Source organism: Euphorbia lathyris, chromosome 9, assembly GCF_963576675.1.
Source record: "Euphorbia lathyris chromosome 9, ddEupLath1.1, whole genome shotgun sequence".
NCBI classification, from domain to species: Eukaryota; Viridiplantae; Streptophyta; class Magnoliopsida; order Malpighiales; family Euphorbiaceae; genus Euphorbia; species Euphorbia lathyris.
Window position 1 is genome coordinate 41,641,169 of NC_088918.1, and position 72,089 is coordinate 41,713,257.

The following is a 72,089-nucleotide window of genomic DNA, read 5'->3' on the forward strand; positions in this document are numbered from 1 at the left end:
ATTTACTGGGGTTGACAACCACAAAAAATGTATTACATTTGCATCTTGTTTCGTGGCTAACGAAGATATTGCATCATTTGAGTGGGTTTTTAAAACATTTCTGAAAGCAATGGACAACAATGAGCCGACTTTCTTGATAACAGACCAAGATCCAGCAATGATAGTTGCAATAAAAAATGTTTTTAAAAAAACAGAACACAGATTTTGCATGTGGCACATTATGAAGAAGATGTCAGATAAAATAGGTACGAAAAATAATTCTATGCTATTTATTTTCTATTGTCCCATTCAATAAATACAATGTTCCAACATAATACATGTGTTGTTCCATACGAATACATAAAATGTTCCAAAATGATATATGTGTTGTTCAATACGCATACATTAATTTTATTCTAAACTCTTTTCTTACAAATACAGGAAGACAAATAATGCAAAAAACAGATTTTATCACAAAGATAAATTCTTGCGTGTGGAGTGTAGAATTGGAACCAGAAGAGTTTGAACAAAAATGGATGGAAATTATTTTGGAATTCAATTTACAAGAACATGGATGGCTGAAACACATGTATGATATAAGATCAACATGGATTCCTGCTTATTTCAGAGACTCATTCCTAGCGGGCTTAATGAGAACAACCTCAAGGTCAGAAAGTGAAAATCACTTCTTCACTTCTTTCATAAAAAGTCATTTAACTCTCATTGAATTCCTCCTCCGATTTGAGGGTGCAATGGAAGCACAAAGACATGCACAAGGAAAAAATGACAATGATTCTAAACACTCAATACCTATGACTCAAACACCAATTCCTATCGAAAAGCATGGATCAGAAGTATTTACAAGAACAATCTTCTATGAATTTCAAAAACAAGTGATAGATGCTTCATTTAAATGTGGCGTTGATGATATACAGAAACACACTAACAAATGCAGAATCACTCTAAGGGAAAAAGGTAAAAAAAACAACATATCAAGTTGTTTATAATACAAACAACAATGACACAACATGTTTGTGCAAGATGTTCAATAGAGCAGGAATTCCCTGTAGACATATGGTGCTCGTATGGAAGGATAGGATGCTAGAAAAAATTCCTGACCAGTATGTGCTAAACAGATGGAAAATATTACCAAAGATAACATTGTAAAATAATGTTATAGAAGAATGTGCTAGAACAATGGGATAGAAAATAATGTTGAATAACTTATGGAGTGAGATTCACATGACTGTGTGTTTGGTTGAAGGGGATGAAGAGGACCTAAATAATCTCACAAGAAACATTCAATCATTGAGGACAGAGCTGGAAGCAAAGAAAAGAAAGAACATCAACAATTCTACTAAAATTCAAGACATAGAGATGTTGGTTGGAACAAGTCGGCCCTCTGAAGTTCTAATCAAAGAACCTAAAATTTCTAAAAACAAAGGAACTGGGATTCAGCTTACAAACAGTGAGAAAAGATTGAAGGGAGAAAAAGAGAAAGCAGTTGAACAATCACAGAAAAAACAAAGGATATGCAAAGGATGTCACCAATTGTGCAACCATGACATTAGAAACTGCCCAGAAAAAGCAAAGAGATAAGGTAAAATCCCTATATCTAAACTTTCTTTCCTCTAATAGTATATTTTGTTATTTGACTTCACTTTGAAACCTATGATTTTTTTTTGGAACAACTTGTTATTATATGTCTTGATAATACATTTCTTACAAAGATCAAATAAGATCATTATTGCGACCTAAAACATCATTGTTATATTGCTCAGTCTTGCGTTTCAGATTCTTCTTCACTTCCTTCAGCTTCTCCTTCAAATCCACTTTCTTCTCCTCTCGTTTCACAATGAAACACATCACGGACACACAAAATAAAGACATAAAAGCGTTTATGCCCTTCAGCTTCACCATGATGCAATCAACATCCCCTTCCATAAACGTTTCCTCCATATCAACAATGGCCTTAAAAAGTTCATCAGGAATATCACTACCTGCTTTACGTACTGAACCTGTGTGTTAATTTCAAACAACATATGTTTACACTAACAATATATGAACATCAATAATATATAGCAGTATAAAAAACATAACAAAAAAATATATATATCATTAAATAAAAAAAACATACAAACATAAACATAAAAAACATAAAAACATAAAAATAAAAACAATTGTTCACAATTAAAAAAAATATTAAATAAAATCATTATCAGGACCCATAACATCATTGTTATATTTCTTAATCTGGTCCTTCAGATTCATCTTCGCTTCCTCCAGCTCCTCCTTCAACTCCACTTTCTCCTCCATTCCTTTCTCAATGAAAGACATCATTGAGTCACAAAATAAAGACATGAAAGCCTTCATACCCTTCAACTTCTTTATGATGTCGTCAATATCCCCTTCCATAAAAGTTTCCTCCATATCTTCAATAACTTTAAATAGCTCATCAGGAATTTCACTCCGTTCATTGCGTACTAAAGGTTCAATAGGAGAAGAATATCTCGTTCTCTTAGACGAACTCGAACTGCTTCTTGACATCTTTGCTCCAATTCAACTTCTACTAAAAAAATACGATCAATAAAGAGAGCAATACTATTTATAGAATTTTATTTAGTCTCTTCAACTTCATACTATCAAACACGCTTTCTTTCATTCAAATGATTATCTATTGGGAAACTCAGAAGCTTTTATTAATTTAAACTCTTCAAATTATACTTTTCCTGCAATGAAACATGGCTTTTCATTCAAAATAAATGTATATTGGGAATCTCAACAGTATTAAGATTATTACGTATATGAAAATATTTATTAAATGCAAACTAAATTAAAACTGTGAATCAGTCTCTTAAACTATTGGTATTATTTCCTATATAAATCTGTGAATCAGTCTCTTAAACTATTCGTATCAGAATCAATAATTATTTCCTCATTTATTTATTATTGCAAAGGGGATGAATTAAAATCAGATTAAAATAAATCTGTATTCATTTTATTAACAATTAAAACTTTAATGAAACATATACCATGTATTAATTATATTCAAACAAACAGTGATTACTTATCGATCCCTTATTACTGAAACAAATGTAACTATATCATTTCATTTTCTATTTTACAGGATGAATCCTCAAAAGCAAACTTACTGATCAATTGGATATACTCTTATATTCTTCCAAGGGTATACATAATATGTTCCATTCCATGAACTGTATTGTTCAATCCGAATACATATGTTGTTCCGAAATAAATATTACATTGTTCCATCAGAAATAGTTACATTCTTTTTATTTACTTTAATGTGATCTAAACTCATTTCCCATTCCAACATAATTAGTACTATGTTCCAACACAATTTGTTTAATAAAATGATGTTTATTAAATGGATAATGTATATAAGGTGGTTGTGAGTGTGAACCATTGGATATGCTCTTATATTGATCCAAAGGTATACATAAATTGTACAAATTCTTTAATATAACTATATCATTTGTTACAACTTAATGTACCATTAAGTGGTTGTGAGTATTGAAAAATGTTGTAGACTGAATTCTACCAAATTGTACCACTTGTTCCATGTAACTATATCATTTGTTCCGAATTAATGAATCATTTGTTCCATTCCATAAACTGAATTGTTCCATCAGAATACATATGTTTTTCCGGAATAAATATTACATTGATCAATAAAAAATAGTTACATTCTTTTTATTTACTTTAATGTGATCTAAAATCATTTCCCATTCAAATATAATTAGTACTATATTCCAACACAATTTGTTTAATAAAATGATGTTTATTAAATGGATGATATATATAAAGTGGGTGTGAGTATGAACCATTGGATATGCTCTTATATTGATCCAAAAGTATACATAAAGTGTACAAATTGTTTAATATAACTATAACATTTGTTCCAACTTAATGTACCATTAAGTGGTTGTGAGTATTGAAAAAAAGGCTGTGGATGAATTCTACAAAATTATACGACTTGTTCAATATAATTATATAGTTTGTTCCGAATAAATATACCATTTGTTCAAATTAAATGTAACGTCTGTTCCAAATGAATTATATCTGCTAAATATTGAATATATTGACATCTGTTAAGAATAAACAAACATAATTTGAAAAACTTTTTTAAATATAAATTTTATATACAAATTCTAAAGTATATTTACAAATTCTAAAATATATTTACAAATTTAACATACAAAATATGCTATTCTAAATTTAGTCCAGCTCCAACAACCCATTCTTTTGACTTCTTATCAATTTCTTCAACAAGCTGATTTATTGGATTCAAAAGAATGCTCCAGCAATAAAGAATTCTAAGCTTTCTAAACTCTTTTCCCTGCAAAAAAAAATGATATAATAAAATAGAATAATAGTAATACAAACTGTTACATAAAGAATTTACAACATATACCTTAGAATTTTTTGTCAATCCAATATTTCACTCCTTCACACTCTGACCAATGTATGTTTCCATATGCTTCAAAAGAAAAATACAACAATTATTGTGGTTATTGTTGCTTCTCCACTTCATCCTCAGGATTTGCACTTTGTATGCACACATTTGTTTTAATGAAGAAGCATCATTTTTTAAAACAAAATCAGCATAGGATTTTAACTACAACAAACAAATCATAAAATATGTTATCACATATACAAAAAAAAAACAAAGAATGAAGTAAATCAAGTTACAACATACCAATTGTTCTGGACAATCATCATACTTATCAGCACGACTGATTTTTCGAGGGAGTTTCATATTATCCAATATTTCAACAGTCTTTGAAAGATTGATGACAACAATCAGATAAAAATGTCCATGAAAAATAACAGGGAAAAACACCTAATAAACACCAAAAAACATTAGTATCTCAATACATTTAACAGTATTCAACAGCTGATGTTCCACCATAAAACTTACCAATTCAACATCAGCCAAGTTTTTAAATTTGAAAAAAGAAAGTTCATTCTGAAGCCTTTCCTTAAAATTATATTCTCTTGATCTACTAGCTCCAGAAAACAGAAGATTCTACAAAATAATCAAAACAACATTTAGCACAATAATTATTTACAAAATGAAAACAAAAAACAAACTCACAAAGTTAGGAAACATACAAAAGCATATGTACTGGAAAAAAATCTTTTCGGTTTTCCATTATATTTCTTCAATTCTTCAGTGTTCAAAATTGAACTCCAAGCATCGACAATATTATTGACAATATGATCATGACCAGACAGTGATAAAATCTCCCGTTTATCAATAAAGGTTTGTCCATCACTGAAAAATACATCACTTCAAAACAAGGAAAAAAACTATCAGTATATGCCAAAATAACATATAAATTCATATAACAAACATAACTTCAACTTCTTACCTGCTTAAACCAGGACTCAGTGCAAATTCAACAATCCTCCTTTTACGACTATCCATGTTATCCATCAACTTTGGATGTCGAGAAATAAATGGAGAACGGAGGTACTTAGATTCCTTAACAATCCTCCTTACACGACCTCCTCCACCATTTTCATTATCAATACCATATCTCAAAATAATATCTCCCAAATCTCGACGTAATTCATTCATCGCATCTACACCGTAAGATGACCTCCTAGCATACTTATCCCACTAAAAAACATATCACAATTAAAATCATACATCAAAACTATAACTTCAAAATGTCATATATCAAAACTAATTGTTCCAAAAATAAACACCAATTGTTCAAAGAAGAAACACCAATTGTTCAAAGAATAAACACTTACAATATTATCAATTTTCAACACTTTCTCAGACACTATATCATCCATATACTTCATTACATAATACCCACAGCTTTTTGTATCTTTCTGAGATGGAATATTCTGCAAAATAAAATACAAACAACTTAAAAACAATAAAAAAAATACACAAATATACATACAAATTAAACACGTACCACAGGGCAAATCCATTTTACCAAAACATTCTCATAATAAAAAGAAATAATAGATCTGCAAAACAAATTCATATATATGTCAAACTATTGCATTCAATAAATAAAATACATTATAAAAGAGCATTTGATTATTAAACATACTCATCAACAACATATCTCCATTGATCATTTTCCAAGCCCAAACGAGATTTCAATGGATCCAAAAGAAAAACACGTTTCCGCTCAAGATCAACGACAGTCAAAGTCCAATGATACCTGAAGAAAACAAACACATTAGTAAAACTATAATACATTATTAAACAAATAAAATAAATCATCAGTATAGACAAATAATGCATACTCTTTATTTCGCAGTATTAGATACAAACATTTGTTGCCGGACTGTTCATATCTCTCTGTCAAAAACTTGATCTTCTCCCCAATCTTATTAACTCTTTCAAAATGATTAGTTATGTTTGGATCAACAAGGGAGAATGTGGTATCCAATCTATCATTATTCACAATCACATCATAAAGGTGCCTGTACAAAACATACACGAAACATATACAGTAAACATGTCATTCAAAAAAATAAAACAATATAACCACTAATACAAACATGCAATTATAGATAAAAAATACCTCATGTAATACAAAATTGGGCCACAGCCTATTGGAGCTAGATCAGCCAATTCACGAATATCCTTCCTCAATATAACTGCTTTCACCGGATGACCAAAAATGTAATCTTCAAACGTAGTAAAAACTGTCCTCCCATGACATAAATAATTGTTAGCCCATCTACACATATCGGCAAATTCATCTGGAACATCTCCAGGCAAACACTCCAAGTCTATATCATCATCAGAATCAGAATCAGACATCTCTGACTCAATTGCATCATCGATATCACTGGTGAAAATATAAAACAACTCAAATATATAACAAAAAAAAATAAAAATAAAAATGTTCCACACATATACAAGAAAGGTTCCAAAAAACTGAACCATTTGTTCAACAAAATAATAACTTACACAATTTCATCAGCAGGATCAACAAACTCATCCCCTTCATCTTGATTTACACAAACTAAAGGACCAGCCCCATAAACTATATCAGCAGCCCTACAAACAAAATAAAACATCAATTAAGCCACAAATATTAAATGACATGTTCCAAAATAAAAAACAGGAATTATTCAAACATAAATAAATTACATTTCAGATGAAACAGATTGATCAGCTACAGACTGGCTTAATAACTCAAATTGAGGAGCAGAATTCATCTATATTCTCAACCTCAGACCTTCAGATGACCCTACTTTCCCTCTAACTTTCTTCACTACTCCTCTCTTCTTCTTCTTATTCTTCTCCTTCTCTGCTCCTCCTCTCTCTTTTTCTAAACCTTCAGCTATCTTTCTCTGTACCTACTTGTTATATTCTTCATTAACAGCATTATATTCTTCCCAAAAGCCAGGCAGATTAAAAAATTCATCATCCTCATCAGATTCATTAGATAATCTTCTCGAATGCTCACTTGTTGGCATTCGCTCAGAACGCTGGCTCATCCTCTCTTCCTTACTAACTCTGTACTTAGTAAAAATGTTTTCAACAAATGTATTCTCATTAAACATATTTTCAGCTTCATCCACCAACATAAACATCTCAGTTACAACATTAGCTAACTTTCTAGCCACTAATTTAAACCTGACAGTGAATTTCTGCATTTATCAAAACACTATTTACTAATTTATCAAAACGAAACACAAACTTCTATATAAAAGAAAAACACAGATGCATACCATGAAGTAACTGGGACAGCCAGAAACTCCTTCTTGAGTATCTTCTTCTTCTCCTTCTTCTACATGCTTCTTCTTCTCTCTTCTTCTTCTCTTCTTCTCTCTTCTTCTTCTTCTTACCTTCAACATTAGGGCTTTCACATTCTACCTCTGCTTCAGATTTCACTAATCTCTTCAATACAATTCCCTTGCCAAAACCACTGGCTTTTTCCAACTTAATTCTTTCAGAGATTAGAACATTATTCCACACAGAAGTTAGTGGAAAGGAACGTGGCCTCAAATCAATCCCACATTGCAAACGATCAAAATAACATATCTACAATAAAAAAAAAATGAGAAAAACAAATTATAAGCAAATACATAAATTATTCAAAATAAATTCCAACATATTAAAACAATTACCAGTATAAATGGAAGAAGGCCTGTGAAAAAATATGGATTAGAATCGTTCTTGAAAGAACAAACAGAATCTATAAGATGCTTAAAACTAAATCGGCACCAATCTAACTTCGAAATTTCATTCACATTCATGCAACTGAATAAAAACTTATTGTACAACGCCCTATTCTTGTTTGAACGAATGCAAGAATTAACAACAATAACAATGAAGTTCCAAATGAACTCATCACAAACATCCACTTCCAACAGATTTTTCAGCCTACAAAGCACATCTTTATCCTTAGGACTGCCACTACTTAGACCAAAAGACTTCCTCCAAGTGTTTAAAAAATTACACCAACTATCCCCCACTGTTACTATCCGCTTCCTTAATTTCCTTTCCTCCACATGGCAGGCCATAAACACAATGGAAATCCTCTTCACTCAAATCAATCCGGTCATTACCAGGAAGAATAAAACAACATCTATCAGGATCAACAGAATCCACAACCTTGCCACAAAAAATTTCATTAAGCTTCCCAATATCCAGACACAAAAAACCACCAAACCCTATCTTCCTAATGGCAGCTTTGTGTGTCTCTGGCATAGTTTTAACAAACTTAATAAATGCTGTTGGACGCACCCTCTGATTTAATACTACACCAGATAAATCTTGCTCCATAACAGAATAGCAACTATCGTTCTTCACAATCCTTCTTCCACAATCACGGTTCACAGATCTAGGAGAACCAACTCCTTTCACAACCTCAACTTTATTCCTCTTCAATCTAGAACCACCAGATACTTTCACAACCTCAACCTTCTTCATCTTCAACCTAGAAGAACCATCTCCCTTCAAATTAACTCCAACTTTTCTTTTCTTTCCAACACAACCAGAAACAACATATTCATCATCTGCTTGTTCTTCAGATGGTGTACTCGCACTGATAACAAAATCAGGATCATTCATATTATCACGATCATCAGAAGAACTTTCATCAGCATCAGAACAACTTTCTACATCCTTCAGAGCATCAGAAGAACTTTCATCAACAGGAACACCAATATTTGATGACTTTTTCTTCAAAGCATGAGATTTCTTCACAAATCTCTGTTTACTTCCTTCTTCACTATTCTTTTCAGAGACCCTTGAAACATAAAAAATAACAAAATTAACAACAATACTAGATCAACAAAATACATATATAGTTACAAACGAACTTATAAATTGTTCCAAACGAATACATATATTGTTCGAAACGAATACATATATAGTTCCATACAAAAACATACATTATTCCAAACGAATACATATATTGTTCATAAAGAATGCATATATTGTTCCATAAAAACATAACAAAATAGTACCTGTCATCATCAACCTCCATATAATCAGAGTTTATAGCACGAAGCAACGCAGGATCAATAACATTCTCAGGCAAACTATCTTCCCTACTAGAAGTAGCTTTTGACATTCTGATATATACTGAAAAACAACAAAAAAAACACATATACAAGTCACAAAACTAACAAATGATAGACGCAAAGAATGAAAAAACACAATAAAATGCCATTGAAACCCTAAAAAACAACAAACAAAACAAAAACAAAATACAAAACCTAAACAAAACATATAAACAAAAAAACGAAGAACATGCATAACACAAAATCTAAAATGAACAAAGAAAACACAGAGGAACTCACCGATAACTTCAAAAATACACAAACAGAGAGCCGAACCTACCGATAAAGAAAAAAATATAGGAAATCAGAGCAATAAATATTCAACAAAAAACACGAAGGGAAATGAACAAACAACAAACATAAAAACGATCAAAACAAACAAAAAAACATACAGGAACTCACCGATATCTTCCAAAAATCACAAAATGCGAGACGAAACAAAGAAATCTAACCAAAAACTCAACAAAAACACGATCGGAAATGAAACGGCGCTGCCGGAAAAAACGAGAGAAATATCAGAGAATCACCGGAGAAGAAAGAATGAGAGAAATATAGGAGATTACAAATATACCCCTAACTTAATAACTATTTATACTAAGCGTGTAAAATTACAAATATACCCCTCCGTTTTTTACACAATTACTAAAAAGCCACTGTTGTCACACAATAAGCCTTGTCACACCATAAGGAATGTGTTACACCTGATCTCTCCTATATATATATATATATATATATAATTATAAAAAAATATAAATGGACAGCAGCTCGGGTCGCGCCTCGCGGCGACTGGCCGCCGCTGCCGCAAGGCAGCGGTAAGGACCAGGTGCGATAGGGCTGCTGTCAAACGGCAGCAGCCGCGTCCTCGGGCCCATCCCGAAACCCACGTATTTTAAAATCGTTTTAAAATAGTTTATATATATATATATATATATATATATATATATATATATATATGTTTCAGAAATTAATAGTTTTCTGTTTTGATTATCGAATGAATGAATTTATTTAAAAGTTTGTTTTACCTATTTGTAAATCAAAAGTATTAAATGAATTGAAATCAAAATAATTAGGATATGCATAAATTAAAGTTTTGTATAGTTGTATTAATCTAAAAGGTTAATATAGAAGATACGAAACTATTAGAATTAAAATTGGTTGAAAGTTAATTTGATGAGTTAATGTGATTAACCTAAATATTACATAAAATATTTTATATAATCAACCAATTAAATTTATTTAATTGAGTCTATGCATGTTTGGAGTTATGGACATATTTGGACCCTCTTTTTAGTCTTTTGGTATTTTTGAAATAGGGCCTGCGAGTCCTACCTTTCTACTATCTATTGTAATTTCTCCTCTCATCTAATTCCCTTCAAGTTAATTGAAGTTTTCTTTAGTAGAATAGAAATTAATATGTAATTTCAAGGCGCCATGGAGAAGACGGAGGACCTAAAGAGAAATATGTAATAGTTAGTATTTTTCCTAGGTTTGGCCTTTTATTCCGTCTCTGGCTCGACGGAATAATTTAGATGATATGTCCATAACGCCAATGTATGTGTCTGATGTATGCTAAAGCAAATCAAGACTAAGTTAGATTATAAGACTTAAAATAAAAATCCCTCACTAATTAAAAGTTAAGTAAATAAGCAAGTTATTAAAATCGGTTGCCCCTCCCTAATATTATAATTCAGCCGGCAGTACTAGGGGCCTTTGGGTTGTTGAGCAAACTCAAGCTCGGGGTCTTATGGTAACACCTGAATTATTGAAAAATCATCTTTTCATGAATATGGGGTAATACTTAAATTAGATTATGATAATTGGATGAGCAAACTCATGTTGTCATAAACTAATGGGCAATATGGTTGGGATTAATGTGAATAGCACATTAGTTACTAATGTGGTTAGTAACCCAATAACCTAGGAATCACATCAAAGATGTGATTGATTACATGAATCTACCTAATAAATGAGACTAGCTTGTTGAGCAAACTCAAGCTGAAATCTCAGGAGTTAGGATCCTAGCTCACTAAAGGATTTGCGAAATTCTTCGAATTAATATGGAGGGCTATTAATTTGTCAAAATAGTGGGAGCAATCTAAAATGAACAAAAGGCCTATAATTTTAGATTGATGTATTTTAAAGCAAACGAATAACGTACGTTTACTCTTTCTCACTCTCAGGTTTAAATTAAAACACTCCTAAAAATCATGACTAACACCAATCTGCAAAATATATTTACCGATAACAAGTTGAACGGTTCAAACTTCACCGACTGGTATCGCAACCTCAAAATCGTTTTGAAGTTCGATAAGAAAGGGTATGTACTTGATACACCGATACCCCCTTACCCGACAGACGGTGCTCCCTACCAAGAATTTTATGCTTACCTGAAGCATAAGGCTGATGACGATCACGCGGGAGACATCATACTTGCATCAATGACCCCGGAATTGAAAAGGCAACATCAGGATATGGATGCCTATTCCATGGTCACGCACCTGAAAGAGTTGTTTGCAAATCAAACTCGATGCGAACGCTATGAGATAACAAAGCAGTTATATAGATGCAAGATGCAGGAGGGCACATATGTAATGACACATTGTGTCAAGATGATTGGCCTTATTACCAAGTTTTCTAGTATTGGAGATGCGATGGATCATGAACTAAGTGTAAACTTACTTCTTCAATCCCTCCCCGAGAGTTATTCACAGTTCATTATGAACTACCAGGTGAATGGCTTGCAAACCTCTCTTGTAGAGCTTGCAAATATGCTCGAGACAGTCGAGCCCAATATGAAGGAAAACGAGGGAATACCGGCCCTTGCCATTGAAGGATCAAAGAAGAGGAAAGGGAACTTCCCTAATCCAATCCTAACTGAGAAAGGCAAGGGAGCCATGCTCACCGAAACAAAGGGAAAGGAAGTAAAGAAGCCCAAAGGAGAGTGCCACTATTGTGGTGAAGATGGGCATTGGAAAAGAAACTGTTTGGTATACCTAGCTGCCCTCAAGAAGGGAAAAGCCGGGACTTCAACATCTGGTATGTTTTATATTGAAATAAATACAATTTCACAGTCTGAATCTTGGGTATTAGATACCGGATGTGGATCTCATATTTGTATGAATATTCAGGGACTCAAACGGACTAAGGAATTGAAGAAAGGTAGCATAAACTTGCGAGTAGGAAATGGAGCAAGAGTTGCCGCCCTCGCTGTTGGAGATTATGCTTTAAGTTTGCCCTCTGGGCTTGTAATAGAATTAGCGAACTGTTTGTATGTTCCTGAAATTCCAGAAACATTATTTCTATTAGCCGTCTTGTTGACGACGGTTTTCATATTTCAATAAAAGATAAACATTGCGAATTTTATAGAGATGGGATTTTCTATTTTTCAGGAATATCACAAAATGGGATTTATGTGCTAGATGACAAAATTTTTGTTTTCGCAATTGATACCAAAAGACATAAGCTAGATAATTCGACTTACTTGTGGCATTGTCGTTTAGGCCATATAAACAAAAGACGCATGCTTAAGCTACACCAAGATGGGCTTATAGATTCAATTGATTCTAAATCATTGGAAACATGCGAAGCATGTTTAAAAGGTAAAATGACAAAGACACCCTTTAGCAATAAAGGTGAGTGTGTATCAGACACTCTAGGATTAATACATTCAGATGTATGCGGTCCTATGTCAGTCCAAGCAAGAGGAGGATTCAGATACTTCATAAGCTTCATATATGACCATTCCAGATATGGTTATGTTTACTTAATGAAGCACAAGTCCGAAGCTTTTGAGAAATTCAAATGCTTCAAGAATGAAGTAGAAAATCAATTAGGAAAGAAAATAAAGATACTTCGATCCGATCGAGGTGGCGAATATCTTTCAGATGATTTTCTGAATTATCTAACTGAATGTGGAATATGCTCACAATGGACAGCTCCATATACACCACAACACAATGGTGTATCCGAAAGGAGGAACCGTACCTTACTAGATATGGTACGATCTATGATGAGCATATCGTTGCTTCTAAAGACATTCTGGGGCTATGCCTTAGAAACTGCCCTCTTCACCCTAAATCGAGTACCAACTAAATCCGCTAGTTCCACACCATATGAATTGTTCGTTGGTAGGAAACCCACATTCTCATTCATGAGAGTATGGGGTTGTTCAGCATTTGTCAAACGCATAGCGTCAGACAAACTAGATTATAAATCTGATAAGTGTTTCTTCATTGGATACCCTAAGGAAACTGTGGGGTATTACTTCTATCATCCAGATGATCAGAAAGTAATAGTATCCAAGCACGCAACCTTCTTGGAGAAAGAGTTTCTCGAAGAAACAGAAAAGGGAAGCATGATTGAACTTGATGAAGTTCAAGAACAAGAAACACCGACTGAAACAACAGAGGAGGTTGAGGAACCCGAAGCAGTCCCATTAGATGAGACTCAAGTGCCACGCATTCGTAGATCACAAAGAGTTCGTGAACTCCCAATTAGATATGGTTTTCTAGTGGGAGATGATGATGAGGTTTCCGTGTTAGACGACGAACCGGAAAACTACGAAGAGGCTCTTACCAGTCCAGATTCTAAAGCATGGCTCGAGGCCATGGATTCTGAAATGGATTCCATGTACACCAACCAAGTTTGGACTTTGGTTGATCCACCCGAAGGGATAAAACCCATTGGGTGCAGGTGGATCTTCAAAAAGAAGACTGACATGGATGGAAAGGTTAGCACCTACAAAGCTAGGTTAGTTGCGAAAGGATATCGTCAGAAACAAGGAATTGATTATGACGAAACTTTCTCTCCTGTGGCTATGTCCAAATCAATCAGAATAATGCTCGCTATTGCCGTTCACTACGATTAGGAGATTTGGCAAATGGATGTGAAAACAGCTTTCCTAAATGGAAACCTGCTTGAGGATGTATATATGATGCAACCTGAAGGTTTCATATCAGAGGATGCAAACAAGGTTTGCAAACTACAGAGATCCATTTATGGACTCAATCAAACATCTAGAATCTGGAACAAGCGTTTTGACGAAACCATAAAACAATTTGGTTTCGAACAAAATTGCGAAGAAGCTTGCATTTACAAGAAAGCAAGTGGGAGCCCAGTAGCATTTCTAATATTATATGTGGACGATATATTATTAATGGGAAATGACATAGCTCTACTACAGTCGGTAAAAGTATAGTTATCAGGTAACTTCTCCATGAAAGACCTTGGTGAAGCAGCTTATATACTTGGTATAAAGATCTACAAAGATAGATCAAGAAGACTGCTTGGTCTTTCACAGGCTACATACATTGAAAAGGTGCTAAAGCGGTTTAGCATGCTTGAATCGAAACGAGGTAACTTACCCATGGTACATGGAGTAAAGTTAAGAAATCATCAATGTCCTAAAACCGAAGATGATAAAAAGCGCATGGCTGTAATCCCGTACGCCAGTGTAATCGGTTCGATTATGTATGCTATGCTTTGCACTAGACCTGACATATTGTTCGCGTTAAGTATAACGAGTCGTTATCAAGGTAATCCGGGAGACGAGCACTGGAATGCTGTCAAGAACATTCTTAAGTACTTGAGAAGGACTAAAGACATGTTCCTAGTGTACGGAGAAGGGGATCTGAAAATAGAAGGATTTTCAGACGCCAGTCATCTCACAGATGAGAACGATTTTAGATCCCAATCAGGATACCTATTTATCTTGAATTGGGGCACGGTCAGTTGGAAGAGTTCCAAGCAGGGAAGCATAGCTTTCTCTACGATCGAGTCAGAGTACATCGCTGCTGCGGAAGCAGCAAAGGAAGCGGTTTGGATTAAGAAGTTCATTACTGAACTTGGTGTGGTGCCTGACATTGTAAATCTCATTACACTGTACTGTGATAACAATGGAGCCATTGCGCAAGCAAAGGAACCACGGTCTCATAATGCATCCAAGCATTACCTAAAGCGATACCACATTGTAAGAGAGATTGTGGCGAGAGGAGATGTGAGAATAGAAAGAGTACCTACTGAGGACAACGTTGCAGATCCGTTGACAGAGCCCTTAGCCCAGAAAGTACATGATCGTCATCTAACTTCTACTGGGATAAGTTGTAGAAACAATTGGCTTTAGTCCAAGTGGGAGTATGTTGGGGTTTACTGTCCTATAGACAATTGTTCTAGGATATAAACTAAATATGAATGAAGTGTTCTTTATATCATTTGTTTTAATAAGATATGGTTTCGTAACTATATAAAGGCAACCCCTTTTAAAGAACTAAATAAGTCTAACAAAAGGAAATCCCTAAGTTTGTTTAAAGTGATTATAAAGTGTTCATACAAGCATGAAGTGAGATGAAAATTTATAATAAACCAATAAACTTAAAACCACCCCCAAGTCAAGTAATAAGTTTAGGATTGACATATCACTGTTGAGACTTGCATGTAACAATGTCTTCTGTCAAGATAGAAAGCTGATCTCACAAGCTTCAGATATACAGATAATCTGGACAGTTGCATGGATCCAATGAAAGGGAGTTCATTAGGATTGGGGACCCGACTTGAGATAACAGGATGGGTAGATTCATCCTTGTCACCTGTTCATCTCATTGGTATTAATAGGTATAAGTAATCCTCAGACTCAAAGGAATGTTAATTGGTGATTCTGGATTATGGAATGTGATGCTTTGATCCTGTTGTAACACGATCCATAACAGAGATGACTCTGGGGTGTGAACGGCAGACGTTGGGTATCACAGGAAGTAATTGCAGGATAATTATACATTGGACTGAGCATTTGTCACTCCCGATAAATGGGAGATACGTCCAAGGATCGCTTGTGGAAGACTTGACTCTAAATCCTTGCAAGGTGATAGCTTAAGATTTGAAATACAGATTTCACTTAACCTATCTAATTGGAGTTGACTCGGCCTGTACAAGTAAAACGAACGTCTCGCTATATGTGACTTGACATTATCCATAGTCATAAGATTCAGTTCAAGGATGTAGTTGATAAAGGATCGAATTATACTGTAACTAATACGGAAAGGTCAACGACAGAATCAACCTATCTTCTTATAGCTCTGGGGGATGTTTCGGATTTGCTATCGCGTACTCATTCCGTTATGCAAATATTAAATATAATTCTGTGAAAATTAATTTAATAGTTGCATACGGCTAGAAGCAATAAGAATCTAATGGGTCACACATAAGACTTGGAGCCCAAAAGAGAAACACATGTTAATTAATTGATGGAAGCCCAACTGAGTCCACTAAGGCCCAGTAGATAGGGGTGGGGCGACTTTTATGTATGATAAATACATAAATATTTAATTTGATTTTAACAATTCTAATTAGATTATAATTGTGAATTAAATTAATTAAAGGATAAATAAGTTAGGAGTTTTAATGAGATTAAATTGCTCCTATTATTATCCTATAAGGTTATTATTATTATCTTTATATTTAAGATATAATTGTAAATAATAAATAAGAATTATATTCCGAATTAAATTCTTATTCAGTAACCTAATTCTATCTAACTAGGGTTTAGATACAAGAGAACATAAATACCCCCCTATATGTGATTTTCGAAACACACATACCCAACCTGGGAGAGAGAATTTCGACCCACACTAGAGGATGAGATTATCCACCGCTTCCTTCCGTTCAATTGATTTTCATCTCTTTCTCTTATTCCTTGATCTTGTGTTGATTTATTAGAGACAATCTATTCTTGATTGTTTTATACGGCTGATATCCGACTTGATTTTGGATTGTGTTTTTGTCTTGTGCTCGGGAACTCGAAGTAAGAGTTGTGGGCACTTCGATTGCAACAGTAGATAGAACATCGAAAGGTATTTCCTTCTATCCCTTTTTATATGAAATAACGATTAACGGATCTTGGGTTAATGGAAAAAGGTTAAAAAAATTATATTTCCGCTGCCAAATGTTTGCCTATTTTCCTTCAGCAAGTGCACATTCCCTTTTTAGTAAAATGTTCAAAGCTAAATACTTTCATAATGGGGATTTTCTTACTTTAAATTTGGGCACTAACCCTAGTTTTATTTGGAGAGGATTGTGGAAGTCAATTGGGATGTTGAAATTGGGTCTAATGTAGAAGATGGGGAATGGGGAGTCAATTTGAGTTCGGTCTGATCCATGGGTGGAGGGGATGGACCACACTATGTTATGGAATGGGAACCAATGGAGGGACATAGGGCTTCGGGTGAAGGATCTTTTCATAGAAGGGATAAAGGTTTGGGATAAGGGAAAATTAAAGGCTTCACTCTCAACACATGGGGTGGGGGCTATAAGTAAAATTATAGTTTCAACCCGTAACATACCCGATAGGATGATTTGGAGATTTACTAAAAATAGCGTATATACAGCTAAGTCAAGATATAAGGCTTTGGAGGAGCGTGAGTGGAATAACCTATGTGAGGTGGAGTGGGTTCGAATTTGGAGTCTTAAGATCCCGCCTCATGTGTAGCTATTCATATGGAAGCTGTGTACAAGATGTTTGCCTATAGGATCATTACTTTGTTCCCGTCATATGTTAATTCCTAATAATTGCATTATTTATGAAACTGATCTAGAATATAGCTAGCACCTATTTTGTGTTTGTCCGTATGTTATAAGTTATTGGCAGGCGGCTGGATTGTAGGTTTCGGAGGGTGATTTTTGATGATGTTGTAGATTGGTTCACATATATGTGTGGAAATAAAGCTGATGAGTGGTTGATTCGAGAAGTCTCTGTTCTTTATATGGTATGGCAACACCGCAACAATGTTCTATAGGGAAATCAAATATGGTTGGCAGTAGATGGCTATGGGTATGTGATGGGATTTATGAAGGATTGGCAACGAGCAAGGGCAGAGGCGGCTGAGGAGACCTGTAGTGCTGGATTGCGATATGAGGATGAGCGAGATGGGCACGGGACGACTGTCATGTAAACTAGGGACCTGGACGTGGTAGGGACACAAGAGAGGTTGAATAGCATACCGAACCTGGAAATCCACAGCAGCAGCGTAGTAGAAGACGTGATGACCAAGCCCATGATATGGCTGCTACATTTCTACAGATTGTTGATCTGCAACTAGCAAGCATGAGCAGAGGGGTGACGGGCATAGTACAACAGCGGTTGGGTCGGTAGTTGCTTTGTCCTAACAACAGATGGCTGAAGTGTAATGTTGATGGATCTGAGTCATATCAAGTCCAGGATGGTACTGGTTAGTATCCCTTGGTGGGAAACCAAACCATGCATGAAGTTTAGGATATCCGAAAGTAAATGCTTGGCCATCACGATGAAAACTCAAACGAACACGCCTCTTGTTGACGAAATGGACATTACACGGGAACTTTAGTATCCAATCTCCAATAATTGGAAACTTCATTGATGCAAACTTAGTCCATCCTAAGTTTTTCAGATAGCGATCCATATCATCGTTGATCCTGAGTTCATCATTCAGGAACTCGTCCATGTACATCATTCCACAAAACATAGCATATCTAAACCGCGTCTGCCCTCATCTGTATTGTAGATGGGAAATGGTGCTTCATAGCGTGTTGAAATGTCAATAAGCTTACTACTAGCAGACGTATTTTTCTTAGCATTTTTTAGAGAGGAAGTCATGTTTGAGAAGAAAAGATGTGTCTGTAACCTTAGAAATGGAGAAAGAAATTCAGAATTCTGAAAGAGATAAAGTGAAATAAAAGAATTCCGAACTTACAGTAATATATAGGTTACCTAAATGAAAAATTATGTCTGTTGGAAATGAAAAGGTGTCAAATTGATACCTTTTGGGTAAAAACTTACTGAAATTTCGAATTTCAGCATAGAACTCAGGAAAATACACAAAACAAAGGTGACAGGGCAAAAAAAAATTTTACCATGTCGCGACCGAGATATGGGAATCTCGGTCGCGACACGCTTTGCCCATTGAAGGCAAAGGCTGTCATGGCCTATCACTAGTCGCGACTGAGATTTCTAAAATCTCAGTGCAAGCAGAAACTTTCCTAAATCTTGACACTGAAAATCTCAATTGAGATTTCTGAAGTTTTTATAAACACATAATAATTTTCTGAAATGAATTTCAAAACATGACTTAATTAAAAAAAATTATTTTACAAAACTTATTTGTACACAAAAACAAATTATGAAATAAAAATAAAAATAAACTAAAAATTAAATAAAATAAACATGACAAACAAAAAGTAAGAAAAACGAAAATTAAGAACGAAGACTAAGTGAATTAATTTTCATAAAATTCGTCCACATATTCAATTGCTTGAATTGGAGCGCCTTCATACTCAAAATATTTTATTAACTAAATATGGTCCTATCCATTTTAACTTACTTGGAAATAATTTCAATCGGGAAGTAAAAGGTAGAACTGTATCCCCAACTTTGAAATTAATATTATATATATATATATATATATATATATTGTATTTTCTCAAATTAAGGATCTAGTGATTTCGGTTGAATGCCCGGACTTCTAGTTCTGTGCACGAACAAAAACTATGCACATGAACCGAAACTTTCAAAACTATACTAAAAGTAGACAATTCTTTCCTGGCGGATAAGATAATTTCATCATACTTTCTGATATATCTGTCTAAGAAGATTTTGCATGGTGATTTCTTAGAGAGATAGATGTAGGTGTTTAAGGAAGTGATATGATAAAAAGAGAAATTATTTGGGTTTAGTGTAGGAATTAAATAATTTTCTTAACAAAGAGATATGATGTTTTGGTGAAGGGTTAATTTATAGAAAAGAGTTAAAGGTGTTTGGGAAGAGGTAAATTTTTTCTGGAAAAATCATTTGTCACGTCTGACATGCTGTTTCAAAAAAAAATTCTTTCCCTTCTGATGTATCTGCATGCTCAATTTCTTTTCTGTAGACTCATTCTGTAAATTTCATTGATAATCAAATCTCCAATTTATCTTCTTTGAGAAACTTGGATTTTTTTTCTGTTTATCTGCAAACATCAAATGCAAACGTTAAATAACAACGAGGATTTAGTCCTAGTGACCATCCTCAATAAAAAAAACTATAAAATAAATAAATACATATATTATAAACCAAGATTCGGAATAAAACACGAAAAATATAAATTTCTATTTAAAAATTTGGCGATCCTCGGCAACGACGCCAAAAACTTATTGAGCGATTTCCGCAAGTGCACGGTTTCGCTTGCAGTAATAAAAGATATCGAACCCACATGGAACGCTTTTTAACGAAAACTTATTTTAATTCAGTTTGATTCACGACTTTAGGTTTAACTTTAGAAAATCGTTTAATTATTTGTATTGGTTGGGTTTAGATAGAAAATAATATGTTGAGACTTAGAATGCAATTCTGTCTTGAGATTTAATTACAAGACAGAAACTTTTGTGTTTAGAATAAGAAGTGTACAAAACTTATTCGCATTAAGCAAAGAAAGCAACTATAACTTTGGTAAGATTATAAACATGTAACAATTCATTAATTTACGCAATTAATGGGCTTTGAACCGCAGACGATCTTCCTACGATCGGGCAAGATCGCTACCTTAATCAAATTGGTGTTTTATGTCTGATAAGCCGAGTTACCGATCATATCATCCATAAATCTTAATTCATTTAAGTGTTCAACAAATTTTCCTTGTAATTATATGGAATATCTACGTTTTAATGAAAACACCAGAACCTTACTTCGAAAATCATTTTGTCAGAATAACATCAAAGTAACAACATAAGAATATATTGAATAAAATAAATGTATTATTATTGAATTGTGAATCTTCACAAGTTAACAGAGAAAAACATGGATAGCATTTTAACTAATTTGAGTTCCGGGTTATCAATCCTTTCCTAAAACTTCGTAGGTTTATCAGACCCTGGGGCGCTTCAGCCCCTAGGTGCCACCTGTCCCCATCTCAATGGTGTAGAACAACATGCAAGTTAGAAGTAGTAAAGACGCCAACACACGCAGAAGACGAAAAGCCCTAAAGGACTTAATTGACACTTTGGGGGGGGGACTTCTGATAACAGCTAGATATTATCCTTGGGGCAAATCCATAAGAATCCATAAATAGAAGGATCAATTGGTACAAAGTGTTGGGGTTTAGTGTCCTATAGACAATTGTTCTAGGATACAAACTTAATGTAAATGAATTGTTCTTTATATCATTTGTTTAATGAGCTATATGTTTTATAACTATATAAAGGCAATCCTTTTAAGCACTAAATAAAGTCTAATAAAAGGAAATCCGTAAGTTTATTTAAAGTGATTATAAAGTGTTCATACAAGCATGAAGTGAGACAAAACTTTATAGTAAACTGATAAACTTAAAACCACCCCAAGTCAAGTGATATGTTTGGGATTGACATATCACTGTTGAGACTTGTATGTAACAATGTCTTCTGTCCGACAGAAAGCTGATCTCACAAGCTTCATATATACAGATATCTGGACAGTTACATAGATCCGATGAAACGTTGTTCATTAGGATTGGGGATCCGATTTGAGATAACAGGATGGGTAGATTCATCCTTGTCACCTGTTCATCTCATTGGTATTAATATGTATAACTAATCCTCAGACTCAAATGAATATTAATTGGTATTCTGGATTATGGAATGTGATGCTTTGACTCTGGTGTAACACGATCCTTAACAGAAATGACTCTAGGGTGTGAACAGTAGACGTTGGGTATCACAGGAAGTAATTGCGGAGTCGTTATATATTGGATTGAGCATTTATCACTCCCGATAAATGGGAGATACATCCATGGATCGCTTGTGGAAGACTCGACTCTAAATCCTTGCAAGGTGATAGCTTAAGAGTAAGAAATACAGATTTCACTTAACCTATCTTTTTGAGTTGACTCGGCCTGTACAAGTAAAACGAACGTCTCGCTATATGTGACTTGACATCATCCATAGTCATAAGATTCAGTTCAAGGATGTAGTTGATAAAGGATCAAATTATACTGTAACTAATACGGAAAGGTTAACGACAGAATCAACCTGTCTTCTTATAGCTCTGGGGGAATGATTACGGACTTGCTAATCACATACTCTATACATCATTCCGTTATGCAAAGATTAAATATAATTCTTTGAAAATTAATTTAATAACGTTGCATACGGCTAGAAGCAATAAGAACCTAATGGATCACACATAAGACTTGGAACCTAAAAGAGAGATAGATGTTAATTAATTGATAGAAGCCCAATTGAGCCCAATAAGGCCCATGGACATAAGGGGGTCGAAATTCATGTAGTGATATACATGAATAATTAATTTGATTTTATTAATCCTAATTAGATTAGGAATATGAATTAAATTAATTAAGAGATAATTAAGTTAGGAGTTTTAATTAGATTAATATACTCCTATTATTATCCAATAAGGTTATTATTATTATCCTTAATATATTAGATATATAGTGAGATAATAATTAGGAATTCTATTCCGAATGGAATTCCTATTCAGTAACCTAATTCTATCTAACTAGGGATTAGATACAAGAGATTATAAATACCCATTCCCTTGAGATTTTCGAAATCCAAGCAAGCCATACCCTACTTGTGATTTTCGAAATTCACCTAGTCCAAGAGAGAGAAAATTCGACACCCCTAGTTCGAGGACGAGATTTCTCTACGGCTTCATTTGATCAATTGATTTTCATCTATTTCTTTTATCCTTGATCTTGTGTTGATTAATTAGAGGCAATCTACTTTGGTTGCTATTCAATGGTTGATTCTAAATTAATCTTCCTGTGTTTTATTTCGTGTTTGGGAACTCGAAGAAGAAAAACAAACAAAAGGGAGAAATTCGTTTTACTACTCCTACATCAGGTCAGTTCACAATTTCACGGATTCCCGGAGATTGAACCATCGGATCGTCGCGATTTTTGGACAGGAGCTTCTAGAAATATTCTTCCACGTTTCCACTGAAGGGATTGTCGTTCGGAGGTCTGGAAGGTCTGTTTCGGATAGGGGCAGATTGGTAGACAGTTTCTATCTCTTTTGAAGTTGTGGGCACTTCGTTTGCAACGGTAGATAGAACTTCTAAAAGGCATTTCTTCTTATCCTTCTTTATATGAAATAACGGTTAACGGATCTTGTGGTTAAATGGAAATAGGTTAAAAAATTTTATATTTCCGCTGCTATATCTTAGCCTAATTTCCAACACAAAGCACCATCGCAGAACAATATCCACCAAGTCAAGGCAGTGGCGTATGTTAGAAGCCATACACCATAAAAGACTTTGCCATATGGATATGCCTCGTAAAGGTCATACACCATAAAGGACCTACGTCTGCCAGGCCAAGACAGACACGCCTTTCAAGAAAGATTCACCCTTGGTGTCATTGAGCCGTTTTCCAGGAAACTGCTACAATCAATAGCATTAAATGGTTCCTTAAAGGATCTAATGGTCAGGCATAAAGAATGTATCATTAATACATTAAAGGGGCATTAAATGAATGACTGTCCATTTACCACTTCGATGGTTATGGAATCTAATATAAATACCCCCACTCTGAGGTATTCAAGGTACACATTCTGATTCCCAACTTCGTGCTTATATTTTATTCTCAAAATCATTAATGACTTAAGCATTAGAGTGTCCCCGATTGAACCCAACGGCACCTCACAAGGAAGAGCTCTGATTGAAGATTTTCCATAAGTTATCATAAACATTTTAGAATATACAACATAAGGTTATCATGCAAGATGGATTATCATATCATTCCTACTTGTGAATAAACATTTTAGAACATACAACATTACACTTTAGAATATTTAGAACATATAGTACATGATTTTAGAACATACAGTACATGAGTTTAGAACATGCAGTTTATAATTTTAGACCATACAATACATGAGTTTAGAACATACAGTGCATGAGTTTAGAACATATAGTATATGTTTTTAGAACACACAATACATTATTTTAGAACATAAAGCATAACATTTTCTAATCCGCCATGCATCCAACACTAATAATCAAACTTTTTGTAGGCAATTGAACTTTTCCTTCTCTATCCCCCTCCCCCCCCCCCCCCCCCCCCCCCCCCCCCCCCATCTTGAACCTTGGATGTATCCTGAACCTTAGCCATTGGATTCTGCTTGAAGTCGGCTTGATTACATAAACTGTATTGAAAAGCGACAATGTTCCTATTTCTCCTTCTTGTAGTAGTAGATTTCCTAGAGCAGGAATTGCATATGCAATAGGTTGTTCATCAGTCAAAACTAGATCTTCAAAGAAGTAATGATAACAATTCATAACAAGGGACATAAAATCTAGAGCATACGCTAATAGACTTTAGAACATAAATAATAGTTATTTATAACATGAATTTGATTTTTTGACCTGAAGTACAAATAACAATTTAGAACAATTGGCATAAAATATAAGACATATTATAGAATGTTTCAGAATATACAGTATATCATTTTAGAATATAAGGCGTATCATGTTATAACCATTTGTTCTAAACGTTTTAGAATATTGTTACTTAACAATTTAGAACATAGTATAGAACATTTTAGAACATGCGGTATACCATTTTAGAAAATAAGATTTATCATGTCATAATATTTTTTATAAACATCTTAGAACATAGAAGATGACATTTTAGAACATACTATAGAATATTTCAGAACATATAGTATAGCATTTTAGAACATATATAATTTTCATTCAGAACATGAATTATATTTTTGAATTGAACATACATAATAGTTTTCAATAACACTTTAGAACATAAAACTTATAATGTGATAATATTTGTTCTAAACATCTTAGAATATAACACCCAACTACTTAAATTGAATCTCTCATATATAAGACGCTCCCTTACCCGCAGCCTAGGGTTTTGCCGATTTTACCTCCGACGTAAGGTTGCAGCCCGTTTCTTGCACTGATAATCCATCCCCTGACCCTGCGATTTTCTCCTCACCACAAACAGTAATCACCCAACGCCTCTACAACATAAACCCCAAATTATCGCAGCAAAACACCCGACCCTGAACCATCGTTCTCCCGTAAGTTTTTCCACTCGGAACCACCGTCTCCCGCAAATTCATCCGACCACTATGGAAGGAATCGAAACAAGCTACCTTCAATTATCTCTCATCGATGAAGATACGGCCCCTATTGTCATCCCGGATGATGTTCCGCTCCCAGATTATGATTTGAGATGGAGCTGCATAGGCAGGTTTGTTACAGACAAACCAGTCAATTTTGAAGGTATGAAGATCACTATGTCAAGGCTATGGAAACCGGCCGGAGGTATGTCGGTTGTTGAAATTGAAGGAGGCCGTTTGCTATTCCAATTCAACCACGTCTTCGACGTGAATGGCGTATTGAATGGAGGACCATGGTCTTTTGAGAACAAGCTGTTGATAATCAAAAGAGTCAATGCAAAAGAGGACCTCCGCCAACTGGAACTAAATACGGTAGCGTTCTAGGTCCAACTTCATGGATTACCGACTGGATATCGAACTGAAAAGATTGCTGTGGCCTGCGGAAGCTTCATAGGGCCAGTTATCCGAACCGACCCTCGGGATTATACTGAAACCTTCCATGGATATCTCAGAGTCCAAGTTCAGCTAGATGCCAGAGCCACTCTCAAGCGCAGAACCAAACTGGGCAAGTCAACCAACGATTGGATATGGATCAACTTTCAGTACGAACGCCTCCCACACTTTTGTTTCTTTTGTGGAATGCTGGGACACAACGCTCGGGACTGTGCACCATTTAGAGCCCTGAATGATCCAGAAATGCCAACAGTATATGGCCCTTTTCTTCGAGCTGCTCCTAGACGTTTCGCACAGAATATCTCTCCATGGTTACATAACTCCCCTGCATTGTTATCACAAAACAGAGCTGAGGCGGCTAGCACGGAATCAATGAAAACACTAAAACAGACTCAATTGAATCTTTAGAAACAGGTAGAAAAAGAGGAGGAAGTCCATATAATAGGAGAAACCAAACGCAGAAGGTGCGAAGAAAAGGCTACTGACGAAACTAGTATGGAAGAAGGTCTTATTGAAAAAGAGATATCGGCAGACTCTAAGATAGGAGTCAGCCGGAAGCTATGAAAACATTTAGTTGGAACTGTCGAGGAGTGGGTAACCTCGAGACAGTCCGTGAGCTCCGGGAGCTCATCTTCACCCACAAACCTTCCATTATTTTTTTGATGGAAACAATGATTACAAAGGATGCTATGATTCGAGTTAAAGAGAGTTTGGGCTTCGAAAGGTTGTTTGCAACTGACAGTATCAGAGGAGGCGGTGGCTTGGCTCTTCTCTGGAAAGCAGATGTTGACATCCAGTTACTGAAATATGGTTCCAATTTTATTGATGTTTCAGTCTCTTATGAGAGTGGGCCTAGGTGGAGGCTTATTGGCTACTATGGATTCCCAGAGCATAACAGACGAAGTGCGTCCTGGCAATGCATGAAAGATTTGTATCGGATATCAGACCTCCCTTGGGTTCTAATAGGAGACTTCAACGATATGTTATTTTCCAGCGAGAAACGAGGAGGTCGAGGGCAACCACATGCTCTATTGGCGGGTTTTGCGGATACTCTCTCTTTCTGTGAATTAGCCGAGGTACACTGGCATGGCTACCCATACACTTGGGCTCGCTACAGACAGGGTCAGAATTTAATCGAGGAAAAGCTGGATAGGGGACTTGCGTCACGGGAATGGCAGGAACTCTTTCCCTCAGGTACTATTCAGAATATTGTTACAACACAATCAGATCACTCCCTTCTTCTACTGTCAACAAGTACCACACAACTTAACTCCATGGTGCAGTTTAGATACGAAAATGCCTGGGGAACTGAGGTAAAATGCAAAAAACTAATACAATATCATTGGGATAATTCAACATCATCCACATTCCCAGAAAGAATGGAGCAGTGCAGAAGTAAGTTGAGATGCTGGGGTGCTGAACACAAACAGGAATTCCGAGGAAAGTCACGGAAACTTCAGTCACAGTTGGAACTGAACAGGGGACCAGGTAACACAACAGAATTTCAACGGATTAGCAAAGAATTGGATGCAGTTCGACTAGCTCAGGAAACATATTGGAAACAACGGGCAAAAACCAAAAGGCTGCAGGCGGGGGACAATAATTCTAGATTCTTTCATTCCACGGTTCAAGCAAGACGAAAAAAGAATGATTTCAGCGGACTGACATCAGCTACAGGACAGTTACTGACATGGTCAAATGGGCTAGCAGAGGCAATACAGGGACACTTTGTAGAATTATTTTCCTCAAGTGGAGTAGATGGGCTAGAAATTACCGAACAGATTAAGAGTAGGCTGTCAGAAACACAGAAACAACACATGTCCCGCGATTTTGTGCCGGAGGAGATCAGAGTGGCTATATTCTCTATGCACCCGGATAAGGCACCGGGCCCGGACGGCTTGAACCCGGGTTTCTTCCAACAACATTGGCAGACCATTGGAACTGCGGTTTCAGAATATTATGCTTCATGTTTAAATTCAGGTCAGATCCCGGATCAGCTTAATCTTACAAACATTGTCCTCATCCCGAAGGTAAATCCCCCTGCTTCTCTGACTGATCTGAGACCGATTGCTCTCTGTAATGTGTTAATGAAAGCAATGACAAAAGCAATAGCCAACAGGCTAAAAGTGGTTCTCAACACAGTGGTATCTGATGCTCAGAGTGCGTTTGTACCAAAAAGATCAATAACCGACAATATAATGATAGCCTATGAAGCGGGACACGCATTGCGACTCGGCAAAGGAGGAAAAAGAGGCTTGGCTGCACTAAAAGTAGATATGTCAAAAGCCTATGACCGTATCGAATGGGAGTTTCTGAGGTCAGTACTGTTTCGTATGGAATTTCCAAGCAGGATTATGGAGCTGATTTTGGCATGTGTGACTACGGTCGAGTATCAAATCACTAACAGGAATGCAACCTTCCCTTCTTTTAAACCGTATAGAGGTCTCCGTCAGGGGGACCCGTTGTCACCGTACCTATTTATCTTATGCACAGAAGTCCTCTCTGCCATTCTGAAACAAGCGGAGGAACAAGGTAAAATTCACGGGTGCTATATATGCAGGGGAGCTCCTCCTATATCTCATCTTCTGTTTGCAGATGACAGCTATTTCTTCTTCTGAGCTACTATGGAGGAGGGAATCGCAATTCAACAGCTCTTCAGAACATATGAGCGAGCTTCGGGACAGAAAATAAACTTAGAAAAATCTAAGATCATGTTCAGCTCGAAAATACCCCCAGATCGAATGTTAAGCCTGGCCCAATTTCTACAGGTACAGATGGTTGACAGCCAGGACAAATATCTGGGCCTCCCTTCAGCGGTAGGAAGCAGCCGTATCTCCACATTCTCCTACATTGTGGATCGCCTTCGCAAAAAATTAAGAGGATGGCAAGGAAAACGAGTCTCTCAAGGCGGCAAAGAAGTACTTATTAAAGCAGTAGCACAGTCCTTACCATCTTATGCAATGCAGGTATTTTCTCTTCCAAAAACTGTCTGTGAGAAAATTGAAATCTTATTGAATGGATACTGGTGGGGGAGAGGTGTAAAATGGAAAGCCTGGAAGTATCTCTGCACAAGGAAGAAGTGGGGAGGGTTGAACTTCAGACGTTTTTAGGAGTTTAACATGGCTTTCCTAGGGAAGCAGGCTTGGAAATTCATTACAAAACCGGAGGCTTTGGTCTCACGAATCTTTAAAGCCCGCTACTTCCCTGATTCAGATTTCAGGAATGCGAGAAAAGGAAACAACCCGAGTGCTATATGGTCCAGCCTATACAAGTGTCGTGAGCTTCTCACAAACGGGACTCGAAACAGAATCGGAAATGGAAGGAAAACAAGAATATGGAAAGATCAGTGGCTAGACTCGGTTTCAGGGCTTCCAGATCGCGTGGTTGTTCCGGACGAGGATTGGACGGTTGATAAATTGATTTTGGGGGGTCGCTGGAATGAGGTACTTCTCTCTGAATTATTCTCTCAAGATGATTGTCAAAGAATTATGCAAATCCCTATTTCCGTATGTCAGAACGAAGACAGGCTATGTTGGTGGTGGGAAAGAAGAGGCATTTACAGTGTAAAGACGGCTTATTATAACTTGGTTTCGCTACACCCGAGACCATCCCCGGAGATTTGTGACGCTCCCTGGAATAGGCTTTGGCATTTACCTTGCCCACCAAAAATTAAAAACTTCCTTTGGCGATCAGCCTGGAATATTCTACCAACTAACCTCAATCTACGGACTCGACATATTACAGAAAATGCAGCTTGCCCTCTTTGCCGTCAGGCGGAGGAGTCTATCTCCCATATCTTCCTTTCTTGCCCTGTTACTCGAGAGACCTGGTCACATCCGGATTTTATTAGGCTCCGCCCACATCCAGCAGTGATGAATTTTGACTCCTGGTGGAAATCAGAAATGCTAAACTCAGCACCCGAGTCGACGGCGTCTAGGGTTATGCTGATGTGGTTCATCTGGCACAGCCGAAACCAGTTTGTATGGGAAGGAAAGCCATTCATACCGTCAAGCATCGCTGAACGGGCAAAAGCTTTCATAGCTTCATGGAGGAATGCACGCAACTATATCAGCAAAATAGCGCAGACAAATGCTGCTGTCCGTACCTGGCGACCACCAGAATCCGGAATTAAAGTTAACTTCGACGCTGCTGTGCGCGGATCTGATGGTAGGTTTGGTCTAGTTATCAACGCGTTACAACATGATGTGGAGGAAGATTACTCGATTTTGGGAATTATTTTGGCGGATTGCCGCTCTATTGCTAATAGCATTCCACTCTGTAACTTTCTCTTTACTAGAAGGGAGGCAAATAGTGTAGCTGATGCGTCTGCAAAATTAGGCCTTCTATCTTCATCTGTGACTGTAACCAACATTATTCCCTCTGTTTTTGTAAGCCTTTTGGCTATTGATTAAATTTATTCAATTATTCTTTCATTCAAAAAAAAAAACATCTTAGAATATATGTTGCTACTATACTTTAGAATCTAAATAACAGATAATTACTTGATTCAATATTTGACGATGCAGAATCTTGCTCGCTGTCATACGGAAGCAGATATTGCGATTCCATACGGTTTAGGGCAGATTATTAATCTGAATTATCTACAGAGATTATCTTGCTCTATCTTGACTGTCCTAACGTTCGTCTTTGAACAGAAATAGAACGGAGAAGGAGATCGGAAATATGAGTTATAATCGATCGAAAAAATAAAGAAGGAGATCGGAGCAACGGAGAAAGATTCGATGGAAACAAAATAAATAAAAAGAGAGAAACATTTGTTGGAATAGAAAGCTATTTATATGTAATGAGAATAGCTATATTTATAATTATGTCATTAATTAGTGTTCTCACATCAATATGTGTTTTCATTAGGGATGGCAACGGGTAGGGTACCCGCGGGTAGTGTCAATCCCAAACCCTTACCCGTTTATTTTTTAATTACCCGTACCCGTCCCATTACCCTAACGGGTATATTTTTGCATCCCATACCCTTCCCATTTAATTCGCGGGTACCCACGAGTACCCTTACCCGTTAAAAATCAATAAATAAATAAAATAAAAAATATTACAAATTTAACAAAGTATAAATTTAATAAATCATTTATCTAAATATTGAACAAATTGAACTTTAATCAATAAGAATAAGAAGCTTAGTGGTATCACTCAATGGTTGAAAAACAAAAGGTTAGGGTTTAAAATATCAAATATTACATCTAAAAAACAATAATTTTTTTTAATATATAAAAGAATTATGACGGGTAATGGGTACCGGGTACCCTGAGGGTATTCCCATACCCGTCCCATTACCCTAACGGGTAATTATTTTGATCTCATACCCTTTTATATAAGATACGGGTAGTCCCATTAGGGTCGGGTAGTACTGGGTACCCGCGGGTACACTACCCGTTGCCATCCCTAGTTTTCATGGATCCATCCCCTATTATTATATTTATGATTTATTTATTTGTACATGTAAATGGATAATTTCATCTAATACAGATATCCATGGGTAAATTAGGTAGGATGTAAACCCATGAATGGGAAATATGGATATTTAAGTGTGACATATAAGCAAGTCTTCTCAATGTGATAAATTTCAACAAAAAGCCGGGCCGATGGTTAAGGGTTTTTGTCGTTTACGTGACTTCTTTCTCATAACTAGCAATCGTCGACCAACAACGTACGAGTCGCCCCCCTTAAAAGAACCATTTTTCTGTGCTCTCCACGTGGCATTTTCTCATTCGCCTTTATTCACTCCCACCCTCTTTTCTTCTTTTTACTTTTATTTTTCCTTTTTTTTTGGGGTCTATCTCTCCTCCACTTTTAAACCCTCGTCGGAACAGATACCCCGAATATCTTCATCGGAACCCCTCCCACGTCTTATCCCTCTCAGGAAGGCAAACGTTCAGCCTGAGTTTTCCTTATCAAATATTTTTCCGGTTTCGAGTATTGTTTCTGAGCTTTCAACTTCTGTAACAGCCTTAAACGACGACGTTGTTTGTGACTTCCGCTGACTCTTTTAGCTTCTAATGTAAGTTGTGGCTTTTGCTTCATCCCTTCTTTACCGACTTCACGCAAGAGGAAGCTTTAAACAGAAGCGAAATTCCTACAAGTCCACGGGAAATTAGAGAAGAAACAACCAATTTCTTTTCAATTGGTCGAGAAATTTGCAGCGGAAGGAACGGTCTCTTTGTTTCTATCAGATGTGCGGAGTGAAAGGGAAATGGTATTTGATTATTAGTTGACCTTGTAGAATTTGAATAATGATTTTGATTGTAGAAATATAGAGATTCAAATCAAGTAACAAGAATAGAGCGACTGAAAAGAAATGAGGAATTCCGGTATAATTTAAGGCTGCCGAGTTTGCAACATGAGTTGCGGAAGCAGCAGCGGCGAGAAGAACAAAGGACGAGGAGAAGACGCAGAGCACGAGCAGCAGCCTGTTTTGCGGGGTTCCGTTGAGGTCGAGGCGTCGACAATCCGTCAAAATGGTTGTATTACGAAGCAGCAATTGTCAATCGATGAAGCTCTGCTTGTTGACCCTAAGCTATTGTTTATCGGCTCTAAAATTGGCGAGGGAGCGCATGGAAAGGTTTATGAAGGAAGGTCAGTGTCCTTTATACATATATCAAATTAAAATGCGTGTGTTTAGGTCTATACAGTATGTAATCGCAATTTAATCCAGAGCAATCGGCTTTTGCGTTCGATTGACTTCCGCTTGTACTGTGTATTTTCCATTTTCTTCAATTTTTAGTGTAAGCTATGCATGTTGGTTGAGAGGATGAGATTATAGTCTTTGAAGGAAATTTTAGCTGTGGCTTGGATTCTGTAGAAGGTCATCATTATTTAATTTCCTTAATAAAAAATTGTGACTACAATGGAGCTTCTATTTCATAATATGGGAGGAGAGAGACATCTAGTCCATTTCTATTTCTATTTATTCCGTTATTCATATCATGTGATATAGAATATGTATTTTGAGTGACTTTTTCTATCTGTGGATTTTGTTTAAGTTTGTATAAGCAATTACTAGATCCTGTTCCATTGAATAAAATGTGTATTTTTTCGGTGGTGTGTGTAAGAGCAGTCTTTCTGGAAGCTGGTTGTACTTAGTTATGTAGGCATAGTAAAATATTTTTCCAGGTATCGTGATCGAATTGTTGCAGTCAAAGTTCTTCATCGGGGGAGCAATGCAGAAGAAAGAGCTGCACTGGAGAATCGCTTTGCCCGTGAAGTTAACATGATGTCTCGTGTAAAACATGAGAACCTTGTCAAGGTGAGAGTAGAAATAAACTCTCTTGTACATTTGGTTCCATTTATGCAGCTGTCTTCTTGTTGATTGCCTATCTTCATCTAGATTTTTCTTGCGTTTTATTCCTGATCATTCATTATTCTTGTTATATATCCTACTTATTTCCATTTACTTAGGATGCTATTTGTGTTGGCTTTTCAGTTTATTGGAGCTTGTAAAGATCCATTGATGGTGATAGTAACTGAGCTATTACCTGGAATGTCACTCCGTAAGTATTTGGTTGGCATCCGACCAAAACAATTAGACCTTCGTCTGGCTTTAAATTTTTCCCTTGACATAGCTCGTGCTTTGGACTGCCTGCATGCTAATGGGATTATACACAGAGATCTCAAACCAGGTAAATTTACAAATTGCGGAAGAAATTTCTGTCCTTTATGTTTCATCATAATAGAACCCAAATTCCTAGTTTCTGTTTATAGTAGAGATGATCAAGATAGGGCCTATTGGCAGAAATTGTCGGACAAGTTTGGAAATTGTGGGGGCTAGTTAGGTTTTTGATCCTCTTTCTCTGCCAATCAGAGACAACACAATGCTTTAATATTGTCCACCCCATCTTCTCTCTTATCCAAAAGAGAGCTTATTTCCACCTGTAATTGTTGGTGACAAAGCCAACCTCATGCAATTATTGTCCTATTTCTCTATCTGCTATATCCCTAGTCCACCAGATCATTGATAATGTGTAAATTCAGTTTCTTTCTATGTAGTTCGAATGTTTGGTCTTTGCTGCCCAAGTTAAGGACTAAATTTGGGTAATATTAATGTAAATGTGTGTTCTTTAGAAGGAAACTGGATCCTGGTTGCCATAAGATATGTTGTATAGTTAACATTCAAGTTTCAATAGTTTCACCAGTAATATGTAAGACTTTGTCCATTAATGCAGATAATTTGCTGCTTACTGCGAATCAGAAGTCTGTTAAGCTTGCAGATTTTGGTCTTGCTAGAGAAGAAACTGTAACTGAAATGATGACCGCAGAAACGGGGACTTATCGCTGGATGGCTCCTGAGGTTTTTGCTTTATCATAGACAACTTGGTTATTTTGAGTTTATATGACCTGCTGTTGGGATCTGGTCTGGTAGTGCTCTAGAAATCTCAATTATTTCCACTAGGCAAAAGTTAGCCATTTTGTACATTCAGTGATTTCCCAGGTGGATAAACTTAATTTATGTTTTTATAATAATATATGACATGTTTTCTCTTTTGTAATCTCTGTGATCTAATTTAATTTGGCAGTAAACGTTGTTGTCGTGTGACCAAGAGGTCATGGGTTCGAGTCTTAGGAGCGGCCTCTTGCCAAATAAATTGGCAGGGGAAGGCTTGCCCCCAGTACACCCTTGTGGTGGGACCCCTCCCCGGACCCTCGCTCAGCGGGGACGCGTAGTGCGACCGGGCCGCCCTTTTAGTATTCGTTGTCATTAATATATTGCTTGTCTTGTCAGGTACATGATCTATTACTGCACAAATTTCATTCTTGACTTGAACTCTGGTATTGCTTTGCAGTTGTATAGCACTGTAACATTGCGGCAGGGAGAGAAGAAGCATTACAACAACAGGGTTGATGTGTACAGCTTTGGAATTGTCTTATGGGAGTTGCTTACAAATCGCATGCCATTTGAAGGCATGTCCAATTTGCAGGCTGCATATGCAGCTGCTTTCAAGGTGAATGAAATTGCCAGTTTGTAGTTACATGTATTTAAATTTTTATTTTCCTTTTATCTTGCTGTTGAAGGTTGCATTTGTGGATAATTAAGCTGTGCAGTTTCTAACTTGTCAAACTGTTGTCATTGAGAATGCAGCAAGAGAGGCCCAATCTTCCAGAGGACATATCCCCCGATCTGGCTTTTATCATTCAGTCATGTTGGGTTGAAGACCCTAATCTACGTCCGAGTTTCAGCCAGATCATCCGCATGCTTAATGCATACCTTTTCACTCTATCTCCACCATCTTCAACAGCTGTACCAGAATCTGAAACCCATGAGACAGCAGCATCAAGTAACGGCACGATGACTGAGTTTTCCGCCCGTGCAAGAGGAAAGTTTGCTTTCCTTCGCCAACTGTTCAGCGCGAAACGGACTAGGAACTCTCAATGAGTGGGTATAGTTTACAACTCTCTTCTTTTTTGTTGCAGCTCAAAGAAATAGGCTACACAATGTTGATGATTTGACTTAATTTAACAGATGATGACAGTTAGTGAAGGAAGAAAATGTATGAAAAATGATGTTAATGAGAGTTGTTTAGTAAATAAAAAAAAAAGATGAGAAGAGGACTGACTCTTCACATGGTCTGTTGACCTCGTTGTACATGGATTAAGAAATCATTATGTCCATATCATATGGTTTTACTTTACCTTGACATGGAACTTGCAATTTTTTTTATTTCAGAATTATGAGTTGATTGACAGTTATCTCTGCTCTATGTGGTCGTGTTTAGAATGTAGTTACTTCGAGGTATGTATGAAATCTATTTGAGCTGAAAGAAATGCAGATTTCTTTGCTTCAGCCACACAAATTGTTACTGAATACTCTCGTTTTCATAATATTTGTCTTAAGGCACAGAATTAATAAATGTAATTAATGTTAATTAAATGATTTTGTTGCTTTTGTATTAATTGCATTCATTAATTAATTTTTATCTATTTCTAATGTAAAAAGGCAACTTAAATAGGATATGTTTGCTAAAATATCAATTAATGTAAATGGATTGAATCAAAACGTTAAACATTATCAAACAAAAAAAATTCTCTAGAAAGACAAATATTATGAAATATAGAAAGTATTAATTAATATTGGCTTTAGTAGCACATATCTCATATCGTTCAAGTTAAAAATCTCACAAGATGTGTACCCGTAAATAGCCACCTAAGAAGTAGGGTTTTTACGCAAGTAAATTCAAAATGAAAAATATTCACAAAAGTAGACTAATAAAAATAAAGTACAAAAATAAACTCTATGGTTTAGGCCATTTTTGTTAAGTACCTTGTGGTTGATTCTGTTAGTAAATACAGTCAACTGACGATGTTAAAAAAAAAAAAGTAAAATGACAGTTCAAGTCAAATGGCAAAGAGTTTTTTTGTCCTTATATTGATATATTTTATAAATTAACCTTTTATTATCTAATTATCATCAACAAACCCTAAAACAAGAACCAAAATTCAAACACACCATCTTCTCCTCTCACATCTCTCACATCTACAATAATAATTGAGAAAGTAACTGGAGTTTTTGTTTGGTAACTGAGAAAGTTAGGGAGATAGGGGCAAAATTTGATTATTTGGATTTGAGTTTGAGTTTAGGAGAACAAAATAATTAGACTCAAGGTTAATCTCATGCCTGTTCCTTTTAATTTTGTCCAGAATGATCATCAGACATCTTTCAATGATCTATTTTTCGGTATTTGTTTTAATTAGATCTTCTGAATTTGTGTTATTAATGTGAGAATTGGGGATTTTTTGATTTAAAGAGTGAGAGTTTTTTATTTGATTCGTTTTGTGCAGATAAGAATTGTGATTCGAGGTCGTCGGGGTTTGGTTGAGGGATTGATATGAATCTGATGTGAGGATGATCAAGCGAGTTTCTTCTCCGAACAGTACGGTTTCTAGCATTAGTGCCGGTGGGAAGAAAATTGATAGAGAAAAAAGAGAGATGTGAGAGTAGGAGAAGATGTTGTGTTTGAATTTTGATTCTTCTTTTGAAGTTTTGTTGGTGATAATTAGATAATAAGGAGTTAATTTATAAAATAAATAAATACAAGGACCAAAATAACTCATTGCCTATTGATTTGGACTGTATTTGACTTTTTTTTAACACCGTTCGTCAGTTTGAACTGTGTTTGTTAAAGGAATCAAGCATAAAGCACATGTTTATCAACTTTTAAACCACATAGTTTATGTTTGAAAATGATCTAAAAAACAAAGTTTATTTTTGTATTTTTTCCTAAAAATAAATGTCAAAATTTTTCAAAATTATCAAATGATAACGTCATTATAAAATATCCTTTTGGAAGATCTGGATGGCATTTGGAAAGATACGGTTGTAGGCAACTTTTGAATCCCTACAAGACAATCAGAGATCTCGACAGAAGACTCTCTAACGCTCAAGTTAGTTCTAATATAAGGAGAAAGCAATAACAATGGTGTACTTCAAGAATAGAGTGAGGAGAATATTATGTGTATTGTATATACTTTTTCGAAGGAGACAGATCCTTTATATATGAGTGTGGATTCTTACAATGAATAAGAATAAACTAACTCTTATATATATATATAGAGAGAGACAAAACCTTAAAGAGATAGGGCTCCCTAAAAATATAGGAAACAATTACGCCTATCAAAGACTCGTAATTAGGATAGGATCAAAGAAAAACATAATCAGGAATAATTGCGTCTAGAAAGACGAATTTGTATATCCGACCTATGTGATGAGGATCTGGTTAGTTATTGTCTAAGCCGAATCTTTACTTTTGATCAAAGTGACTATAATAAAATTTCATTAAGTGCTAAAGCTATAAATATGCTTCACTGTTCACTTGATTCTAGAGGTGTCAAAATGGATCATAACTCATTTAACGACTCGTTTAACTCGTAATTAAATGAATTAGGGTTGACCCATTTATGTGTTGAGTCATAAACGAGTCGACCCACCTAACTCATATAATAAATGGGTTGGGTCATGAGTTAATTGGGTTGACTCAATTAACTCATTTAATAATTTGTGAAAAAATAATAAATTACGAAAAAACGGAAAATCGAGAAAAATGGAAAAAAACTAAAAAATAAAAAGCTGAAAATTACTTAAAAACTTAATGTATTTAAGGGTTAATTTTTAAAAAATGAAAAGAGTGAATAACAAGAAAAAGTGACAAAATACAAAAAATAAAAAACGTGAGAAAAACACAAAAATGTGAAAAAACGAAAAACGAAAAAAAACATGAAACCTCGAAAACGCGAAAAAACACAAAAACATGATAAACACGAAAAATAAAAAAACGTGAATAACACGAAAAATACAAAACATGAACCATCCCTTATGTCATTGGTTACATCTTTGTTCACATTTAACGTATCATTTTTTTAATGTTGTTTCCGTTTTTACTTTTTTTTTTTTATCTAGATTTTAATTATATTTAGTTAATCGGGTTAAATGAATTAAATATATTGATTTTTAATTTTCATTGTATTTAAATCAAAAGTTGCTTAGATTTAATTAATTGGGTTAAATGAGTCAATTCATATAACTTGTTTAATAAATGAGTTGTGTCATATCCACCCATTTATTAAATGGGTCATCCAACTCATTTATTAAATGAATCGAGTTGTATCAATTCATATATTAAATGAATTGAGTCAATTCATTTATCCATTTTGACAAGCCTACTTGATTCTAATGAGTATAATCGTATTTTAGGTTGTGATTAAATTAATGAAATATGAGACAAGCTTGAAACAAGCTATGAAGGAACTCAAAAAGTAAAGGATATCAAGATCAACATCCTAGTGGGAGAGTTTGAGCTATTCAAAATGGAGCAAAATGAATCCATATCTGATATGAATAGTAGATTCACCACAATTGTTAACAAACTGAAGAATTTAGAAAGATTATACAAAGATGAACAACTTATCAAGAATTGATGAAAACAATGCCAGTAGTATGAGATTCAATGCTCACAGCAATTGATGAAGCTAAGGACCTCACAACAATGCCAAGTATGCCGATTATAAATCGGAGCCTCTAGTTTTCCCTTTCCTTTTGCTGGCTCGGAGTATTTTGTCTGAATTGGTCTTGAAGTCCTCTACTCTTTACTTGAGCTTCTACTTGAGTCTGCAAGTTTAAAACAGAAACAAAATTACAAAAAGAAAAATATAAAAAGTAGTCAAGATGAGTAATTACCATTTGGTGGAACAACCCGATTGAACAAGTTACTCCATCATGAATCGAAGCTTCGCTGGTTCGGTTCAACAAACACAATGCCTTGAGCCCTTTCTAATGCAGCCTTCACTTCCTTAAGAGCAGCAAAAATAACCTCCTCACTTGCTCTGAATCGATTACTAGAGGAAGGAAACGGAAGAGGACCGAGAATAGCTTGATATAAGCCAGATTGCCAAGACCATAAGCTTGGAGCATACAAAACCAAACCAACAGCAGGGGCTCAGGAAATCCTATTCTTTGAGGTTCCGTTCCATGGTACAACTTCCAAGTTACGCAAGTTTTTTGCACCATTGGCGCTCCTCGACAGATTTGGTAGAGAAGAAAGTACATGCACACCGAGGCAAGAAAGATTCATCCTTACTTGAGAATAAAAAGAATTTGTTTAAAAATGTAGGAACCATCGTCCTAAAGAATCTCAAAACTCCCTTCAAATCCATACATGAGGATCGATAGCACATATCAATCCCGACGTACCCCGATTCAGCCCCCTGAGTCTCAGTGGGTAAGTTAGGAAAGTAGGCGAATAACAAAAGTTGCAACAACCACAAACCTCCTTTGGGTTTTGGAAAATGGCTTGTCCTTCACTGTAATCGCCAACCGATGGTAAGCGTTGGCTAATAGCATTGTGACCAATTCTAACATCTTCCTCGACAACGCTTTGGCAATTACCAAAATCTCAGCCGTCAGAGAGCACCCCATCAGTTCAAATACATACTGGCTCCAGAGAATCCACACAAAAAAATAACATGGTCTTCATTAGTAAACTCATGTTTCTTCAAGAGCTTGGAAAAATAAATTGAAATAAAAATAAAAATAGAAAAAGAAATAAAAGAAAAGAAAACACAAAATGAGAAATAAAATGGCTACATTTAAGGGCAACTCGACTAGCCATGTTTGACTAATTTTTGAGATATAAGACGACAAAATTTTGGATCTCTGACAAGGAATTTTGAAAGTACAAAAACTATCCATAAGCATCAAACGACTTGCAAAGAAGGAGTTATGAATTTTTGAAAATTGTTGTAGAAACACAAAACTGTAAAAAAAAAAATTAGAATAACTCATATTTTCATGACAGATTTTCGGCCATCTTCTTCCCCACCAAATCCATGTTTTTGCTTATAATATGCAATTAGAGTTAGCGGAGTTGAGGTATGTTGATTTCCTTCATCTCCAAGCTTGAAAACTCTCTCTCTCTCTCTATATATATATATATATATATATATATATAGAGCTCTATTTCACCGACACAAACAATCAAGCAACCAACAAAAACCTACCAAATTAAATCAAAACCAAATCAACAATTAAACCCAGCTTTCAACTTTGATTTCAAGCCTTCGATCTCAATTTCCCACTTCATTAGCTTCAACTATTAATTTCCAATTTCAGCTCCAAAAGCTTCAAAACTCCATTCTTATCAATTTTTGAAATCCCGCCTCCAGCCTTTAAATTTTGTTTTTGAACATTCATTTTTCATCGTCCAATTCCTAATATCGATTTCCAGTCTTTAATTGAGTTGTTCTAGATTATTTCCTACAATTTTCTATTTGCCCAAAACCATTTTTTCCCAACTTCAAAGCTTTGTTTTTTACTGCCAAAATCAAACCTGCATTTCCAACCAACAATTTTCAAATTCGAGCATTCAATCCTCATTGTCTAGCCCCTAAATAAATACACTTCCTAATCTGATTTCGATTCAATTCCATGTATATTGCAATTTGTCGTTATCATCTTCCTGTTTAACTTTAAGCTTAAATTGATAAACCGAAACACTCAAAACCTCTGTTTTCTGTTTATAGACTATTTTCAATCATTATTTTCAAGCTCCTCATCAATTCAAATCGATCGTTTCTACTCAGAATCATGATTTCAATTGTTTCCAATTTGTTTTTCAAATTAATTTTTGTCGCAAAACAACTCCGACCAGGCTACTCCCAAAAAGTATTCCGGCCATGTCGACTCCCGTTTCAAGCAAATATCATCTCAAAATCTCCATTGATATATAATCTTTGGATTTCAAACCTCGTTTTGATCAAAATGATCCTTTACAGCTTGTGTTTTAGCTTGATTCCAACCCCTAAAACTCAATCTCTGTTCAATATTGGTTTGGGTGGAAATGGTAATTTGCTAACTAGCAAATTTTAATCACACTCGTAAAATATTACTTCTCATTTTAGTACATTCATTACCATTGACACTCGTTGGATTATTTCTAAAGTTGTTCATCAGCGACTTGCGGCATCCGATTTATACCTATTCAATAACTAGTTTGCCATTTTAGTCTGTATTTATTTACAGTTTAATTTAGGCCTAATACTCCTTCAGCTCCCTTAACTTGTCTAAATTAGTCATTTTACCCCCTCAACTTATCGAATGTTCTATTTACCCCTTTAACTCCATAAAAGTGGTATTTCTCACCCCCTCAACTTGTCCATTTATCCCCCAACTCATAGAATATCCTATTTACCCCCTTAACTTCATAAAAATGGTATTTCTCACCCCCTCAATTTGTCCATTTACCCCCTCCCCAACTCATAAAATGTCATATTTACCTCCTTAACTCCATAAAAGTGGTATTTCTCACCCCTTACAATCCGTCATCGAGACCTAAATTGATACATTTTTTAAACATTAAACCTATATTGGTGCTATTTTGTACGTGGAACCTAAATTGATACGTTCCCAAAATCATAGGCCTATTTTGGTACCTTTTCCCTACAGATAATGTCTTTAGCTTGTTTATATTAACGTTCTTGTTTTTTTATCAAAAAAAAAAATGTTCTTGTTATTTCTATCTTTTATTCATTCTTTCTCTTTTCAACTTTTTTTTTTGCTAGTTAAATTTTGATTATCTAATTATTGTAATACAATATTATTATAATAAACATATAAAAGATCGATATAATTATCAAATTAAAACAAAATAAAAAGTTGATATTAAAAATATATATTTTCAAACTCATTTGAATAAGTGTTATTGATTTTGCACTATAAAGGGGTAAGAAATACCACTTTTATGAAGTTAAGGAGGTAAATATGATCATAAGGAGTGAGAAATACCACTTTTATGGAGTTAAGGTGGTAAATAGGACATTCGATGAGTTGATGAGGGGTAAAATGACTAATTTGGACAAGTTAAGGGGGTGGGAAATACCATTTTTATGGAGTTAAGGAGGTAAATAGGACATTCGATGAGTTGGAGGGGTAAAATGACCAATTTGAACAAGTTAAGGGGGTTGGAGGAGCATTAGACCTTTAATTTATTATGATTTCTTGCAATTTACATTTTGCACATTTAACTTAAGTTCTTTAAGAATTGAATTATTCAGTATGTAAATTCGTGTTTATTTCATGTAATCTGTAATCAAGAATTTTATAAACAAATCAATAAAAAAAGAAGGGCTAATTACTAATCTAGCCTGATAGGGAATGAAATAAGGAAATGAGCTTAAGAAAATGAGCCCATACCCATTATTTTATGTATCCGGTCAGCACACCCAAGTACGAAGGGTTTTTTTTGGAAATAACTATAGGGATAAGACTTCGGACTACAAATTACACGCTCAAGTCACTTATTGCTGAAATATAGCTTCCGGACCAATCAGAAGATGACAAGTGTAACCAAGCACAAACTTAGATGTTTATAAATAGCGCAGAAATCAACAAGACAAGTACACAATTCTATATACAACATTATTCAAGTTCATTTAAATATTCTTTCTTCATTTTACATACACATTATTCAAGTAGGCAGTTGGTTAGTTGAATGTTTTCTCGTTGAACCCGTTATTTCTGATTTCATCCATTTTGTCGCATCGATAGTTGCTCCTGTGGCATCTACGACAAAATTTATGGCATCTACGACAAAATTTGTTGCATTTGCGATAAAATTGCTCATGTCGCAAATGCGACATCGCTATGCGGCAACTGTTCTCGCAGATGAGAAAAATTTCGTCACAAGTGCAACAAAAATGGAGGAAATTGAAACGATAACTGCAGATGAAGAAAGATGCTGCAAGACCGACGAGAAAAGCAGGCGCATAAGCTAAAAGCATACCGTTTCTACTAGAAAACTTCACCTGTTTTGTGTTTCATTTCCAAAATTTAGAATACTTCAATAAATGTTTTCCTCTAATCTAACGAACCCGAACTCATCACACATATTCCTGAGAACACCAAATTCAAAGGACATTCATACAAATATTTTATCTCTTCTTTTGGTTTTGGTTGTGGCTTTCTTTGACTTTTTTCTATCTTGGTTTGGGATGGCGAAGAAGACGTTTGAGAGTTTGAGGAATAAGGTGAATAGAAATAAGGGTATTTTGTCCAAAATGGATGAAAGTGTCTAATTTGGTAAGATAAAAGGGAAATTTATCAAATATGTTATGAACCCCATTCAAATGGACAAGATTACTAATTAACCCTAAAAAGAATTTCTTGGTGTTCATTTTCATTTCCATAGAAATTTTATTGAGCTAGTTGAGCTTTTATAAGTGAAGCTAGAAACCTAAGAGGGATTTTTATTTTATTTTCAGTCCTTGAATCCTTCATTTAATCACTGCAGTTTTAGAATTCAAGTTTTAGACGCATTAACTTATTTATTTTCTAAAAGCTTTACTTACATTTTGAGAATTAACTTCCATAGCATGTCCGTATCCAAATCAACACGTGTTTAAGGTTGAAAATTAGCATAAAACTAAAATATCGCTAACATTTACCAAAATAAATAACACACTAGAATCAGAAAAAGTCCATTAATGATTATTACAACTTAATTTGGTAAGTAACAACAAATTTCGCCCCATTATACTCTCATTAGAGGAGGCAAAAACAAACGGATTGAAGCCCAACAAGTGAAGCGCCTACCACCCCTCTCCTTCATCGTATACATTTTGAAGGCTGACTAATAGTAGTTGACTATGACCAGTTTCTGCTTCCAGTCTACCACAACATTCATCATACTAGGCGACCGAAGCTGAGCTTGAACAGCTTGTTCTCTCCACTCTTGATTCTTTCTTCGCTATTGCTTATGCTCTAAGTCCTGTTTATTTGCTGAAAATATTGGGTAAAAAAACATTTGTTGGAAAATAAATATTGTTCGGTGTTTGGCTAAAATGCCAGAAAATATGAAGAAGTGGTTGGTGATTATTATTTTCAAAGAGTAGAAAAAAAATGAAGTAAAGTTGTAAAAAATATGGAAAATGTTTTATTTATTAGTAAAATGTTTTTCTCAAATTTTTCATATATTATATTTTAATAAATAAATATTTTAATTCATATCCACAAACAAACCGAGCCTAACAGTCTCGTTGAATTGGACCTTAGGGACCAAATTGTATTTGGACCTTCACCATCAGATTAAGCTATAACGTAATCGGACAGTGTTAAAATTAGCCTATTAAATATTATTTAACTGATTTTTTTTTCCTTTTAATAATTAATCGTATTTCTAGAAATAAACATGTGTTTCCCTTTGAGACAGGAAAGAAAGAACCATGGAGAGAGAAGAAGAATGCTTTTGAAAGAGAAACCACCATTTTTCATTGTTGATATGATTATTTTAGGCATATTTTTTTTTATGGAAGACATGGCTATTTCTTGAATTGTTCATACTCAGATCAATTTTCGTTATTACACTTATCTCAAATAAATTAATATTGAGAAATTCCATTGCTTTTGGAAAAAAAGCTCACAGAAATTCCATTGAGGATTTAGATGTTTTTTCCATTGAAATTACATTGTTTTTTCTGAAAATAATTTCTCGAGCAGGACTGGTATTTTTAGAAAATGTCTTGAAATTCTAGAGAGGTTTTCGAGAGAAACCAGAGACATAAGTGAGATTCGCTGGTTCGGAACAAGACTGCCATCCAAGCTATAAAAATGGTGGTTTCTCTCTCTCTCTCCATCGTTCTTTCTTTCTGTACTAGGGAAACATATCCTTATTTTTAGGAATACTTGATTAAATTAATTATTAAAAAGAAAAAAATCAGTTAAATAATATTTAATTAGCTAATTTTAACACTATCCGATTACGTTATAGCTTAATCCGATGGTGAAGGTTCAAATACAATTTGGTCCCTAGGGTCCAATTGAACGGCAGTCCCGAGCCTAAATGTATTGATTTTTGGTTATATATTTTTTCTATATAAAAAAATGTGTGCATTTGGTTACCGTTTGATGAGAGAATGATACACGCGTCATAATCTTTAAAAATTCGACAGTCAAACTCCTAGGCATAGAAACACGCTAACATCACCCTATCCTTAAAAGGAAGAATAAAATTGAAAATTATAGACTCACGTTTAAGACTGGAAGTCAATAGCTATTTAGAATACAAGGAAAAAAAGAAAAAGAGCAAGTACAGCGAAGACAAATATTATTTTATTTATTTTTTACCCATAGAAGACGAGAAAGGGAAGAGCTGAGCAGAGACGGAGTAGTAGAAAGGTAAAGATAAAATCTTCCATTGGACTCAAGATCCAGAGAAGATACACTGCATATATTTTATACTTTAATCAAGTTTTCTTCATAGATTTTCGATTCAGAATCTTATTTGAAGAGTCAACCCTTCTTTTATCACCGGAAACTGTACAGGGAACAAGATTTGGTTTTCGGGGGATATTAATTTCTGATTTTAAGATTATCGATTTCTCAAAGTTTTCCTTTCAATTGCTGGAGGGGCTGGGACTCATGAAGGTAAAAAATCCAAACCGGCAGCTGGGGTTTTGACGGGAATCGGAAGGTTGGGAGCTCTGTGATGAGAAATGGGGGAGAATGCAATTGGAAATGCGGCAGCCATGCATACAGCGATGAACTCAGTTCAGGCTCTAGGAAGAGGATTTGATGTCAACTTCGATACAAGGTTGCTGTACTGTAAAGGAATTGGGGGGTCTAGATTGGTCCAGATTGATGAGGAACATATTAGGAATCTATACTTATACGATGATGTTGAATTGCCCAATATTTCCCGAGACATTAACAAGTCTCTGGAATCTCAGGGTCGCCAGAGTTCTGGCGTCAAAAGTTTCCATGAGGTATGATATGCTAATTATGCTGTGTCTCTTTGTTTCTTTTATAATTTATGCTATGTGCTTTGGAGATTGGAGATTGGTGGTTGAATTATTGTGTTAGCTGATACAGGATAGCTTAATGAAGTTGGGGCTGAAGGTTTTTGAATTGGGTTTTAGTGGGAGTGAGTGAGGGCACCTTGCCTAGAATTTTTAATGTTTAGATTTTTTTTGACCTGTCAGGTTGGACACATATATCATGTAAATAGATGAAAGAGCTCCTTCGCCTTAAAATGGAAACTTGAACTTGAGCCTGGTAAAAAGCATGATTTTCTAATTTTGGCAATGCAACCCAGGATTAGAAATGATACCAGTAGGCTAGGTTTTGTCTCTATTTGTTGCTATCACCATTCTCCATCACTGTTTATTTGGGATACCTTGTAAATGGAAAATAGAACTTCTCTTTTAACATTTTATAGCAATTTGTTTCTCCTGGGTGATTATATGTGTCTGCACCTTCTCATGTCATCATTTCTTCATGTTAATTATTATTCTCTGCAAATCTTTGTTCCTAAGCTTCTATTTTTCGCCTTAACTCTTACCAAATGGGGTAGTGATGAGGGAAGCTATTTTCTCTTGGTTCTTACTATATTGATACCATAAACACAATCACTTTTATAGATTAAAATATATATATGTATACAATAATAATAATAATTTGTAATATGCTTGTTGCCGTGGGTTTCATTGATATGTTTACGATTGGTGCTTCAACGTAAATTGTGGACCTTTAGAGTTATTCTAATTTACCCTTTCTATGGATCACTTTAGATGATGGAATACTTCAACCAGAAGGCTGATATATCTGGGAATTTTCCAATTGGTAGCTTCAATTCTGCATTTAGCTTCACTGGTACAAAGCATATTGATGCGGGAGCTACAAAAACCCTCGCTATGGATGGGTTTTATATTCCACTTGCCAAGGTTCAACTAATGAGATCCCCATTAGTGTTGCAGGAAAATGTTAAACGGGCTGTCCCAACTTGTTGGGACCCTTCATCATTGGCAAGGTATGAATGCTTATAATTTGTGGGAAAATGGTTGCATGGCTTCAAACTGTTGTTGATTATGACTTATTTGTTTTGGCAGTTTTATCGAAAATTTTGGAACTCATGTTATCACTTCTGTAACCGTTGGTGGTAAGGATATGATATATGTTAAACAACATCTGTCATCCCCTTTGCCTACCATGGATGTTAAAAGCTATGTTCAGGATATTGGGAATCAGAGGTTCTCTGATGCAGAGAGTCATACAAGTTCAGGTCCTATGAAATTCAAGGATAAGGCTAGTTCCAGAATTCTTTTGATTTATGACCATTAACTTTATGATCTGTTGGCTTATTTTAAGTCATTCTTAAATTATGCAGGCTGGCGATTCTGGGATCTTTAACAGCCAAGGGATATATCCACAACCCACAAATACTCCATATCTTACTGGAAAAGAAGTATGCCACTGTCATTAAATTTGTCTATGTAGAATTGCTGTTTCCCTTTTTCGGTGACACATTTTATCAGTAGAAAATTTTCAGTTTTGTCATTATTATATCAGCCTATATGTTAGCTAGTGTCAAAGTTATACAGAAAAATGCGTGTCAAGTGCTATGTAGAATCCTGCTTCTCCATTTGAACATCTTCTGATTACCATGGTTGGGTTAGCTATTGAATCAGTAAATCATATGAGACGGACTGACTATGATATGAATCTGTTTCGGTCCTCGCTTTTCACTTTCATCAGTCCAATAATTCAGTTTGCATGTTTGACCACGAAGATACCTCTAACTGTTAAGAATTCCATGCATGATTTCATGGCATCGAAGGGATCCAGATGTAAGTTGCTGCCAAAGCAGATATGTGGTCTTAAATTTCAGGTTTTTATGCATCCAAGAAGGTTCTTCTTGTGACCAAAGTATTTACGTGCAGGAGTGGCAATGTCAACTTTGTTTAGACAGTTTCTTTTCATCAATCGCTTTCTAGAGTCCTAGATCTATTCTGTTGAATCAACATGATGCCATAAGTATATGAATTCTTGATGTTTCTAATTTATGCAGGATGTAACAGTTATTTTTCGGAGGAGAGGAGGAGATGATTTGGAACAAAATCATACCCGCTGGGCCAGAACAGTAAAATCCTCTCCTGATGTCATTGAGATGACTTTTGTTCCGATCATAGATCTCCTTGGTGGGATACCTGGAAAGGAGCATCTGACGCGCGCTATTGGTCTATATCTTGAATGTAAGAATCAGAAGATTGCTGCTTAGTTTCTAATATGCTGTGCTGTATGAGTATTTTTTTTTTTTTTTTTGTGAAAAGTGTATGAGTATTGTTAAGAGCACTCTTCTTGATTGTGACATCATTTTTTTTTACAATTGTGCCCAGACAAGCCTAAGATTGAAGAGTTGAGATATTTTCTGGAGTTTCAGATTCCTCGATTATGGGCTCCTTTCCAAGAAAATTTTCCTGGTCACCAGAGAAAGGAACCTGTTTGCCCATCTTTGCAATTCAGCATGATGGGACCAAAGCTTTTTGTAAGCCAGGAGCAGGTACACATTCTTTCATGGCCTTTCTTCATGAGATTCAGAGCTCAAATTATTTTATTCTATGAGCATCTTGTATTTCACGAAAATTTGGAGCTGTATAATTCTTACAAATAGCTTGGAATGTTGGCATAAATATATATCTTTGGATAAATGTAAAAATTCAACCCCAAATTTTGCGTGTTTGGACAAATAGACCTAAATTATCTTTTCTGGTCGAATCCTACATTGAACTGGGCACACTTGGCCAAATTCCACTACCAACATAGTGCACATTTTCAATTTTCACTCCAAACGTGGATATATAGCCCCTCAGTTCGCGCGGATAAAGAAACAATTTGGCCATGATCAATTTGCTTCAAAATGAACTTTGGTTACCATTTTAGTCAGAACTTGGTATTTTTTGTCAAATTAGCCAAAAAATAGAAAATGACACAAGTCATCATGATTCATGTTTCTTTTTCCTTTTTTTACTTGTCAATTTTCTAATGGCCACGCATGTCAAAAATTCGGAGTAATTTGACCAAAAAGGATGGAAGGATCAAATTTATACACATGTTCATTTTGGGGCAAATCGACTTTTCAGGCCACATTGAAGAGCCAATTTGACCCCTGTCTTTCACGTGTGTATCACATTTTTTTTTTCTGTTAAGATATTAACATTAAATCTCTTAGCAAAACAAGAACATATCTTCTTATCCAGTAACATACAAACAACAACAACAACAAAGCCTTAGTCCCGAAATGATTCGGGGTCGGCTAACATGAACCATCATATAAAACCGTGAAATCAAGTCGAGTCAGCAACACAAATTCGCTCCCTCCACTCCGTCCTATCCACTACCATATTTTCCTCAATTCCCAGTAAACTCATATCACTCTCGATCACCCTCCTCCAAGTTTGCTTAGGTCTTCCCCTACCCCTCACCACTACATCCCTTTGCCACTCTTCGGTTCTCCTAACCGGCGCATCAAGCGCTCTACGTCTCACATGGCCAAACCACCTTAGTCGGTTTTCTCTCATTTTATTCTCAATAGATGTGACTCCTACTTTTGTCCTAATTATTTCGTTACTCACCCGATCCTTTCTCGTATGACCACACATCCATCTCAACATACGCATCTCCGCCACCGTCATCTTATGGATGTGGCAATGTTTCACTGCCAACACTCCGTACCATATAACCTATGAAGCACGGACTCGGGTGCGGACTCGGGTGCGGACACGGGTGCGGACACAGCAAACGACATTTTTAGAAAATACGAGACACGGGTGCGGCGGGACACGGCAAATTTATATAATTAATTATATATATTAGATATAAAAATATATAAAAAAACTTGCTAATTATACATATATTAGATATAAAAATATATTTGTACTGCTTGGCTGAAGAAAAAACCAAGTCTGAAATTAGAGGAGGGAGATAAGACTGGTTAGTCATGGAGCAAGGGAGATGAAGACTGAACAAGGGAGATGAAGAATGGATCGCGAATCGTGAAAGGCAGGAGATGAAGAATGAACAAGGAAGAATCGTGAAAGGCAGGAGATGAAGAAATGAATCGCGAGTCCCAGGAGATGAAGAAATGAATCGCGAATGCAAATCGCAGGAGAGGAATGAATCGCAAATCACAGGAGAAATAGAGAGAGAAAGAAAATCTTGCAGAGATTCTTCAAAGAAATTGCAGATGAAGAATGGCGAAAGAAATTGCAGGAGATTTGTGAATCGCAGGAACCCTAATTTTTACCTATTTTCACCTTAGCCGAGTCCCATCCGTGTCCCGCCGAGTCCCATCCGTGTCACTGCCGAGTCCCATCCGAGTCCCATCTTCCGGCCGTGTCACTGCCGAGTCCCGCCGAGTCGCCGCCGAGTCCGGCGAGTCCGACACGGCCACGGCGACCCTGGGGAAGAGTCCGTGCTTCATAGCATATAACAATGCTGGTCTAATTGCCGTCCGGTAGAATTTCCCCTTCAATCTATTAGGCATGCCGGGGTCACAAAGGAAACCCGTAGCACTCTTCCACTTCGACCAACTGACTTTAATCCTATGAGCAACATCTCTATCTATTTCTCCATCCGTTTGGATAATAGATCCTAAATACCGGAAGCAATCCGAGGCCTGAACAACTCTCCCATCTAGGGTGATTGTCCCTGCCTCCCTACTCCTATGGCCGCTAAACTTACACTCCAAATATTCCGTCTTGCTTCGGCTCAACTTAAAGCCTCTAGATTCTAGAGTTTGTCTCCATAGTTCCAACTTCCTCTCCACTCCTTCTTTCGTCTCATCAACCAACACAATATCATCTGCAAACAGCATGCACCATGGTATACCATCTTGAAGTGAACTTGTTAGTTCATCCATAACGATGGCAAAAAGAAATGGGCTTAGTGCGGAGCCTTGATGCACTCCAATCGTAATAGGGAACTCTTCAGTCTTCCCAACACTAGTACATACACTCGTGCATGCTCCCTCATACATGTCCTTTATGATGTCAATATATTTCCGCGAAATGCCTTTCCTTATCAAGGCCCACCAAAGTACTTCCCTTGGTACCTTATCATATGCTTTCTCCAAGTCAATGAAAACCATATGCAAGTCTTTCTTCTTATTTCGATAGTGCTCCATTAATTGTCTCATTAGATGGATGGCTTCCATAGTTGATCTTTCCGGCATAAAGCCAAACTGGTTTTCCGAGATCTTCACCGTCCTCCTTAGCCTTTGTTCGATCACTCGCTCCCAAAGTTTCATAGTGTGACTCATTAATTTGATTCCCCGATAGTTGGCACAATCTTGGACATCGCCTTTGTTCTTATACAAAGGGATTAAGATACTTTTCCTCCATTCTGATGACATCTTATTGCTTCTCCAAATTTTGTTGAAGAACGTCGTCAACCATTCGATTCCTCTTTCTCCCAAACATCTCCAAATCTCAATAGGGATGCCATCAGGTCCTACTGCTTTCTTCAACTTCATCTTACTTAATGCCATTTTGACTTCACCTTTTTGAATTCTCCGCAGGCATTCATGATTTATCATATCGTGATGGATACTTATATCTCCCACATCTTGTCTGTGATCTCCATTAAATAAGTCATCAAAATAGGACCTCCATCGTTCCTTGATATCCTTATCTCCAACTAGGACTTGCTGGTCCACATCCTTCACACATTTAACTTTTCCGAGATCTCGCGTCTTTCTATCTCTCATCCGAGTAATTCTATATATGTCTCTTTCCCCTTCTTTCGTATCCAATCTGGTATACAGATCCCGATTCATCTTTGCTCTAGCATCTCGTATGACCTTCTTCACTCCCCTTTTAGCCTCTTTGTATTTTTCGTAGTTCTCGTCACTCCTACATTTCCCCAATATTTTATAAGATTCTCGCTTACTCTTTACTGCTTGTCGTACTTCTTCTGTCCACCAAGATGTGTCCTTACCCGGTGGCATGCTACCTTTAGATTCCCCTAGAACTTCCTTCGCTACTTCCCTTATACTATGCTCCATCTTAGTCCATGTCGAATCTATATCTAAATCCATATTACAAGTCCAAACATCTTTTTTGGTCATCTCATCCACAAATTTTTGTTGATTATCTCCTTGCAATTTCCACCACTTAATCTTAGTCTAATTAACACAAAATTGATTAATTCTTTCTCCAATTCAAACATTTCTAATTTACTTATTTGTTGAATTAATAGTTTGATTTTTTAAATTTAATTTTGTTGTTTTGTGAGGAGGTGTATTCTTTCATTTCTAGAGAGTTGAAAAAACATAAAGATGTTTTTTTATTCACCTTATTTTTTCAATTTTTGATTGTTTTCATTCCCTATCTATTTCATTTTTTAATTGAAATTTTTTTTGTGGTATTCGAATCTGATTCGACTTAACGATTCTATTCAATTCGCAGAATAAAAAAAACTAGGTTGTATAAACAAAATTTCTGTATAATGTATAAACAGAAGTTCTTTTGATTATTCAGGCGCACCAACTAGTTATAGTTACGAAATTACATTGATAGCCTCTACTAGGCTATGTTGCACGGAAACGGAAATGAAAGTGGAAACGGACACCGGGAAACGATATTTCTAAAAAACATAAGAAAGGGAAACGTGGGGGAAATGTGTAAATATTAAAAATCTAGGGGTATATTTATAAATATTAAAAATATATGAATATAATAATATATTTAATAAAACAAGAACGAAGAACAAAATGAAGAAATCGAGATTCAAGAGACATGAATTATAGGAGAAAGAAATATAGGAAGTTTTTTAAATTGAGGGATACAAGGAAGGAATTATAAGTCAAACAGGAAGTTTCAATTTTCCTAATCTTAGATTGAATAAGAATTGCAAAATAGAAAGTTTGAATTTGTTGAATTTTAGTCGAAATAAGCAGAGGAAATCGTTTGAAAACTGAGGCATGTGTTTCATATTTTGGGTAGTTACAGAAACATTCCGAATCAGTTTCTGAGAGTTTTCGTTTCCCACATCTACTGGAAACGCTGAAACGCGTTTCATGATGAGTTTCCGTACATCGTAGGATATAGGCTATTTGATTAATGAACTCTTCTGATACTGATAACTAAGAAGGATCTTAGATCCGAGAAAAAGTGCTACACTGGAAATCAAAGAAAATACAAGATAGAATTGAGCTTGAGATGAACTGAACCCCACTGCATCAAAGGATTCCCTCTCTACCCAAACTGAGCAGAGCCGAACTCAATAGGAGTACACTGAATTATGCCTACTTCTCCCCACCCCGTTCTCTCCTTAAAATACCCTATTGTATAACCTGAATTACTCTTATAGCAGAGTACAACTCAACAACCCCTATAGAATAACTAATTTCCCAAACCTCTTGTTGATCTCTCACACTCTTCACCATTCCTTTCTTCTAGAATACCCCTGCCAATTATGTGGCTCGTTCATAATTTGATCTAGCAATAGGTCTTTCTCTATCAGTAGTTGGTGTTGATTTTTACGTGCTTGAATTATGGAAGATGTGATACACACAAGTCAAAGGGGCTATCCCTCCAAGCATGACAAGTTTGTGGTGGAATTTGGCTGGAAAAGATGATTTGGGTCTATTTGTCCAAACATGCCAAGTTTAGGAAGTTTAGGGTTATTTTATACTTTTATCCACTTCTTTAACATTGAATGCGTGGAAGTTCATGATATATAATAATGATTAAGTAGTATGACATTCAGAAAATAGAAGAAAAAAATCAAAGTTCAAGGGGAAGAAATTTCTATCTTATCTGCATCAGTAGAAGAAAAGCGAAAAAGAAAACCTGTTGTTCTGGTTATTCTTTCAACTGATTGAGCTTCTCTCTTGTATATCTGGTATTATAAAATTGAATCTTCCCCAAGTAGAATGGCTAGGTTTCCTGGTCTTCCTGCATAGCTACTTAGCTCGCGGCCTTACTCTTAGAGTGAGTGATTGCATCTCTATCTTCCTTCACTATCCACTTAGAAACAAAATTTACTTTTACTGCTAGAAGCAAAAATTGAAAAACCAAGCAGCATCACTTTGTACCATTCTTATCAATCTTGAGCAGTTCAACATTTTTATAAGTGTGGAGCTTGTTTGGTGACCATCAATGAATATAAGGCTTGAGGAATTTTTATGAAGGCTGAATGGCTAATGGGTTGCTGATTCTGTATCATTTAGTGATAGTTTAATGGTCTAAGGTTAAAATTATGCCATTTAATCAGATTTATACTGAAATTTAGGTGTTTTACTAGTTCCTAACCAGTTTCTTTGTGTAACAATTAAAAGTTTAAATGCTTGGGACAAAATAATTCTAAGACATTTTGATGTCAAATTAGAATGTTCTCTAAAGAAAGAATCCTGTTACAAGTATTTGTATTATAAATTAAAAACTGAGGCAGACCAAGTTAAACTGGTAAATCTCATAACAAAAAAACTAATTTTGATTTTGCCATATTGCTTGTTGCAGATATCAGTTGGACGCAAGCCTGTAACAGGCATGCGATTATCTTTGGAAGGAGTGAAGCAAAATCGACTTAGCATTCATATTCAACACTTGACATATCTTCCAAAAATTCTTCTTCCATATTGGGATAGCCATGTTCCCATTGGTGCCCCCAAGTGGCAGGGACCTGAGGAGCAGGATAGTCGATGGTTTGAGCCGATAAAATGGAAGAATTTCTCCCATGTAAGCACTGCACCAATCGAGAACCACCCTGATAGCTTTATAGGTGATCTCTCTTGTGTCTACATAGTTACAGGAGCACAGCTAGGAGTGTGGGATTTTGGGTCTAGAAATGTTTTATACATGAAACTTCTATATTCGAGGTTACCTGGTTGCACAGTACGGAGATCTCTGTGGGATCATGCCCCAAATGAAAATTCAAGTAAAGTAGCATCTGTAAATAATAGCAATTGTGGTGACTCAAGCTCAGCGTCAGTAGAAAACACCAACACCGTGAGCAAGAAGTTGATAAAGTTCGTTGATACGTCGGAGACGAGTAAAGGGCCACAAGATCCTCCAGGTCATTGGTTGGTTACTGGAGGAAAGCTTGGTGTGGAGAAAGGTAAAATTAGTTTGAGATTGAAATACTCATTGCTGAATTATTGAGCCTAAAAATGTGATTTTTTGTGGTAATTGAATGCATATGCTATATGGAAACTATATGTAGGTTTTTTTTGGAGTAATATGAGAGACAGGGAGGGGCCAATTCTGTTTGCTTTGTTAAGCTGTGAATTTTGTAGAGAAAGTTAGTTTCTCTTTGTTTAGCAATGGAAGGATGGATGTAGGGAATGCCTCTCAATGTGATTGTTCATATATATAAAGAAGTCAGGAGTCTTTTGGGGAATCTCTCTATCTTTAACAGTAGTTTGTTTGTTTATATTACAATTCTGAATGTGCAATATCAGGTCTTCCTAAATGCCAATACCTGAAGAGTTACAAGTGAGAGACTTGGTTCGGCTTTAAGCTAATTCTTCACAGTCGCATAGTATAAACGTAATTGGTTTGTTCCATCCCAACACTTCTTTTTATGAGATTCTGGAATTACTAGGGCTTATTGCATTTTGTTTGACAAGAGAAAGATTAAATATACATCAAATAGAATTGTAAGTGTCCAAAGGGAAATGAGATCTTCCATTTCTAATGATTACGTGGTTTATCTGTAAGAAACAGAATTCGATGAAAGAATCGATATTGATCCAGTTTCGTTTTCACAAGCTATAAAAAGTGACAATTCTACTAAGTGGTTAGATGCCATGAAAGAAAAGATGAAATCAACGGATTATAACAAAGTTTGGGATCTTATTAAATTGCTAGAAGGTTGTAAACCAGTTGGGTGTAGGTGCTTTAAGACTAAACGTGACTCGAAAGGCAATATTGAACGTTACAAGGCCAGATTCGTTACCAAAGGTTTTACTCAGAAAGAGAGTATTGACTTCAACCTGTCTCTAGAAATGACTCTTTTAGAATTATTATTCTGGCATTGGTAGCTCATTATGACTTGGAGCAGGGCTGTTTTAAACTTTTTGGAGCCTCTATGTTAAATTTTCATCAAACTTTTAATATTTAATAAAATTTTGTATTAAGAAAATATAAAAAGAAATGAATGAATGAATAGTAAGGTTGTGAATTTTGAATAGTTGAATATCTAAATCACATATGCATTCAATAGAGGGAAAAAGTGTAAATAAATCTTATTACATTATATTATTATTTTTTTCAATTTAAGCTAATATCTATATTTAACTAACCACGTCTTAAATTTTGGGGCCATTCTAATTTTGAGGCCCTGTGCGTAAGGGCTCCTTGCACACCCTCATCTACCTCCCTGAATTGGAGCTCCACCAAATGAATGTGAAAACCACTTTTATAAATGAGAATTTAGATTAGGATGTTTATATGGTTCAACTAGAAGGATTTGTGGTTGAAGGAAAGGAAAATATGGTGTGTAAACTTAAGAAGTCAATATATGGACTAAAATAAGCTTCCCGATAATGGTATCTTAAATTTAATGATACCATCACATCTTTTGGATTTAAGGAAAACATCACTGATCGATGTATATATATGAAAATCAATGAGAGTAGGTTTAAAATTCTAGTTCTTTATGTTGATGATATCTTGCTTACAACTAACGAACTTTGTTTATTACATCAAACCAAAGAATTTCTCTCTAAAAGCTTTGAAATGAAAGACATGGGTGAGACATCCTATGTAATTGGAATAGAAATATTTCGTGACAAATCACAAGGGTTATTGGGATTATCTCAAAAAGCATATATTAAAAAGATCCTAGAGAGATTTAAGATAGAAAAATGTTGTACAAGTGTCGTTTCAATTCAGAAACGAGATAAATTTAGTCTCGATCAATGTTGAAAGAATGAATTGGAACCCAGTCAAATGGAAAATATTCCTTATGCATCTATTGTTGGGAGCTAGATGTATGCACAGACTTGTACCAGACCAGACATTAGTTTTGCTGTCGGAATACTAGGCAGGTATCAAAGTAACCCAAAACTAGATCATTGGAAAGCTGCAAAGAAAGTGTTGCCTCATCTTCAAGGAACAAAAGATCATATGCTCACTTATAAAAGATCTGGTCATCTTAAAGTGATTGGATATTCAGATTATGGAGGATAGGTGGATACGAGGAAATGCACATTCGACTATATGTTCCAATTAGCTGGAGAAGCAATTTCATGGAAGAGTGCAAAAGAATCAATAATTGGTACATCCAATATGGAAGCTGAGTTCATGGCATGCTTTGAGGCCAGAATTCAAGGATTATGGTTTTGGAACTTTATTTCAGGATTTGAAATTATCGATAATATTGTCAAGCCGCTGAAAATTTACTATGATAATTCCGCAACAGTCTTTTTTTCTAAAAACGACAAGTATTCGCAAGGTGCTAAACATATGAAAATTAAATACCTTGTTGTTAAAGAAGAAGTTCAGCAACAAAGAGTGTCAACTGAACATATTAGCACAAATGTTATGGTTGCGGATTCGTTGACAAAAGTATTATCCCCCAAGGTATTTAGTGAACATGTTGAAAGAATGGGGATTATCGGATATCATTAATGATGTTATAATTATATTTTATGTTATAACTTATAATGTATTTGACACTCTGAGCTCATTTATTTATTGTTTCTGATATAAATTTTTATGAATCATGTTTCTTATAATTAGTATATATACATGAATGCATTATGAGAATTAAACATGATATAGGCTCTAACAAAGACATTATTGTGGGACCATCTTGAAAAAACCTTATTATAGTTCATGTTAATATAAGATTTATATTGTCACACGTGGAAGGGACTATATCGATAAACTGACATACGACCGTTATGATCCTTATTAGTCTTATTGCTTAACAATGACTTTATGTTGTGACCAGTATGATAGTGGATTTATTTTAAATGTGCGCCTTATGTTTATTATTTAACTGTATATATAATTTCACACGGACCAAGTGAGAGAATGTTGGATTTTTCATAATTTACATCAAGTTAGAATATGGTCCTAGTATATTATATATTGTATGGTTTGATAAAATAAAAGAATAAATCCTATTGGTCAGTACACGAAAGGGTACTATCAATTATTGTGATTGATTAAGTAAAAGGTACGTTGAATCCTATTGGTTGATTAACGAAAATGTATCTTATGGATAGAGAGATACATTGATGGAAGGTATATTTACAGAATACAAATCAGAATTGGTCCTCTCTCTAATTGACTAAAAGTTATTTTCTCTCCATCTAGAAAGTCTGTAAAGTCTAAAGGTTAAGCGAGAGAAACACAATTCTCGGTGATTCGTGAAGAACTCTATTATTATTATCATGGATAAGGTAGTCTCTCTTCTATCACATGTTTGTAAAAGTCATCTTATTCAAATATATGAACGATTAATGTTTATCTACAATGAAATGTAAAGATTTCTAACAGAAACATAGCAAAGGAAATTAATTAACATTGCAAATGTCTCTCCATGAAAATAATACATAGAAAGTATTGAAAACAATTAAGAGATAAATAATCCCAAAATAGAGAATCGTGTGCATATCTTATTTTATTCTCATCTCTATATTTGATTTCATTTAATTGTCATGTGACGGAGCTCAACTTGCTTCATTTGATCCTGCAAAATCACCACTAATGTTGTAGAAGCAGATTGCATGTCTGTTGACGATCTTGCATAGTTACAGTTTCAGATAGTCGAGGCATGGCGCCAGACTCATCACCACTTCACCACATCTTAACCCTTCACTACCTGCAACAATAAACATTAATATCCCCATTACCACCTTATCCATTATATACATAATCTGCTTAGATTAGATGTGTAAATATTGGTGTTTATATACAACTAATCTCCTATTTCTTTAACCCAAACCATACTTCCCTCTATTCCTTATATGTCTATACTTACAAATACAAATTAATTAATGTATTTCAATAATAATGTGCACTGAATTAGAAACTCATAATTTAATTAAACACTAAAAAAGGAAGTTTAACTACTCCCTCTCGTCCGTCTCCAATAAATATAAATAATTATTAGTTAGATTAAAACACCTTTTTCAATTTTGATTATTATTTTCAATTTACTATACATTTTTTAGTCCCAATGTCTATCTATTACTTTTATTTACTACTCTATTATAATCGGTTAGATTAATTATTATTTCAAATAGTTAACCATTAGTGACTTTAATGGTGTATTATGTTAATTTTCATTATGTCACACAATTTTGATGTTTGATGATATGACATATATTAACTTCATATTATTAATAATGTTAGTTTTAGATATTATTTGTTGTTGTTAATTGTTCATTATTTATTGTTATCTATATATAACACTAATTTTCAACTATTTAGAGCATCTCCAATGCAATGTGCTTGGAATCGTGCTTAATGACATGAAGGGTGCTTGAAATAGTACATTCATTGAAGTAACAAAGGTTGCTTAAATGATTATGGCAATGTTGCCAATTTTTGGCACCCTTACTTTTTTTTTATATAAAAAATCATTTAGTTTTCTGCTATTTGTAAAATTTTATGGCAATATTTATTATTAAAATAAATTATATATAAAATAATGATTTGTGGGATAATAGTGATAACTTTTAGAGGTTCTTACCATTGGGTTAAAGTTTTCAAAAGTAATATAGATAAGAGAGAAAATAAAATAATATATTTTGAGATAATGTGTTAAGTTTTGATAATTTTGAAAGGTGCTTCAATTGGAGATACTCTTAAAGTGAAAAACTAACGAAAAAAGGAGTCTAAATAACACTACGATAGATATCATGTCCTTTGATCGTGATGGATGAAAATGGCACAATGTTTAGTGAAAAGCTCTCCTTCTAAATCGGCGAACACATGTTCGCATATTACTTAGAATTTTTCTTGCTATTCAAATTCAATCTCTCACATTTAATATATTTTTCCAACACAAATTTGTTATTTTATTTTTTGGTGAATGTTAGGTTTAAAGGGCCATAATGAGATACTATGCTGAAAAATATGAAGAAAGAGAGCCCAATAGTGGATCAATGGGTTGAAGTGGAAGCCCATAACTTCAATGAATTGGTAGACACTGGTTTTGATAAGGCCAAAAATGGGGAAGAAGGGGACATCAAATTGTGAGCATAAGCTAGAGAAAGTGTTCAATGTGTACGAGGAAAGGTTATCCAGTTCCAAGCATCTTGGAGGAGATTATTTCACTTTCACACTTGCTGATTTAACCCATATGCCTTCTATTTGATATCTTGTTGATGAGGTTGGATTAAGTCATTTGGTTCAAAATACAAACAATGTGAATGCTTCTTGGGCATGGACAAGATTGATGACTTGCAATTTTTTCACTGATACAGAGAAGAATATATGCTTGGGAGAATAAAAGGGCGGATTTTAACTTTACGGCGAGTCTCCGAATCAGATTATATAGTTGGAGGCAGTTTTTTAAACTCCATCATGTTAGGACCGACAAATTTCTTCCTCTTATACTCTAAAACTTCATCATTTTGGTTGATACGGATTTGTGACGATAGTGTTGATTTTGATTTTAAATCAATGAAATAAGTTTTTGACTAGATAAACTAGTAAGAGTTAATCCTAAGATATAGATATAAGACATTGCTCTCAAAGAGAATTGTTGTTTATTGATAAAAATCAACCATCCTTACAAAGTTTGGGGCTTAAATACCCTCCTAAAACAAACTCAAAAGACAATAAAGTCCTCATTAGGGTTACAACCTATAACTAATTAAATAGGGGTAAGGCGAGGTAGCAAGGCTAAATGACAAAGCAGTAATTAAGTCTTAATGGCAAAACAGTAATTACCGAGTGGCAAAACAGTAACTAGAATGAAGTAGGATTATGGCAAGTTTGTCTCTTTGGCGATAAAGCAATCCCACACGGCATGTGGTCTGTCTGACACGTCGTGTGGCTGAAAAACTTAGGCAGCTCGCACAGCCTCATGGCTCTTCTTTGATGACCTCTCCAAAATAGTCACACGAAGTGTGAGGAAAGCTACACGTCGTGTGAATTTGCACAAATGTTCCAAGAGCTTGCTGAAGCCATCGACACGTCGTGTGGATCAATCTCCATACCCTCCCTCGTGGCTTATGTTACACGTCGCATGAGCCTTTCCTCGGTCTTGGCTTGGACTCTGATGCGCCTCAGGTGAGACTCACTAAGGGATAAGTGTACCCCGTCATTATCAAGTAATAAAATCTGGACAAGTCCAGGTATTGAATCCACATATTCTTGCAAGTATCGAGCTACTCGGCTTCTAGTGTTATCTAGGCTTTGGGGGGTTTGAGATTGAGTTTTGACTAAGTTAACCTACTCCTAGCTAAGTTATTCTACTCCTAAGTGATTTTTCACTAAAGTAATTATCCGAAGGGATATGGAATGCTGCGATAATGATGAATATAGGTTGATAATACAACTGATCAAAAACCTAATCTAAGTCACTTGTGTCCGAGGCGATTAACCCTACTTATCCTTCTGAGGTTCCTAGTTCGTGATTCCCTTGTAAGGCCAAAACTAGCTCTAAGGCTCAGCAATTTGGGCTTAATCATTTATAAGGTCGTCAATCTTATAGGCACTGACTAGGTCAGATTCAGCTCGCAATATGTGCCAACTTAATTTTTGGATTTATGAATGAGTTAAACCAATCATACAAAGCGTAAGACAAAGATTAAATAAAAATACCAATTGAACAAACAAAAACTATATCATCATTAAAGATGGAGAAATATTGTCACGAAGATACAATTAGCCTAGGATTTATAGACTGTATCAAAAGCTAAACAAGTTATGAAAAAGGTAAGAAAACCCCTTTCAGGGAACCTGTCTACCATTGTATGCGTCTTCCTAGGACTTAAGGAGAAACCTTGAACAATCCTCGGTGAGCGGAGCTTCGAAGGTTCTTCAATGGAGTTTGAAGGAGATGGAGAAGGTGGAGAGGATTCTTCAAGGGGGAAAGCTAAGGTTTTTTACAATAATGAAAGATATCTAAAATACATAATGAAAGTCCTATTTATAGTTGCGGTTCGAGCCCCAATTCTGACCTAATTCGTTTCCTTTTGCAGGTGGGAAGAGTGGGGATAGATCGTGGTGTCGTGGGATCGTGAATCAGTCAAAAGACTGATTCCCACAGGTCAGCTCGCCGAGCTGGACGAGCCAGCTCGGCCGAGCTGGCCTCTGAGGGCCAGTTCGGCGAGCTGGCCTTCAGAGGCCACCTCGGCCGAGTTGGCCTAAAAATGCCAGTTTCGATGAGCAAAATATGCCCAAATGCCCCGTGTGACTGTCGGATGTCCCCAAGATGCGATTTTCGCCCGAATTTGTTATTGTTTTGACCTGCACACGCATGTAAACTCCAAATGACATTAGTTTCGAGGCTAAATTGACCAACCAATCGCTTGTTTTGAGTGAACACTCCGTTTGGTGCGACTTTTGGTAGATCAATTAGCCATAATAGATAACTGAAAGTTAACATACATGCTAGTTTGGCGATATTTGCCCAAAAACGATCAGAAAACAGACTTAAATCACAAAAGTAGATAAAACATATACAAAATCCAAAAAACATATATAAAATCCAACTAACACACACAAATGCATATAAATGTGAGAATTGCTCGCTTATTGGCAAAAAAAAGTAAACTAAAACCGTCCTAAAACCGTACCCAAAGATAGGGGTTTTTTTACCCCTATCAGACTCCTTGAGAAGATGCCCTCATCATTGATGTGTTGGAGGTTAAAAAATTAAAAGTGCTCAGCCTAAAAGGAATAAACATTTTTAATATTTTATAAGTTCAACGCTAATTTCTTATATTACAGAATACAGAGTTATGGGTCTTTATAACTCTGCTAATGCTCTTTATGGGTCTCCATAATGTACCCACACTTCTTCATTGTATATATAAAGAGTAAATTACATACATGGTGTATAGTTTTTACTTTCTGCCACACTTTGGTGTACAAATTATTAATTTAGCACACTAATATATACCACTTTATGGATAGCCTCCCAGTAAAGTGTACATAACCAAAACATGACCGCTCAAATCTATTAAACCTGTCATGTCACCTTTTTTCAACTCCTTCCTTAAAAAACATGGGACCATCTTATATTGGATTACAATCACACGATCACCTTCATCCTTTTTTTTTATAATTCTTCACTCTTTAACTTTGTAATTCTCTCTCTAACTCTTCAATCCTTTCGTTTCCTCTCTTCAAATTCCCTCTCTCTCGCTTTATCTTGGAAATATCCAAATAATTTAGGTCACAGTTCGCAATCTAATCAAGTATAATACTGGCTTTGAACTTATATGAATCTCCATCATAAAAACATTGTGGTTAGTGGAGTAGGAAGTTTCCACATAGTGTGATTTGGAGGTGACGAGGGCATCAATATGAAGGATCCGGAGAAAGCTTTAAGTAGGGCTCGCACGGTTAAGAGAAACACGTTAGAGTTAAAAAAGCAATAAACTAATTGAAAAAAGTGCGGTAAAACTGACTTTTAAAAATTAAAGTTTTGACAACATCTCTTCACCAAACACTGCAATTATATATTTAACCAGTCAAAATCTCAAATTTATCTCAAAACTCTCCTTAACAAACATGACCTGTCTCTTGAGATTAAATGCACCATTGGTCACTGAACTTACACGATTGTCTCAAAATTATCAGTGAACTTCAATTTGTCTTAATAAAATCACTCAACTTTGAGTTTTGTCTCAATTACGTCACTTTGTCGATTTCACTAGTTAAAACGCATCCAAATAATGACATAGGTGACACAACAACATGGGCCAACTCAAATCTCTAACCAAAACGAAAAATAACAGCCACTTTCGGTTATTTTTGTGAAAAAAAAACTAAATTTTGTTTTTTTTCAAAAAAAAACCAATGCTTGATAGCCAGGTTGTGTATACGTGAATATCGTGTGTTGTTTCGATTAGAGATATAAATTGTCTTATGTTGACGTGTCATATATGTCATTATTCTGATGCTTTTTAATCGCTGAAATCACCAAAGTGGTCTAATTAAGACAAAACTTAAAATTGAATGATTTTATTGAAACAAATTGAAATTGAGTGATCGTTTTGAGACAACTATGTAAATTCAGTGACAAACAGTTTAGTCCATGTCGTTAGACTCTCATGAAGATTCTGTTAGTCAATTTGGATTTCCGTTCTTCTTTTCCTTTATTTTCCTTTCTTTGAAACTCTAATACATCTGAAATCAACTTTGAGTGTTCTTTTTCTTGATTTTCTTCTTAATCGTTCAAATTCGTAAGCATTGGGTCTGTTCTTTTTCTTGTTCTCCATACAAATAGCTTCTTCTTCTAAATTAGATTTCCTCTTCAAAGTTTGAATCCAGTAAAAGATCTAACATACAGACGGAATGACTAAACAGTTTATTGAGAAAAAAGTTATGGAATTTACTATGTGTTTTTAAAAATACATGGACTAAACAGTGTGTTTTGTCAAAATATGTGACTAAATTACCCTTAAAAAAAAAGATGAAATAGAGAAAAGGATGGTGTCCACACAACAGAAAAAACGTCGGTTATTTTGTGGTAAGAAATAGAGAAAGAAGTGAATGATTGGTCACGAGGACCAAGATAGCACCAGTTTCGATGCCCTCAAAAAGAGCTTTCCAGTAGTTCTGTTCACTCGTGATTCCACATCCTGCTCAAGTAATACAAACATACACCGCATGCTCTCTACTACCTGTATTCATTTTTCTATTTTCTTCCCAATCCCAATTCAAGGGTTCCCTGCTCATCATTTGCAGACACAGATAAATTATTTCCTATTAAACAATTTTTGGGATTTTTTTTCCCATCATCCTGTGTAGAGCTTTATTGTAACCGGTTCAGGGGCGGAGCCGGCCAGGGGCCGAAGCCCCTCGGCCACTGATTTCATCCTTGAATATCATTAATTTTTTCCCTTTGGAAATACACTTATATTTAACCGGTGTAGTATTATCTCAATAGTACAACTTAGTTGAGTTGATCTAAGATCTTTATTCTAAGCTAAAATATCATGGTTTATTTCCCACCAAACTTATTTTATTATACAAGACTTTATTTATTCGAATTCTATTTTTCTAAATGTGCTCTTTAATTTAGGGTAAAGTTCAAATAAAATCCCTGTGGTTTCACTAATTTTCAGATACGATGGTTTACATTTTGTCAAAACAATGATTGTGGTTTCAAACTTGGATTAATGCTATTAAAACCATCTTTAACGACCTGAAAATAAAAATCTTCAAGAATTAAAGTTGTTCAATGTCATATTTTCTATAGAACTACATTTTCGATTTTTGAAAATCATCTTTTTTGGAACTTTCTCTCTCTAAACACTAACTTTCTCTCTCTTTACCAAACATCATCTAAACAATCTCAAAATAAAAAAGTTGAAGAATTAAAGTTGCTTAGAATATTAGTAGTTCTTAAAATATGTCATTTTTAAAGTCGTCAAAGGTGATTTTAATAGTATAAATCGAAAAAATCCTTATTTTGTTAAAGTTAAAAACATCAATCCTCGTTTTGACAAAAAGTAAACCACAGTCATTTATCTGAAAATTAGTGAAACCACAGGGGTTTTATTTGAACTTTACCCTTTTAATTTATTAACATAACACTTTTGACATAACACTTTTGAATTTATTTTTATTTTATCTTTTTTTTCATAAAAAAATTCAAATTCTTACTTTTGAAATCCAAACAACTTAATTTATGAATAATTTATAGCTAAAAATAAAAAAAACATAAAAATACTAGTATAATTTTTAGCCAACATACCAAAATCATAAAGTTTTAGTATGTTGGAGGCTAAATTTTTTTTTTGTCCAACCCTAACAGTCTAGATTTCGGAAAAGTACTCATAACGATAAAGCTAAAATTAGTCACAGATATAGATTCCTGGCTCCGCCAGTGAATCAGCTAAACTATTAAATAAACTATTCTTGTGTTAAATAAAAATATGCAAACTAATAAATTATTTATCCAAAATTTAATCATCTCTTCATCATAAATAATCTGAATATTTCTCTAAAATAATAATCTAAATATAACAATATCAACTTTAAATTCAATTCATAACCAAAATATGAAAATACAATATATAATCAAAATAAATGTGATTATCCAAAGACTACTGCTAAACAAAACATGATAATGGCCCTGTTTGGGAATTAGCTGTTAGCTGTTAGCTGATTATATTAGCTGATTTGACTAGCTGATTTGATTAGCTGTTTGTGTAGACCTGTTTGGTAAAAATTAGCTGATTTTAAATAGCGGTTTGTGCAAAAAGACGAATAAGGGCATTAATTTTGACGCAGGAGAAGAGGGAGTCTATTTATTGGGGTCAAAAAAGTCCATTAATTTTAATATCCCAAAACGCTTATTGAAAAAGCTCCTAAAATGAGCTTTTTCAAAATTAGCGTTTTCATCCCAAAACGCTCTTCAAAACCTCTCTCCACCAAACACTCCAATCAGCGGTTTCAGTGGTCAAACCGCTAAAGTTGGTCAAAAACGCTCTTTTTATCTCAAAACGCTCTTTACCAAACAGGGCCAATATCACAATAAATAAATAAATAAATTTCAACAAATGTATGTGTCATAGAAATGAATTTTTGATGTAACTAGTCAGACTAGTGCAAGATCGACTTGAGCTATCTATTCAATAAAACATAATATTTGTTTGGCTTAATACATCATTAGCCCACGGCTATTTTTCCAAAAAGCTTGATTGGCTCCCTGAACTTTCAAAGTGTATCGATAGCTTCCTAAACTTGAATAAAATGTTCAATTAGCCCTCTGAACTTACGTAAAATGTAATCAATTGATCACTCGGTTGCAAAAAAGTACGTTAAATACGGAATATGTATTCCACATGTCTAAGAATGTTGTTGTATAATTCAAGAATAGAGTAAAAATAAAGTTATTACTTACTCAACTATAAACCTTGTATTCTCTAATATTACTACCGTAATACTTCAATCTTAATTGTTTTATTTTTTTTAAGACACGTGCAATATATTTTCTGCATTTAACTTACTTTTTTGTAATCAAGTAATTGATTACATTTTACGCAGGTTTAGGAGGCTAACTGAACATTTTATGTATGTTCAGGAGACTATCGGGGTACTTTGAAAGTTTAGGAGGCTAATCAAGCTTTTGAAACAAGTTCAGGGGGCTAATGATGCATTAAGCCTTTTTTTTAATTAAAACTTTTTTTTATTAAGCATCAATGTTTAACAAATCAACAAGAAGAAATGAAGGTAGACAATCTCATATATATTACATACTGTAATATTTATGGTAGAGACTATGTTTACTTTGTTTTTGACAAAGTAAGTTTTATTTTGTGTGTTTTCACCATTAGATGAATTTTACATTCTATTATCCAATTGTGAAAAAAACAAAGTAAGACTTATTTTGTCAAAAAACAAAGTAAACATAGAAAGCACCAGTACTTATATATAGTTGGCTTGGGCTTTGCCATATTCCTTATCATTTTATTTAGTCATTTTGAAAAAAAAAATATAGAAAACATAGATAAGTCAGTGATAGGTGTGTAACAACACAATTAAAAATAAAATAACTACTACATGTGAAAAAAATTGAATAATTATCTTCAGAAACATAACGACTTCTTGTGATTTTTGAGACATTTGTTTTTTCCAATTTCAACTGTCTATATATGAATCTTCTATTTCCATCGGATTTCTTCAACTGGAGATATTAAAGACTAAATTCTCCAAATTCTTGAAAAAAATGTTATTAATACAGTTTATCAATGGAAACCGCTCGTAAATAAATTTGATTCTCTTAATGAAGTAAAAATAAAATTATAAGACTATATATTATTTGAAGTAAGAACAAAATTATAAGATTAATATCAAGCTAATACATAATCAAAATTAAAAGTCGATGAAGTCTTTGATTTTCGATGGCCATTGAATATAATAATGGAATACTATATATCATGTTTTATATATAGGTTTATTTTTGGAGTTGTTATATAGTTTAATGTCATAGTTAAATAACAGTTAAATAGTGTTTTCAAATTGCTAATAACATATGAGCTCAAATTGATTTTACTTGAAATATTAAATTTCTGTCGCTTCATACATTTGAGCTACATTTGAGCTCACTTGATACATTTTAGATAAATCTTCCTATTCCATTACAATGTGTAATAATATAATTTCAAATTTTGTTGTTAATAATGTGATATAATATTTTTTCCGCATTGATTTAGATTAAGATTATATTATAATTGAATTTATATCTTTAAATAAGAAGATTTCTTAATATAGAAAAATAACTAGATTTATTATGGTTACCTCTAATTAAATTGGGTATAATTTGTTGAACAATAAATTCATATAATATTTTTTCCGCATTGATTTAGATTAACATTAGATTATAGTACATGAATTTATATTGTTAAATGGAAAGATTTTTTAATTTATTTGTTAAAGAAATGAGGTTGATGATGATTGTAGAACAATTTATTGCCTTTTAGTATATGAAATGAACATAGTCAAAATGGCTATTAGTAGCGGAGGAGTTACATTCCACGTTTTGAGAAAATATTACATGCTGTTAATTGTAGCAATTTGACATGGTGTTGTTGCAAGAATATAAAGCAAGAATGCAGAGAGAGAGAGAGAGAGAGAGAGAGATCTGATAAGGAAGAAATACATTAATAGAGGAGGTGCTAAAGACCTGAAGATACAAAAACAGAAATAACAACTACACATCATTCATAAGAAATACAACTCACTCAACACTCAACAATGCTAATGCACTCCCTCCCACCCCCAAACTACCATCTACATCTACGTCTTTATTCTCATCTCCAACACTCCTCTCCTCTTCACTTGATGCTGCAGCAAGCCAAGTACATAATAATATATTATTAGATTAGACTAACCATTTCTCCAAATAACATAACATTAATTAATACTAGAGTATATACCTGTTGCAGTTGGTGGTCAGGCTGATCTTGTAGGGAATGTTTACTTTGCATTTGCTGGGGAGAGATTCTGCATTGGCAGGGATAATGCCACCCACGCCGTTGGCGGCTGATTTCAGGCAACTGCATGCTTGTTGCCTGTCAGCGGTGGTTTTAGCAGCGCCTGCAATGGTGGCTACACCGCTGCAGCAACTAGTAGTAGGAACACCTCCTGATTTCAGATAGTTAAGACAAGGAGCAAGTGCACTATTAACTTGGCCACAAGTAACGCCTTCTGCGGACATACCACCACCAACCACCATTATTGCCACAACTAATATTGCTAACTTCACTCCAGCCATTATGTTTTGTATAAACACAAAATAGAAGCTTTGGGTGACTAAAAATGAGTAGAGGACTCGGCGTTTATATAGAAGAAAAACAATGGAGGGGAAATATTTGGTTTGGTTAAGTTAGGTTAGGTTAGGTTAGGTTGGGTCCATCTAGTTAATGCCTGTGGAACACTTTTTACTTTTTCAGATGTAAACAGTAAATTTGACACCATCACCAATAATTTTACTATTTCAGCTAACTCCAAAACCTGCACATGTATACTTGTACTTTTTTCTTTTTTCTTTTTTCGTTATTTCTTTGTTTTGGCTCTTTAGCCTTCCAGTTTAACCAAAAATAAAAATACCGATCTACACAGACTATTATTTCTTTATAAGATTATAAAGATACGATATACACTTTCAAATATTAACTACGAACAAATAAATTGATTAAAGGAATGCATAACGAATCCACGATTTTTTCTTCCATGTGACAAATAATACAACTAAAATAATTTTTATCCAAAAAGTAATAATAATAACAATACAAATAAATTATATCAATTAAAATATATAAAAATAAATTACATAACTTAATATATTTCATAATTGTCCTCTACGTTTCTTCATATTTTGAAAGCGTTGAATAATTTTTTTATTATCAATCCTAGCAAATATATTTTTCTCAACATATGTAACTGGACAATCATTCAAAAGTTCATCCCCTAAACTGTTTCGTAGTGGTGTCTTTATCAATTTCATTGTCGAAAATACTCTTTCCACTACGAAGGGATTGACTGCCAATTTTGATTTAATCTTAGTTTTAGGGATTTCAATTTAGGCTTAAGAAGAAAAATGAATTGACAAAGAACAACTAAAGAGATTAAAGAGAGAGTAAGCGTGACTGATGGTTTGTTTTAGGACCTATTTAGGTTTACATTTAAATATTTACTTTATATTTTTTATTTTTGTTGTAAATAAAATGACGTCGTTTTGCTTTAAAACAGAATTAAAAAAATAAAAAGAAAATATTAAATTTAAAACAATTATTCATCCTCAATTATAGAACCAGTAAACTCTAAACCTCTCTAAAACTTCAAAATTAATACTTGGGTTTTAAAAAAAAATACAAATGTCAGTGAGGGCAACTGCCCCCCGTGCCTCCATACTTGATTCGCCCCTGTATGACATACAATTCCTGTTATTCAATAAATAAATAGCATTTTGTGAAGATTCGCATGCGAAGCTAACAAGTGTCAACAAGACTGCTTCACCTTTTCGAAACTATAAACATCTGATACCCGTCATTAGCATCAATATTAGAAAAAATTGACACCAGTATCAACTGTTTATAGTTTTGAAAAAGTGAGACCAGCTATTCAATAACCAGTCTTGCTGACACTAGACCTGATCATGGATCGGGTTCGGATCGGCTATCAGGTTTTTATGTAAAAGCATTCAGTCCAAGTTCAGTACAGTCCATTATAAACTTAGGCGGATTCAGACTGGGCTGGGCTCGGGCTTAAAAATCAAATCTCAAAAACCAAGCTCATATAAACCCAACTATATATATATATATATATATATATATATATATATATATATATATATATATATATATATGGGGTTGGTTTTAATGGTGAGCACTAAATTATCTCCATGGGTGGTGAGCAATTAATATCCATTGGATCAAGATCTAATGGTCCATAATTTAAGTTGGCATTTAATATTAAAAAGGTTTTACCTGCTGACATGTAGGTTGTAATTTAAAACCTTGTGCATTTTAAAAACCGAATTCTCTCTCATCAATTAATATCATCTTCTCTTTCTCTTTCCAAATTAATGCATAACGTTGAATTGTGCAACCAAGGGAATACGATTTCTCTCTCATGGCAGCCATTGACGATGCTAAATCAACCTTAGACAGACTTTTTTCGACCGGAATCAATCTCAGGCAGTGTCAAAATGATCGGAATTAATCTCAGGCAGTCTCAAAGTGATCGGAATTAATCTCAGGCAGCCTCTATTCGACCAGAACTAATCTTAGTTTTAGATTAATCGTTTACCACTCTATTTCAATCCTCATTGATAAATAAATGGATTGAAAATGCAATGTAAAAAAATGTTGTTTCGATATCATATTAGAGAATATACATAAGAGGTTGTCTTATTATCAATCAAATATGAAGCATAGCCGAAATTCCAGTCATCTGTGTCATTTGGATATGAGTAAATATTTGTGATAAGTAAACAATGTAAAACAAAAAAAAAATGATGTATTATAATTTGGTGTTACCTTTTAGCGTATAGAATATATTGTCAAACGAAGATG

General features: G+C 34.9%; 3 protein-coding genes across 6 annotated transcripts; 2 read left to right on the plus strand and 1 right to left on the minus strand.

Moving 5' to 3' along the window:
* Positions 1 to 31,792: 31,792 nt before the first annotated feature.
* Positions 31,793 to 35,744, plus strand: LOC136205820 (serine/threonine-protein kinase STY13). 3 transcript variants are annotated; one of them, XM_065996617.1, is made up of 6 exons: positions 31,793 to 32,688; positions 33,204 to 33,358; positions 33,536 to 33,731; positions 34,275 to 34,399; positions 34,893 to 35,051; positions 35,189 to 35,744. In XM_065996617.1, exons 1-6 carry the CDS (start codon positions 32,571 to 32,573, stop codon positions 35,480 to 35,482), a joined length of 1,047 nt encoding a protein of 348 aa, XP_065852689.1. In that variant the 5' UTR covers positions 31,793 to 32,570; the 3' UTR covers positions 35,483 to 35,744. The 3 variants fall into 3 exon arrangements, with proteins under 3 accessions (XP_065852689.1, XP_065852690.1, XP_065852688.1); XM_065996618.1 differs by having other exon boundaries at positions 33,210 to 33,358; XM_065996616.1 differs by having other exon boundaries at positions 31,798 to 32,688; positions 33,226 to 33,358.
* Positions 35,745 to 45,627: 9,883 nt separating this feature from the next.
* Positions 45,628 to 55,637, plus strand: LOC136205528 (MACPF domain-containing protein CAD1-like). Of its 2 annotated transcripts, XM_065996166.1 has the most exons (8): positions 45,628 to 45,766; positions 45,914 to 46,353; positions 47,158 to 47,396; positions 47,476 to 47,671; positions 47,754 to 47,831; positions 48,435 to 48,618; positions 48,763 to 48,926; positions 54,886 to 55,637. In XM_065996166.1, exons 2-8 carry the CDS (start codon positions 46,084 to 46,086, stop codon positions 55,525 to 55,527), a joined length of 1,773 nt encoding a protein of 590 aa, XP_065852238.1. In that variant the 5' UTR covers positions 45,628 to 45,766; positions 45,914 to 46,083; the 3' UTR covers positions 55,528 to 55,637. The 2 variants fall into 2 exon arrangements, with proteins under 2 accessions (XP_065852238.1, XP_065852237.1); XM_065996165.1 differs by having other exon boundaries at positions 45,646 to 46,353.
* A 13,380-nt stretch (positions 55,638 to 69,017) lies between these two features.
* Positions 69,018 to 69,834, minus strand: LOC136206354 (non-specific lipid-transfer protein 1-like). The gene is made up of 2 exons (XM_065997377.1): positions 69,450 to 69,834; positions 69,018 to 69,357 (listed from the first exon to the last, which is right to left on the minus strand). Exons 1-2 carry the CDS (start codon positions 69,785 to 69,787, stop codon positions 69,348 to 69,350), a joined length of 348 nt encoding a protein of 115 aa, XP_065853449.1. The 5' UTR covers positions 69,788 to 69,834; the 3' UTR covers positions 69,018 to 69,347.
* Positions 69,835 to 72,089: the final 2,255 nt, after the last annotated feature.

Bases quoted from the DNA above. Each gene is read 5' to 3' on its own strand.
- LOC136206354 (XM_065997377.1), bottom strand. From the start codon at position 69,787: ATGGCTGGAGTGAAGTTAGCAATATTAGTTGTGGCAATAATGGTGGTT.
- LOC136205528 (XM_065996166.1), top strand. From the start codon at position 46,084: ATGGGGGAGAATGCAATTGGAAATGCGGCAGCCATGCATACAGCGATG. The intron at 47,672-47,753 runs GCTAGTTCCAGA...TAAATTATGCAG, and splicing joins CTATGAAATTCAAGGATAAG to GCTGGCGATTCTGGGATCTT. The intron at 48,927-54,885 runs GTACACATTCTT...TGCTTGTTGCAG, and splicing joins TTTTTGTAAGCCAGGAGCAG to ATATCAGTTGGACGCAAGCC.
- LOC136205820 (XM_065996616.1), top strand. From the start codon at position 32,453: ATGAGTTGCGGAAGCAGCAGCGGCGAGAAGAACAAAGGACGAGGAGAA. The intron at 33,359-33,535 runs GTGAGAGTAGAA...TTGGCTTTTCAG, and splicing joins AACATGAGAACCTTGTCAAG to TTTATTGGAGCTTGTAAAGA. The intron at 33,732-34,274 runs GTAAATTTACAA...CCATTAATGCAG, and splicing joins ACACAGAGATCTCAAACCAG to ATAATTTGCTGCTTACTGCG.